This window comes from Brassica napus, chromosome A2 (assembly GCF_020379485.1).
Source record: "Brassica napus cultivar Da-Ae chromosome A2, Da-Ae, whole genome shotgun sequence".
Classification (NCBI taxonomy): Eukaryota; Viridiplantae; Streptophyta; class Magnoliopsida; order Brassicales; family Brassicaceae; genus Brassica; species Brassica napus.
Window position 1 is genome coordinate 21106764 of NC_063435.1, and position 72089 is coordinate 21178852.

The 72089-nt window shown below is 35.9% G+C and overlaps 2 protein-coding genes and 3 long non-coding RNA genes across 16 annotated transcripts; 3 read left to right on the forward strand and 2 right to left on the reverse strand.

The window, feature by feature from the left end:
• Positions 1-2506: 2506 nt before the first annotated feature.
• LOC106381692 (GDSL esterase/lipase At5g45960) lies at positions 2507-6967 on the reverse strand. Its single transcript, XM_013821617.3, has 5 exons — positions 6599-6967; positions 6390-6520; positions 4645-4878; positions 3852-4122; positions 2507-2876 (listed from the first exon to the last, which is right to left on the reverse strand). The coding sequence occupies exons 1-5, from the start codon at positions 6903-6905 to the stop codon at positions 2680-2682; spliced, it is 1140 nt and encodes a 379-aa protein (XP_013677071.2). The 5' UTR covers positions 6906-6967; the 3' UTR covers positions 2507-2679.
• An 18155-nt stretch (positions 6968-25122) lies between these two features.
• LOC106370889 lies at positions 25123-27906 on the reverse strand. 12 transcript variants are annotated; one of them, XR_007324726.1, is made up of 7 exons: positions 27301-27814; positions 27145-27216; positions 26890-27063; positions 25900-26631; positions 25559-25607; positions 25418-25476; positions 25123-25321 (listed from the first exon to the last, which is right to left on the reverse strand). It is a non-coding gene; the product is annotated as an uncharacterized LOC106370889 (long non-coding RNA). The 12 variants fall into 12 exon arrangements; XR_007324720.1 differs by having other exon boundaries at positions 25123-25476; positions 25559-26631; positions 26890-27017; positions 27301-27816; XR_007324729.1 differs by lacking the exons at positions 25123-25321; positions 25418-25476; positions 25559-25607 and having other exon boundaries at positions 25797-26631; positions 26890-27069; positions 27301-27343; positions 27467-27906.
• A 3097-nt stretch (positions 27907-31003) lies between these two features.
• Positions 31004-32869, forward strand: LOC106381693. Its single transcript, XR_001276670.3, has 3 exons — positions 31004-31407; positions 31479-32069; positions 32362-32869. It is a non-coding gene; the product is annotated as an uncharacterized LOC106381693 (long non-coding RNA).
• Positions 32870-43962: 11093 nt separating this feature from the next.
• Positions 43963-46822, forward strand: LOC106379618 (rac-like GTP-binding protein ARAC2). Its single transcript, XM_013819533.3, has 7 exons — positions 43963-44536; positions 44916-45003; positions 45121-45230; positions 45325-45388; positions 46207-46271; positions 46358-46423; positions 46531-46822. The coding sequence occupies exons 1-7, from the start codon at positions 44438-44440 to the stop codon at positions 46642-46644; spliced, it is 606 nt and encodes a 201-aa protein (XP_013674987.1). The 5' UTR covers positions 43963-44437; the 3' UTR covers positions 46645-46822.
• A 2155-nt stretch (positions 46823-48977) lies between these two features.
• On the forward strand, positions 48978-54735 carry LOC106379620. The gene is made up of 4 exons (XR_001276121.3): positions 48978-52294; positions 52395-52433; positions 52516-52670; positions 53075-54735. It is a non-coding gene; the product is annotated as an uncharacterized LOC106379620 (long non-coding RNA).
• Positions 54736-72089: the final 17354 nt, after the last annotated feature.

Below are 72089 nucleotides of genomic sequence, written 5' to 3' on the forward strand. Positions count from 1 at the left end.
AATAAGAGTATTTTTGAAAAAACTAAAATTTTCATTAAAAGTATAATTTGGGAATTATCATCTTTTAATGGTATTGATATCTATGTTTTTGGCTAGATAATAAATATGTGGCGAATATCATAACTGATAAAATATCTCACTTTAATTTTATTTAATTATAAATCTTAGTGTGTGCCATTGAATTTGCATACTCGGGCTGTATAACTACAAAACAAATTGATCAAGAGATATATATTTTTAATAATTCAACTATATTTTGTTTAACAATTTGTTTGTTGATGTAATATAGGTTTGTTTTCGTTATAAATTTGATTTGGTTCTTTTAATCTATCTTATTAAAACTCAAGTACAAAATTGGAGTGTTTGGAGACTTGAATAGGACTTTTAAAAATTTGGAGTGTTTGGAAACATGGATTGCAGTCTTTTAAAAAAAAATATTTTTGTTTGAAAACAAAGAAAATAGTATTAAGAAAAAAAAGTAATGGGCTTATGTTTTTTTAAAAAATTGAAAGTTATCTAGGCCACTTTTAAAATATACCAAAATGAGTCAATCTAATTCCCTAAAAAAATTTTTTCTAAACTAACCATAAAACAAAATTTAAACTTTATATACATATTTCAAATCAAAATAATAATTCAAATTTGATTTATATCAAAAATTGATTCAAAATATACATATATTCAAAAATGGATTTTTACTAAACTATTTTTCAATAACCATTATAAAAAAATATTGTCAATATATATAAGAAAAATATAATACAAAGCCCAATTTGAAATACCAACTCAAATTATGGTTTTCATATTTCATATTAAGTTTTAAAAATATAATATATGTAATTATTTATATGATGGTATGTATAAAATACTATTAATTATATGATTACTTATATGATGGTACATATAAAATACGATTAATTATATGATGATAAAATACGATATATAATAATGACTAGGGATGGACTTTTGGATACCCATACGGGTTTAGTTCTGATCGGTTTGTATTTTGAGTTTTCGGGGTCAAAGATTTCAGCCTTATTAGAATGTTTCTAAATTTTGGTTTGAGTTCGATTTGGATCTTTGCGGGTTTGGTTTGGGTTTGGATAACTAATCTATCTTATTAAAACTCAAGTACAAGATTGGAGTGTTTGGAGACTTGAATAGGACTTTTAAAAATTTGGAGTGTTTGGAAACATGGATTGCAGTCTTTTTAAAAAAAATATTTTTGTTTGAAAACAAGGATAGTAGTATTAAGAAAAAAAGTAATAGGCTTATGTTTTTTTTAAAAATTGAAAGTTATCTAGGCCACTTTTAAAATATACCAAAATGGGTCAATCTAATTCCCTAAAATTTTTTTTTCTAAACTAACCATAAAACAAAATTTAAACTTTATATACATATTTCAAATCAAAATAATAATTCAAATTTGATTTATATCAAAAATTGATTCAAAAATATACATATATTCAAAAATGGATTTTTACTAAACTATATTTCAATAACCATTATAAAAAAATATTGTCAATATATATAAGAAAAATATAATACAAAGCCCAATTTGAAATACCAACTCAAATTATGGTTTTCATATTTCATATTAAGTTTTAAAAATATAATATATGTAATTATTTATATGATGGTATGTATAAAATACTATTAATTATATGATTACTTATATGATGGTACATATAAAATACGATTAATTATATGATGATAAAATACGATATATAATAATGACTAGGGATGGGCTTTTGGATACCCATACGGGTTTAGTTCTGATCGGTTTGTATTTTGGGTTTTCGGGGTCAAAGATTTCAGCCTTATTAGAATGTTTCTAAATTTTGGTTTGAGTTCGATTTGGATCTTTGCGGGTTTGGTTTGGGTTTGGATAACTAATTTAAATTATTTTTAAAGTCTTAAATCATTATATATTTTAAATTTCTCAAAATGTATAAATAAAATAATATATTACGTATAAATTTGAATAACATATGTCATAATACTTAAGCTTAACATATCAATTGGCTTGATTTAAAATTTTGGATACGAAATCAATAATTATTTTAAGTATTTTTGGTGATTTGAGTATACTTTAACTATTTCAGATATTTACTTTTGACTATCTATATATATTTTCAAGTATTTAAACCAATTTAAAAGTATCATTTTTGATGTTTTATATACGTTAAATCTAAAAATAATTAATATATAAGTATATAAATCTATTTTTAGATAAATTCGGATACCCAAATACTTAGGTTCGGATCAGATTCGGTTCTCTAAATAACAAAATTTTGAATAATTAGAATATTTAATCAATTTATGTTTGAGTTTGGTACTATATCTTTGGATCGGTATCGGTTATGTTCCTCGGATTCATTTTTCCAAATCCTAATAATTACATGAAAAACAAATATCAACATATTTTTCAAAATATACACCCGCGCACCTGCGCGGGTCAAAATCTAGTTAGTTTTTATGACTAACGGAACAAAAGAAACACACATCTAGTAACACATAAATTTCATTTGATTTCAATTTGTATTATTATTACATAAACCAACACTACATTTCATCACCAAACATGATACAAGAATACTTATCAAAATATTTAAGCTCAACTGATCAGTTAGCTAATAGTGATAATCAGATGTATTAACTATTAACTAATTATAATTTTTAGAAAGAACCGAGAAAGGAATCAATAATTGGTCGGAGTGCCTTAAAGAGAATAAAGTAAGTCTTCTCGCTTGGATGGATGGAATCAAAAAAGACATAAGCAGATGTATTAGGACACACATATGACTTTGGATTGCACAAGACCGATGCCTCTAAGTAACCAATTCCACAACATCCCCTGCTCACTTCTTCAAACCCTATAACATACAAATATATATAAATATTGTATATATCTATACTATTAAAGCAGGATCCTATTGTCATAATTACCTTAGGGGCATGTTTCCTTCACTAACATTACATGTTTCATTAAGGGTAATTAAGTAATATTAATAACAAATCTATATTGGGTCATTATTTTTGGATCCAGCCCAAATCAAATTTCTCTTGGACCATTTGGACCTATTAAAAAATCAGATTCAATTCTCACTTTTTTTTTCCTTTGGGCCATTGAGTCCAAGTTCAAATAATTTTTTTCAACTATTCTTAATTATTATTTTTTTCTTTTCTTAATATAATTTAAGCATTCATAAAAATAATTGAATTTTTTTATTGAAAAGTATAAATCTTTATTAAAAGTATATAATTTTTAATTAAAATATTAACCCCATAATAAAATTAATTTATCAGAGTTATATCAACTTAATTCATTAAAAAAATAAAGTTTAATTTTTTTAACATAAATAGTCATTTAAAATGAAATACGATAAATAAAGATAAAATTTTTAAGTCTTTTATAAAATAAAACACAAATATATAAAAATGTGACATTTACTAAATATTTATCAATTGAAGAAAAAAACAAAAATAAACCCGCGCTTTGAAAGCGGGTCAAAATCTAGTATTTCTGTTAAAAGAAGAACTCAATTCTATTCCGGTTTGGTTACCCAGACCACCTCAAGTTTGAGTAATAGAATAGTCTTTTGACGTCAAAAAAAAAAAAAGAAGAACTCAATATCAACGGAAATTAACATCAATTCTTCAAATTCATAAATCCTAAAACTTGCATCAAAATAAAAACCCAAAACATAAACTCTTAAGCCTGAAAATTTGATAGAAAAATACTATTTTCAAATTTCTTAAATTGCAGTCTATTTTCTATCTTGGATTTATTATCTTGTTTATCCCAAAAACTGTATCCAGATTATTAATTGGTTGATGTGCTTGCTTACCGAATCTTCGATGATCAAGAATGATTTCATAGACTGGGTTGTAGACGTCGAGGTAAAAGATCTTGGACCCAAGATGGGCTAAACTTGTTTGCATGAGGTCCAATTCTTTTTGTAAGTAAAAATTGTAGTTTATGGCCACGGTGGAAAAACGGTCAATGCAACGACGGTTGGTCAAAGGTTCGCCGGAGAACACAGTTATAACAATTGGTAAACACCCAATTGGTGGCAAACCTGCCACCGTTATTATCCTTGCTCCTTCATGCCATAGATCCTAACCGTTATATAACCATCAATATAAAAGGTATATATCATAAGAAATGTAGTAGAATCAAACTAAACCGGTCGATGTCCAAAGTCCAAACAAAAACAAAGTCCAAACAAAATCGGAAAACAAAATATGGAAAAACACATAAAAATTTAGTAAGGTGCGAAATATTCCAAAAGTGTTACTAATTTTAGATTCAGGAAAGATTGCATAACTATTTGGGAAGGGATTTTGATTTTTAGAATCCTAACTAAACTTTTACTTACCTCTCATAAACCTAGTATTTGTAATATTTTGACATTTTATGAAAACAATGGTGAGATATTTCTTGTTTAATTACTGACATTTTATAATACCACAAGATGTCTTTTATTTAATTATAAATCAAACATATACCGATATACCACTCAAAATTAAGTTATATTTTTTTGTATAGCCATAATCTACAAATTATTATTACAACTAAAAAAATTTCGATATTAACATCCACAATTGAAAACATTTACAAAAAAATAAAAATATAATTACCTGGATAAATTGCTTGAGATTGTAAGTAACGAAATGCTGATAAGCTTCAATAGTGAAACTTTTCCTTCGAATTGGAATTGTAAAATAGTTTATAACGAAATCGTTGGTTCCTGCACTAACACAAAATATAGCTTCTTTTATGTGTTTTTCCATATTTTGTTTTCCGATTTTGCTCTCCAATTTTCTTTTGTATTCTCTGAAATGCTCCAGTTGAGTTGGTATGTCTATCACGTTCTACCGCCCCACCAATGAAAGCAACAATACACAATATATTAATTATTTAAAAATAGATTGATAAGCAAAAGAAAAATATCTGAAATATAAATATCACTTTCACCTTTTAGAACCCTTATTTTAATATGGTTCTATTCGTTTTTTGTGTTCAGACCATGCATCTTAATGCAAATTTTGTGTTTAGACAATGCATCTACATGCAAATACTCATGTTGTTCGTTTGAACATTATTACATCAATCATCAGTTATATGAAAGTATTACTAATAGTATAAATATTGGATATATCAAATCATCAATATTGCTTTTAACTACTGATAGATTGAAATTAAATATTTTCTTTATGGAATAATATATCACAGTGAAGGAGGCAATATATATGTATCATAACAATAAGCATTAAATAATAAACACCGACTTAATAACTGAAGTTCTTACTATATTTTGAATTTTTAAAATCTTAGTATTTTAATTTTCACATAAATGTTATAACTACAAACTATATAATTTTTTTTAGCTGTACACTTATATAATTCTTGAGGTTTTTTGGGCAAAAATTTGGCATATAATCCTTGAGTTGGAATAAATAATGGCAGAATCAGGGTCCAAATAACTATAATTATTAATTAGCAATTTTACTTGCAATGAAAATTTTAAATTGGTATATTTTATCGTATTTTAAATAATAATACTAATAAATTTTCAAATTGTTATATTATTTTAAAGAAAAAAAGATTCTACGTTAAACATAAAAAGGCTAAAACGGCTAGATGTATAACTGATTTCTTAATGGTTAGTTCTCAAAATAACAACTGGACCTGGCCATAGATAGAACTCCTATGTGAAGATGAAAAGACTTAAAGGTGATCAATAAATCACGAGAGCCGAGGGCCAAAATTAAAACTCGCTTTATTTGGCTTCAACGAGTCTACTCGCGATAATTTTGGATAATTGGTATCCTATGGTTATAAAATATACACACGCACTTAGCTAAAAATGCCAAAAGTCGCTATCTTTTTGTCGTTCAATAATGAGTGATTTAAGATGGTGTTTCTTAGTTTATTAGTTTCAGTTTTCTTTGTCGCATTCTCGAACCTACCGGCCCGTGAATAAACATTAGCTTTTCTTACATAAAAAAATTTATGAGGTTTTACAACTTTTTTTATATCTTAGAATTAAATGAAATTGGCCCAACAATTCAATGATTGGTTTTGTTCATATGATATATAGAAATATATATCCTCGAATGTAGAAGAATGTAATATTTCATATACAATAAAGAAAGTTGAATAATTATACATCATTGATTATCCTAAATTTATAGTCCTTCGAAAACGTAATTTATCTTAGATCTAGGTTTGAAACGTAATATATCTCCGTTTGGAAGTCTCATTAGCACCAAATGGTTATAGACTTATAGTACCATAAAGACGCATATATAATAAATATCGTTTCTTCTTTAATTGTGTTCTAAAATAAAATAAATAGAAAGAGAAGAGACTGGATACTAACACCAATGGTTGGAGTGAGGGGATCAAATCCAGAACCAGCTGAAGCAAAGCTAACTCCACTCATTAAGTCATTTATTCCAAGATTTGGGTCCAAATATGCTGGCACAAATTCCTTCACCCCGATGTATGAACCTGTACATATGATATTAGAGATTCACTATACAATCACGATATTTCAGTAAAACAAATAAATAGTATATGAATACTAACCGATGAAATCTGTCACCAGTCGACCATTACAAAATCTACCGGTGGGAATGCTGTTTTTGAAATCGAGCCCATAAGGTGGAAAGTTGCATTTGAATGCTGTTTCGATGTAGTTGTTATTGCCAGGATCCACGGTTGAATCTCCAAAAACCAGAATAGCTGAGACTGGTTGTTTACGTTGATGGTATGATCCGAGTGGACTAGGTTTTAAGGGTTCGAGTTTTGGTGTGGAGAGTGAGAAGATATTGAAGAATAGGAACAAGAAGATGAAAGATAAGGAAAAAGAAGAATGCGTGTGATGACTTCTCATTTGTGAACGTTTGGAATGGAGACAAATGAGAAGTTTGGTTGATACCTTCAAGTGTAAGCACATAATATAATAAAATACCCAATGTTATTTATAAGAGCATTTCCAAAAAAAATTCTATAACTTCAAATATAGAGTTTTTTGCTCTGCAAAAAAAAACTTCAAATCTTCACTACTCAAAACTTTAAATTTGAAGTTTCATCTTTTTATTTGCATTTAGGTCATTATAATTAATTAAACATCATATTTATTATTCTTAAGCATTTTTTATTTATCCTTTTCATTTTATTTATCATAAATATTTCACATGTATTTTTTAAAAATTCAAATTTAACACCTAAAATTAAATAAAATTTTTTTAAAAAGATTTATAATATTATAAAACTAGAATTATACAACAAGAATATTACACAAGAAACTAATTTAAAAAAACAAAAAATTGATACATAAAGACATCATTATTACACAAATCTAAACTATTAAAACTGAAGTACAAATAAATCTTAATCCTTAGTTTTCCACAAATATTACATACCTATGCCACCACCTTATAAATATCAACTTCCATAAAAATTGTTAAGAAATTGCCTAATATTTAACTACCTAATAAATTTAGAAGATATGCAATCATTCATTTATTTAAAAAATAAAAAATTTAATTTTGCAATCTATAAAAAACTATAAAATAGTCAGATTAATTTATTGGTTTATTAAAAATTAAATTGATCAACATGGTTTAAATTTTTCAGAATAATAAAACTAACTCGGTTATATTTAATTAATTAGCATCTTCTAATTTAATTAGTACAATAATGTATGTATTTAATTTTTAAACGTTTACAAAAATTAAAAATAAATACCCGTGCGGAGGCACGGGTTAAGATCTAGTTTAAATATTATAACAACACTAATAGTCTAGTAAATTTGCTCAGGAACCAGAAATCTCAAAGTGAAGAAGGCGATAAAGAACAACAAGAGGTGAGTCTTTTTCGGTGATTGTGAGAAAAACCGCATACCAGAAAGGTAAACAAAATACATAAATGTTGACGACTCAATGTCAAAATATGGGAAGAAGGCAAAAAATATCTTAAAAGTTATAATATGAAAAATATGAAAAATAAAGATAATTTTGATGCTGAAACCGTTAATCTTAGAATCAACAAATGCATAAATGCAAAGTTATTGAAATTCAATATATTTTTACATTAGAGACCCACTTCACTACTAGCAAGTACTGTACACACAAAACACATTATTGAAAAAACAAAAACAAAATATATTAACATATCACTACTACATATAACATAAACACCGAATAGTATTTTTAACGAATATAAGTGACCACATAATTACACCCCCCCCCCCCCCCCCCCCCTAGTTGTATATAATCACTTGTACATTGACATTTTACTTAATATAAACTATTCAATACATTCCAAATTCTCTCAACTTCGTCTTCCTCACAAGAGCTTTATTTCTGTTCAGTCTCAAATTACTAAAATGTATACTACATCTAACTTAATTTATATCCAAAACTGATTCTGAACCGAAGGTTCGATTCAAACCAAACGATCCACAGAATACATTGTAAGGATTCTATTTTCTATATTTCAAAAGGAAAATGTAATCAAGAACCGAACAGAAATGGAAGTAGTCCCATCAAATAATTATGATAGTAGTACTAATTTCTTGAAGATATATTTCCTTTTACTCAACCAAAAAATTCACAAAACAAAGTTTAGTTTAAGGAAAGAGTACTGATAACACGAAAATAGAAACTGCCCTGTTACCGTAAAAAAAAACTGCTAAATCAGAAACTATCTATTTCCATGAATTATCACATGGATCGATTAGTGAAATGCAACAACTTGTATCTGTATTATTTAGGTGAAAGCTTTAAATGTTGTAATGCTACATTAAATGTTGTAAATTGCGGGTGTTTATTAATTTCTTTTAAATTTATAGTACAGCTACTAATTTTGTATGAGGGGACCCAGAGCCGTACATTAATGCTTATACACCAAGAAGTCTGAGTTTCAATTTCCGGAGAAGACGAAATTATGCGAATTAAAGGAAAAAAGGCTTACAAGAGATCTGCAGCATGGCGCAAGGAGTACCGTCAAGCATAGATCCCATAGGACGGCTCAAGTGATGCAGCCAGGCGTGAATCCTCATACGACAGGTAGAATTATCGGCTGTAAAATCGTCGGTTGTAGAATTGTCTGTAAAATTTCTCATAGTTGTAATAACATAATTATCCAGCATAAAAAAATAATATCTACTTCTTACTAAATAACTTTTAAACAAATCTTTTGATTAAAAATTACTAAAAGGTTTAGGTACGTTGAGAACCTTGGTGATTATGAAACTATTTGAGGTGTAGAACTGCACAGACGCGTCAGAAGTTTAGCTATGGATGGAGACCTTCGAATGATGAGATTTAGCTGCTATTTTCCCATACGATAGAGATTTAAGTTATCTTTCCAATGCCATCGGTTTAAGGTCCATCTAACGGTTAGATCTAAAGTTATGCTCGATTTACTGAAGAGTGGTATGTCTGCCTCGTGAGAAGAAGTTGTCGAAGATATGAAGGAATGCCGATCGACGACACAGACTTTGTGTCGATCGACACTGATGTCAGAAGACGGGAATAACATATTTTTTTACCGACTTGGGCCCAGATGTCACCAGATATTACTAGAATACCCCTAAACGACCTAAAATCTTATTTATGTGTTTTCTAATCCATTGTTGACAGTTACACACTCTACACGCTTTCTAAGCTTTATTATATTATTTGTTCTTAGTCTTAGGTTAGGAGAGAAAAGATGAACTCCTTCAAAATCATCCTGAAACTCCTTTAGTTTTATTATTGATTTCTATTTATTCTATTTATCTATCCATTTTACGATTTTCCATGACAACTATCATGTTTAAGTAGATCACCTGCAAGGTTTAGGGATTAATTAGGGTATTGATGGATTATCCAAAATTGTAGAACTAGTAGGGTGAATTCATAATATATCCTTCATTAGAATTATTATTAATTCTTGTGTCTAGAGTAGCTAAGTAGAACCCTGAACTTAGGATTGTGGACAACTACAATAGTAGGTTCTGCATTAAAATAGATTCTCTTGAGCTAGAATTGCTAGAAACATGTGGCAGCTGATTTAGTAGGACTAGTGAATCCAATCGATCTGTTCGATAACGCTTGCCTAAGGAAGCATCGATCGACGCTAACTCAATAGCATCGATCAATCCTCGATTCGTGTTAACAAATGTCAGCTGAGACATTGGACTTAGTCAATAAATTAGACTCACGGCGACAGCCGGTCATCTTTTTCATTAGAAATCGAGTTATAGGATCAATCTTTAGCATCTATATATTGAGTTATGATAACCTGAATGAAACCCTAAGTCTAACAACCCCTATTCAATCAACAAAAAAACTCATCTATTTACTCTCCTGTTATTTATTGCTTTATATATTATTTGACCTAGCTTGATCTGAAACTCAAGTCTATTGTGTGAGATATCGAGTCTTTGTGGATACGATCCTTAAGTACTGCAATCGATCTCTTATTTGAGAGAGTTGCTCTTGGGGTAATTTGAGCACATCAATGAGCCAACCTTAGATGAACCTGATGATGAGCCTGAGTGGATGTAACTACCAAGTGACTATGAAGAAGATGATATGGAACAGACCCAAAATAAAGTTGTGTCTCTCTCAGTCCAAAAGAAGTCTAGTGACCAGAAAGAAGATCCATTTGCAATATCTGTTGGACCCATTACGAGATTAAAGTCCCATAAATTGATTGAGAAGATTGCTTGCCTTGTTCACAGCCAGGAAAGTGAAGAAGAGCAATTTATCCAAACCACCATCAATGCCAACCACTTTCATTTACCTAGTTGTCTCCTACAACAGCTAGTTTAAATATGTCTTTTTTCTGAGTTTGTGTTTTCTATGTTTATCATGCAACCTATCTACTTGTTTTTTTGTCTTTTCTTTCTATTAAGAGTATGTGTAAACTCATTCTAAATTTTAATCATCATTTTTATCTTAAACAAATTCCTTCTTTGGTGATTCAATTGTTCTCTGAACAACCTGATTGTGAGGTGTGTGAACCCAAAACAATCAACAAACTCTCTAGTTGACTGGTATGTCAAATCCAGAGAACCTGAAAGAGGTTAACCTGAGGCCATTATGAAACCTCAAAAAATCCAATGAATCCTTCCACCCATTCAACCATCAAATCGGAGGAAGCTAGTTAGCTGGCCGATCATCTATCAATCTTAATCAACCATTAAAACATCAATCAACATGTCTCTGTTAGGTCCAACAAAACCAGAGTATAAATTCTTGGGAAGAAGTCATTACGTGGTATCAGAGCAACCACTCTGTTGATCAACCAGTTATGAGTTCAATTTCAATCTCTAATCTATCAGTCTGCAGCTTTCTGGGATTTCAAGTTCTGTTCTTTGGGAATTTCGAAATTCATCTCTTATTTCTACATTTTTCTATTCTTATCAATATCTTTTATGTCTATTTGTTTGCAAGTGAGCCAAATCTGATTTGAAAAGAAAGAAAAATCATAATATCCCTAGGAGAAATCAAGTTTAGCCTAGGAGAAATCAGACTAAAGTTTGGTAAAATCACTTGCTCATCCAAAATCTTGCAATCTATCTATCTTTTTTTTTCTCTTTGGAGCTTTGAGTTTCTGTACTTTCACTTGATTGAGTTGGTTACAAAATTTTGAGTCACCTTCACCATAAAATTTTGAGAGAACAAAAGGAAATCGTGAGAGAGAGAAAGAGAGAGTTATGTGATTTACTAAAGTTTGTTGATTTTTGCAGGAACCATGCTAGCTGAAATTACCAAGCATGTTCAGGATAATCTAAAAAGAAGAGAAGATGAAGCTAATGATTTATTCTATGGTACTAGACGGCCTAGAAACATAGCTACTGATCGACCTACAAGAAGAACCAAAAGAGAAACCAGAGCGGATGATTCAGATGATGCTTATTCATCTTCGGGAAAGAGTGATGTTAGATCAAGAAGGAACTATAACCCACAAACAAAAAAGATAACAACCTGGGTAACATCAAGCTGAGAATCCCACATTTCCTTGGTCATAATGACCCTAATGCTTACATGGAATGGGAAAGGAAGATGGAGTTAGTTTTTGAGTGCCAAAACTACACTGAAGAGAAGAAAGTGAAGTTTGATGCAACTGAGTTTAGTGAATACACATTCAACTGGTGGGAACAAATTATGCATAAGCGAAGACATAGTGGAATTGCACTAGTTACTTCATAGTATGAGATGAAGACCCTCATGAAAACTAGGTTTGTTCCAAGTCACTATGGCAGAGATCTTCACAAGACCCTCAGAAGGGTGACACAGAGAACTAAGAGTGTTGAAGACTATTTTCAGGAGATGGAAACTCTCATGATTAAGGTTTTCAGCGAGGCTTGAACAGAGATGTTCAGGACCGTCTAGAGATACAAGAATTCAACAACATGGAGGAGATCACTTTAGTCCCACTATAACCTCATGAAATTCACCTTGACCATGTCCAACTGAAAAGAAAAGGAGAGGCCGACAAGGACCATAAGGTAGGGAACTCCAATTTCTTTATAAAAAATGTTGAGGTGAAGAGAAACATGAATGCTCAACAAACTATGATTTTGTTTGTTTACAAGAGAACACTAACCTCATCTTCTGACATTGCACATGCTATTCTGAGTGAGTTTGATTTCATTTTGCAAGAGTATAGTGATGTCTTTGCAGACGAAAATGTGCAAGGTCTGCCTCCAATCCGTGGCATAGCACATCAGATTGACTTTGTTCCAGAAGCTTCTTTGCCAAACAGACCACCCTATCGTTCCAACCCTATAGAAACCTTGGAGCTTCAAAGACAAGTTACTGAACTTATGGAGAAAGGACACATAAGATAGAGTATCGGTCCTTATGATGTTCATGTACTACTTGTTCTAAAGAAGGATGGAACATGGAGAATAGACTATCGAGCCATCAATAATATCACGGTAAAGAACATACATCTCGTGTCTCGTCTTGATGAAATGCTAGATGAACTTCATGAATCCTGCTATTTTTCTAAAACTGATTTGAAAAATGTGTATCATCAGATTAGAATGAAAGAGGGAGATGAATGAAAAACTGTTTTTAAAACAAAACATGACTTGTATGAATGGCTTGTGATGCCTTTTGGTCTAACAAACGCCCCTAGCACTTTCATGAGACTAATGAATCATGTTCTGAGGTCTTACATAGGGTTGTTTGTCATGGTTTAGTTTGATGACATCTTAATTTACAGTAAAAACTTGTCTGATCATGTTGAACATTTGAGAAAGGTTTTAGATGTCCCAAGGAAAGAAGTCTTGTTTGCTAACTCTAAAATTGCTCTTTTGGAACATATAACCTTGTTTTTTTAGGTTTTGTTGTGACTTCTCAGGGCATACATGTGGATGAAAAGAAAGTGAATCTCATAAAAGACTAGCTAACTCCTAAAACCATGGGAGTAGTAAGAAGCTTTCATGGTTTAGCTAGATTCTACAGGAGATTTGTGAAAGATTTTAGCACCATTGCTGCACTTCTCACATAAGTGATCAAGAAAAATATAGGATTCACTTGGGGTTCAGCTCAAGAAGAAGCCTTCAATCTGCTAAAAGGAAAGTTGACTAATGCACCACTTCTTATGCTTCCTGGTTTTGTGAAAACTTTAGAAATAGAGTATGATGCTTCAGGTGTAGGTATTGGAGCAGTTCTAATGCAGGAAAAGAAACCCATTGCTTATTTCAGTGAGAAGCTTGTAGGTGGAACTCTGAACTATCCAACATTTGACAAAGAGCTCCATGCTCTGATCTGTGCACCCCAAACTTAGCAACACTATCTCTGGGTCAAAGAATTTGTAATTCATACCGATCATGAATCCTTGAAATACCCGAAGGGTCAACAAAAGCTCAAAAATATACATGCCAAATGGGTGGAGTTTCTGGAAATATTCCCTTATGTCATTCAGTAAAAACAAGGTAAGGAGAATGTGGTTCTAATGCCCTTTCTCGTAGATACACTCTTCTCTATATTTTGGAAACTCAACTTCTTAGTTTTGAACAGATTAAGTCATACTAGGAAACTGATCCTGATTTTAAAGAAATATATTTTAATTATGATAAATTTGCTGTAGAGAAACATTTCAAGAATGATACATTTTTGTTATATGAATCAAGACTGTGTGTTCCTAACTGTTCTATGAGAGATTTATTTGTTAGAGAAGCACATGAAGGAGGATTGATGCATCACTTTAGCATTGACAAAACTTTGAAGAGTTTGCAAAAGCACTTCTACTGGTCGAGAATGAGAAAAGATGTGGAAAATTTGTGTAATGAGTGTGCTACTTGCAATTAAGCCAAGACCACAAACTAAACCAAAAGTATGTACATGCTTCTGCCTTTTCCATCATTCTAACTTTGTTTTGGTTGATAGGTTTTCTAAGATGACTCATTTCATAATCGGTCACAAAATTGATAGAGAGATACTAAGTTTTTAAATCATTTTTAGAAAACATTGTGGGCTAAACTTGGAACCAAATAGTAATTTTCTACTACTTGTCTCCACAAACTGATGGACGGACTGAAGTAGTAAATAGATCTTTGTCTACTCTTTTGCGTGAAATCATTAAAAAAATCTTAAAATTTGGAAAGATTGTTTACCTCATGTTGAATTTGCATACAACCATTGTATTCAAAGGGCTACTAAGTTTTTTCCATTTCATATTGTTTATGGGTTTAGTCCTTTGAGTCCTTTGGATATGATTTCTCTGCCTTTGAAAGAACAAGGTAACCTTGATGGCAGCAGAAAGCTGAGTTTGTTGTGTCTTTGCATAAAAAGGTTAAGGAAAATAATGAAGAAATGACAAGGCAGTATGAGGAGTATGTCAGCCAAGGAAGGCGTGAACTGATCTTTAACTCTGGAGATTTGGTGTGGATGTATCTCAGGAAGGACATTTCCAATTGAAAGACAGTCTAAACTGATGAAAAGAAGAGATGGCCCCTTCAACATCCTTGAGCGAATCAACAACAATGCATACAAGATTGATCTTCAAGGTAAGTATTCAGTGAATTCATCTTTCAATGTGTCTGACTTGGCTCCTCTTCATGAAGATCACTTGGATTTGAGGACAAATCCTTTCAAAGGAGAAGAGGACGATGCAATCAAGGAGGAGACAACCTTAGGAACCTCATGATGAGTCTAAGTGGATGCAACTACCAAGTGATTATGGAGAAGATGATATGGATCATACCCAAAATTAAGATGTTTCTCTCTCAGCCCAAAAGAATTCTAATGACCAGAAAAAAGACCATTTTCAATATTTGTTGGGTCCATTACGAGATCAAAGTCCAAGAAATTAACTGAGAAGATTGCTTTCCTTGTCCAGAACCAGTAAAGTGAAAAAGAGATATTTGGCCAAACCACCATTACGCCAACCACCTTTATTTACTCAGATGGGTCCTATAATAGCTAATTTAATTATGTCTTTTTTTGAGTTTGTGTTTTCTATGTTTGTCATGCAACATATCTACTTGTTTTCTTGTCTTTTATTCTATTAAGAATCTGCATAAATTCATTCTCAATTTTAATCATCATTTTTTTATCTTAATCTCATTTCATTTCTGGTAATTGAATTGTTTTCTAAATAAATTGATTGTGAGGTTTGTGAACCCAAAAAAATCAACAAACTCTCTAGTTGACTATTGTGTCAAATCCAGAACCTGAGAGAGGTTAACCTAAGGCCATTCCGCAACCTCAGAGAATCCAATCAACCCTTCAACCCACTCAACTGTCAAATCGAAGGAAGCCAGTTAGCTGGCCGATCATCTATAAACCCTAATCAACTATCATACCATCAATAAACCTAGCCTAGTTTGATCCGACAAAAATCAGAGTGAAAATTATTGGGAAGAAGTCGTTAATAATCTAGTTTTAAGAACACCTAACAAGCATAAACCAATGCTAATCAGGCAAAAAACATCCTAAATATCTACCAATCACCCTAATCCACTTAATCCATGAACCACAAGGTGACAACTCACTAATCTCCATGAGAAGTCTTAAACACATGTAGGGTTTAAGGCTAATCATGTTAATGAGTAAGATAAACATAATACAAGATGATATACTTCATTAAATGATAAAAAAGTTCAAGCTTTTCTAAGATTAAACAAAGTCTTGAGAGAAAATGAGATAGATCTAGGGTTTTTCCTAAAATAGTATATATAGGTTACTAAAATTAGCTGGGTCAACCCAATTAGCATGGATTGACACAAGATAATTTGGATAAAAATTGGTAAAAACATAGTTGCAACTTTTTTTAAGTGTCGCAGTTGGCTTTTGAAATGTACACAAGCCGCTGCAGACTGCCGCTGCAGAAGGCGGCTGTGAGCATCCGGCTGGCTTTTGATATGTATGGAGGCCGCTGCAAAGAGCCGCTGTGAGCATCCAGCTGGCTAGGGAACATGTACACATGCCGCTGGAAAAGACCGTTGTGGTTCTTGGCACGGCTTGCGGATGACTTTTGCTTGCATCGGTTACACGACACTGCTGCGTCTTCCCGATTCAGAATCCACATATTTTCATTTTCTTGAAGTTCATGCCACTCTGACATTTAGGCTCCAGTTCGTTTCATGACCAAAGTCACTCTTTTTGCCTTAAATCAGCTTTATATGCTCCAAATTCACCAAGTTGGAATTTTACGATCTAATAGGGACATATGCATGGAAATTCAATCTAATGTTGTCTAAATGCTAATCTAAATGATCAATATGCATACTAAATGGATGACTAAATCAATAAAAACAAAAGATATCAATAACCACCAAGTATTCGTTTGAAAAGTGTAAAGGACCCTCTGAGCATAGTCGGGGTGGAGCTACGGAAATTTGAAACAAACAGTGGTTTTAATTTGAAAAACTTTTTTTTGTCACAATGGATTGAAATTCATTCAAGGGTTGGTATACAAAGACTAATACATAAGCTGAATGAACAAGGAAATATCATCAGCAGTTAAATCCCAAAGAAAGGAAGCTAGAACCCACACACAGGCAACTAAAAAACCATTGAAATACTAAACTTGTTGGATCTGTGTGACTTAAATCTCTGTGTACTATTAAAAGCCCAGCACTCGTGGGTCGGACGAAGTCCTTTTAGGTTTAGGAAAAAAAATTTTTTTTATATAAGTATGTATTCCTAAAGGATAAAGGAAATCGGGTTTTGAAGATGCTATAAATATGGATCTAAGGGTTTGTAAGATTATTCATTCACACAATAATAGTAAACCCTAAACGGGTATTTGCCTCAATATGTTTTGTTCTCTATTGTCTTCTTGCTTAATTTGTGGTTGTTCATAACAAAACTTGATGACCTAAGAAACTGAATGTTCTAAGACAAAGAAGAAGACAAATACCAAGGACCTTAGACTACCGGAGGCTTCAAAGGCACATCCAAACAATACGAGGACAGGCGTCCGATTAGGATTGACCAACAACACAAGGACTGCAAGACAATCAACCCGAGAGATAGAAAATGTCCATCCGCTAGAATTCACAGCAGAGCAACGAAACATGCCTCATAACCAAACCTTTTCACCGAGGAGAAGTCAAAAGCATCACAAGGGACCTCGGGACGCTTCACCGTTGAAGAAAAAAACCATAGCCACAAACCTCTTCAAGCAAAGCCAGAACCATGTAGAGAAAGCCATAACCTTAAAAGCACTACCTGAGAATTCAACAATGGAGAAGAGAATCCAAAGTCGGAATAGAAGCACTTGAACATGCCCACGCATACACCCAGTTGTTTACCCAACCGAGAATTGAAATCTCCAAAGCAACGGTGAGCAACAAAAGAGCTAGAGTTGAAGAAGGCTAGAAACGACGTCAGCGAAAGCACCTGCAATGCCCCTTCAGCTATGCCGCACCGTCAACAGGTCCTCGACCTGACATATGGCGCCAGACTCATCTCTTAACCCAACTCTCCAAACCAAAACCTCACCTGAAACTAAGAAAAAGATTTGGAGACACTCCTCAACAAAGAGACCCAGACTAGCAGAGAACACAAAAAGAAGCACATAAAATCAATTCGACTAAGCTCCAGCTACCACCACAACTGTCTTCTCTACAAAGCCTCTTTCAACGGACAGAGACTTAAGAGACACAAGTTACCAGTCATCCTCGGAGTGGTCACAAACGGGGAAGACATAGGCTCGAGCTTGACCACTAACCTTCAATGGCTCTAGAACCGGCTTGAACATCACACCACTACCGCACAGAAGCCGACGATCCCACCACCTAGCGAATCTAGCACCGAGCCAAAGCACACCAGAACCGAAACCAGACCATCGATTCCCCTCTTAAGCCCAGATCTGAAACCACTAACAAAAAGTATGACCTTTTTCCGAAATTAAAACCGTAGAGTTAAAGCCTATGATGATACATGACCGCCAGTATTTAACAACTCCAGTATTTAACAAATAACATCAAAGTTTTTTTTGAAACTGTTGGTGCATAGATTGAAAATTTTGTGTTTTTTTGGTGTTGACATGGGCCTAGTCAAAATCCTTTATGGGCTACGCAAAGAAACCCTTAACCAAATGAATCAGAAGAAACCTTAAATGAACAACTCGGTTAAACCAGATAGACCTGGAACAAACCGGAGCCAGAAATCCTAGATAAACAGACGCACTAAAGCATCCAAAACATAGCCGCTAGAAACTCCATGACCACCGTCGCCTGAGAAAACCACCGACAAGGCCTTACGGCACAGAAAACCACCGCCTAGGGATGCCCTCGTCAACACCGGCACAGAAGACCTCCGAGAAGACCTTAGGGAACAGGAGCCTCCGCCTGGGCAAGAAACCGCCTGAAAAGGAAGTGGAACAGCAGACCTCCACAGAGCCGCAATAGAGAGACACCATCGCAACCTCAAACCCCACCCGCCAAATTCGCAAAACCAACATAGCTGTCGATGAAGAAAAGAAGCTTCACATAGTCCACAAAGCAGACAAGGAAGAGGAGGGAGAAAAGAACGCAGATCTGGTCCCCAAGACTAGAGGTGTCAACTGGGCAGACTGACCATGGGCTAGCCCAGTCAAATTCATTTTGGGCGGGCTATGGACGTGCCCAATTAATAACTGGTCCAACTGGACAAAAGACCAATTGGTACATGGTCCAGTTGGGCGAAGACCAAATGGACAATGGGTGTCCATGGGCTTCATAAAACATGATTTCATGAGTTTAATAAAAGAAAACATAACTTTACAATTTAACCCAAAAAAACAGTTTTATCGTTAAAATAAAAAATTAACGATTTTGACGGAAAACGTAATTTCACAATTTTGACGGAAAAATGAATTTCATAAATTTGGCGGGAAAATTTAATTTTTCGGTTTTGGCGGAAAAACACAATTTCTCGGTTTTGGCGGGAAAACGCAATTTCTCAGATTTTGTCGGGAAAACATAATTTTTCGGTTTTAGCGGGAAAATTCAATTTTTCGGTTTTAGCGGGAAAACACAATTTCTCGGTTTTGGCGGGAAAACACAATATCTCAGATTTTGACGGGAAAATACAATTTCTCGGTTTTGGCGGAAAAGCACAATTTTTTGGTTTTGGCGGGAAAACGCAATTTCTCGGTTTTGGCGGGAAAACGCAATTTTCCGGGTTTGGCGGAAAAACCCAATTTCTCGGTTTTGGCGAAAAACGCAATTTCTCGGTTTTGGCAGAAAAAAACATAATTTCTCGGTTTTGGCGGGAAAATATAATTTCTCGGTTTTGGCGGGAAAACGTAATTTCTCAATTTTGGCGGAAAACGCAATTTCTCGGTTTTTGCAAGAAAACGTAATTTCTCGGTTTTGGCGGAAAAATAAAAAAAAAATTCGGTTTTGGCGGAAAAACACGATTTTTCGGTTTTTACGGAAAAATGATTTTTTTCGATTTTGAGAGGAAAACATTGTTTTACAGTTTCGACAAGAAAAAAATTACTTTTATAATTTTAGAAAGTAAAAATAATTTCAAAATTTTAGAAATAAAATCTAAACTAATAATTAAAAAATAATTATAAATATTATTGGGTGTCCATAGGCATGCCATTTGGACATGGTCTTTAATTGGTCTTAGATATTTGTTGGACCATTGTCCAATATGGACCACCCATTACTGCCCAAAACTGAAATGGTCCAAATGGTCATGCCCAATTGGGCCATGGACGGACCATTTGACAGAGCTACCCAAGACCACCGCAGTCCGTCCCCAAGAAAACACGCAGAGCTGAAAAGACATCAGGCCATATCTTCGCCTCAGACGACAAAGCCAACGAGAGAGGCTAAGGGAGAACACCTCATATCCTTCCTAGAAGACCCAAAAGGAGCCTCAAAGAGCCACCTCGCATCCTCCATTGCTACACGAAACAACCGGATGGGTTACCTGAATCACCGATTAAAGGAATCTTCCTTGATGAAGCAGTGAGTTAGGCACCATCTCCGATCCTCTCACATCTGAAAAAGGGTACAGTGATGGAAAGGCGGCGTTAGAATTAGGGTTTGCTCAGAAGAATTTTGCAACGATTGGGCTTTTAACAACAAGAATTTTGCAAATCCCATATATATTTTGATACTTGAAATGTGTATATATTCTCGTTCAAAGTGCACGAAGCGAATAGTATATCATTTCCAAAGTTTCTAGCATTTTTTTACTTCCTTGAAATTCATAATCTTATCGTTAAATAGAATAGATGTGGTTAATGCAATATACACAGTTGTATCCGAAACTACTTTTTTAGTAATGTAATGACAAAGTGATTCATAATTAAAAAAAAATTGCTGGTGTACGAAGACAATTGCTAATAGTGAAAGAATTCGATTATAAATAATTTGGTGTTATTACTAAATTTTTTTACTAATCATGTCAATACCATATATTAATATGTGCCTATTGTTTAGTTATTAAAATTTAATGATTAAAATTAATTATTAATAAAACTTAAGACTAAACTGTAAAATATAAACTTTTCACAACAAGAAAATTGTCATATTGCAATAGTGATATTTTGTTGCATTATGCTAATATATTGTTGCAAATATTAAATTGCAAAAACAAAATGAATTTTTTAACTTTTTGTTGTTTGGATATTGCAAATTCATGTTTGTTGCATTTACGTAGCAACAAATTGAGTTGTTGCTATTAATGTCATATAATTGCAACAATTTTTTATAACAATTTTGTTGTAAATTTACAACGTATTTGTGCAACATTAATAATGACAAATCATTGATACGTTAAATATATAGCAAATAATATAACAAATTATTGCAATTTAATAGTATTAATGCAACAAGACATTTATAAAATATTTTGGTATAAGTAGACGTATGGATGCAACTTAAATTGTTATAAAATTTTCTATATAAATTGTAGCGAATGTTGTTTTAATTTTTTCGATGCAATTTATTTTGAACTATATATTTGGTGCAAATATTTAGTGAGGAAAGTTATCATGGTTAACAATTAATATTTCAATAAAATTAATATATTGTTAAATGTGTTGCAGTATTTTGTTATAAAAATATTAGATGGATTGTTTTTTACAGTAAATATATTTGATAACACAAAAGCCAAATAACTAACTTTATTAAATAAACTTAAATATGAGAAAGTTAAACAACGCATCAGCAATGATAATTTGAAAGCTAAAAAACATAACAAAAACTTAGAAAAATAACTAAACCACAACTGAGACTTAATTGTTGACACTTGTGGACAAAAGATAGCAGCCAGCTCGTGTTTATGAGGTTCCAGCCCGTTTCGATCAGACATTCGACTCTTAGAAGCTTTTTTTTATTTTCCTTAGCTTTGTCTGTTTCCCAGTAGGAAACCAAATCTTTGTAGAAATCATCAGGGATCCAATATGGCTGCTTACCTCTTTCTTTCACTCGGCTAATCATATCTATCCGCTTTGTTGCAGCACATTTGCAAAACATCTTTCGCACCTCAGATTCAATCAAATGATTCCAAGAGAACTTGCTCTGAGAATGTATTATAAAAGAAAAGTTAGAGTGCTATAGATTAGACTAAAACTATATTTGCCATCCGGAGATGAGTTGCTCCTTGGTTGGGCTGCTCCTTGATTATGACCCTCATGTTCCACAATGATCCATTCACTTTGGAAGGACTAAGAACACATAAGACATTCATTGGTTGGGGTGCTCCTGTATTATGACCCTCATTTGCCATCTAGAGATGAGTTGCTTTCAAAGAACTACGTGAAGTTTACAGAATTATTAACAGCACTGTGTATATATATAAATATGAAAACAATAAAATCTAAACCTCTTGCTATTGGATAATCCATATCTTTTTAGCATAATATTCTCTAAACAAACTAAAGTCAAGCGGTAAATGAAATATAAGGTGGAAACAACATTTTACTAAAAAGTAAAAAAAAAACAATTTTGAAACACCACTAAAAAGAAAAATATTCTAGTAGTTGCAAACTCATTCCGCGTGAAGCATTTAATAAATTTTCAAGGGAAAACTGTTTTTTTAGAGCAAAAAAATGGTAACTATGTCCCTTTAGACTAATCTATATTTTGTTTCATATTTTCCTATAACACCCTTTAATATTTTTGAAAATAAATTTAATAAATAGTTTTACAAACAAAAAAAATTTGAAAATAGTAACTTTTGATAAAATACCTATATGAACTTAGTGATATTTTTTCCAGTTTTAAAAAAGTTAAAATTATAAATTTCATATTATGTTCTAAATAAAGTAGAAATGACATTCTACGAAGTAGAAAACGAAATCCACTTTTTTCATTGAATCTACAATGTTTAGAATACGTGATCTACGTAAATAGGAGTATTCTAAAAATATTTAGAATACACATTCCGCGCTTAACCTATCGTTCTAAAATCTTTAGAAATCAAAATCTACACATTAATATAAATCTAAAACACGTAGAAACCGACTTCTACAGATTTACTATAAATCTAAAACATGTAGAAATCAAAATCTAAACATTACTATAATTCTAAAAAACTGTAGAAACCGATTTCTACATATTAGTTGTATTCTACGGATAAGAAATCAGTTCCTAAAAATATGGAAACAAAATATTTGGGAATATTCACTTTTATATATTGAAAAATAAAATCAATTTTTTTTTAAAAAAATAAAAAAACGAAAAAGGAATAAAAAATTACAATTTTCAGGGCATTACTGCCATTTTGAAAAAAATTAGTCTAATGGGACATAAACTAGTATAGATTAGTATAAAGGGACATAGTTACCATTTTTTTGCTCTAAAAAAACAATTTTCCCAATTTTCAAATGAAAAACAAAAATATCTATCTATACTATTAAAAGGAAAGAAGTTTTAAAAAATCTACCTATAAAATGTTACTGCACCCTTTTATTAACTAACAATATTTTTGGTCTCACATAATATTTTCCTAATTATCTCTAACTATATGGTAGTGTTAACTATACCATAATATTAAAGCTGTTATCGATTCATATTAATAGTATAACACATTAAATAATTACATTTTCTAAGTATATTGATCACCGCAGCAATTACTTATGTTTCCATGAAATTCATATACATTTAATAGTATAATATCATATCAAATAAAACCGATCATATACATTTAATAGTATTACACATCGTCAAATAAATACCATTTCTATATATGATAGCAATGACTTCTATCCCCAGCCAAAAAGCTCTATAATTTTTGGTTTTTCTTCTTTGACCTACATCATTAAGAAACAGCAATAAACAACCTAGAACATGTTCTTCAAATCGAGTTACAAAAAAAAAACATAGTCTTCAAATCTCAAAATTAAAAATTCAACCAACGAACACCATAGCTTCTTCTTAAAACTACTAGGGATTGGCCCGGGCTACGCCCGGGATTCCTATTTAATTTCTAATCTTGATTATATATTTTGTATGTATATTTTAGTATATAAACAAAGTTATTATTACAATCCATGTGTTTTACAAAATTGAATTTTTAATTTTTGTTATTGAAAATTATATGGGGGAATTCCAATTATTTCCACCAGTTTATTAAACAATTATAAATCCAACCCCTTAATACTAAACTCTAAACACTAATCACTAAAATCTAAATTCAAATTTTAGTATATTTTTGATTGAAGGTATTTTTGAAAAGTGGTACTTAACTTGTGGTATTTTTAGCAATTTCTCAAAATATATATAAGATGACGATCTGTAGAAATATTTATTTTCATTTATAATTTTTGTTCCGAATTAGTTTTAAGCAATTTAATGAACTCTTCTCTATCTCTCTTCCCCCCTGATTAAATCAACAATACTATTTTTTTGTTATGTTTTATTATTTTTATAACCAGCGGTTTATAAAATTTATAATATTTTTCTATAGCTAGAAAACTTACAACTACATCGATAAAAGCTACAAACTAAATTCTTACTACAAATTTTCTGCATTATAACCAAACTAACCAGACCCATGATCATAATATTATTTTATCTTGTAAAAGGTTCATATAAAATATTGTTAAATATACTAATTTTCTTAGAACAAAACAATGTTTTCAGTTTAGATTGTGGTTTTACTTCAGTTCGGTGTTTTCAACCAAGCCATATTAAACATGTCTAGATCGTGGTTTTACTTCAGTTCAGTGTTTTCAGTTTCGTTCCTACATCTTACCTTCGAACCAAATATAGTTGACTTTGTGGTTAACAATCCCTAGACTAAACCACCCTATGGAAGGCGCTCATGCGGCTTATGAGTTGCTCATGTTTATAAACCCTCCATAAAAATTATATGATGTGATTAAAGTTGTTTCAGAAGAAAGTGTAGATATAAGTTTTTGAGTATCGTTAGAAGTTTGTTTACAAAGGTATATGAACTAAGATGCATTTGGATTTATGCTTTTGTTGTTTGTTTGTGAATAATCTTTTACATACCAATAAACTATTACTACACCGAAGAAAAAGCTACAACAGAGAACCTTACTGCTTTTCAATTTGTACTTAAAAGAGTTTTGTGAGCTTGTTCATTCTTTGGCTCAACATTTATATCTCACATCGCCCGTTTGTGGTTTTAATGCCTGCAACTTTGCCGATGCCCATAAACTTAGTAAATTGTAAAACATGAGGTCAAAAATGTGAGAATGAAAGACTTTTTTAGGTTAATACATCAGGAAAGGTAGGTTTTGGTATGCAAGGACGTAGGCGTTCTCTGAAACGGTTACATGTTATATTTCCTGGATACATCATACATCCATAGTTGTATTTTCTGGACACTTGCATACTTTACTGAACTTGAGGACCAATTGACGTCACTCTCACGCAACCTGCAGTGGAAATAGTGTAAGATGTTTGACAAAGTGTGTGGAAGTAATAAGGACATCTTATCGCTGTAGGTTCTGACTCATGGAAGAAGCTCTGACCCCGCTTTGATTGTCAAAGTAGAAATGAGTCGCATAGGTTGCATTAAGGAATAGGTGACCTGCAAGCAGAGCCTACTTAGATCAATAAGATGTTCAGATGAACAGTTCATAGACAGAACATGTGCAGCAGAAAGGATATACCACTTGGATTTATGCATGTGGCAAGAACGATTTTAGGATCCACACCAGCCTGTTACATTGATGGTGCTCAAATGGAATGTCGGTTATTTTCATTAGTAGTTTTGCGGGATGAATGTTATATATATAAATTATTTTATATAATTTAATAGTTAAAGTAATTTATAATATTTTAAAAAATTAAATTGTCAATATTTTTTTAAATTTTTTATCAAAAAAATAGTTCAAAATACTTTCAAAATTAAGATATTTATGTATTTTCTTATACAAATGGTTCAAATGTATTTTTTTATACAAATAGACTAATTTACTTTATTTTATAGTATTTACTATTTAGTATTTACCCTTTGTTTAGTTGGGCTTCGATGGAGTTGAAAATCAATATTGTAGTCCAAGTAATTAATCCACAAAATAACAATCGGGTTAAGGATTCGGATTATCCAATTCGTCGATCAGAATCACACTTGACTGTTACCCGCCTCGAACGACGGCGACGAAAGAGGACAGAGACTCCTCGTCTCTTCGACGGAGATAATTTAACTCAGGATCGATCGCCTCGTTCGTTCGTTGATCGTATTCTCAAAGTCGACTCGCGTCTACTCTCTAATTTCACAATTCCATCTCGGCTGAATGTAAGCGGAAAAGCTTTGGATTCTCTGATTCCGTGTCCGTGTTATGGACGCTCCTCCCAATCCCAAGCGACCTTGCCATGACCCTTCTTCGGTCAAAGATCCCAGCTCCCTCCATCTCGCTCCAGGTTTCAACCAAAGCAACGTGGATATGACCATCTCCTCTTTCCTTTCCTTGTCGGACTTGCCTTTGTTCTCCTCCTCGCCACTCTCCATCGGCTGCTCTTTTGATCGAGTGCTTGATAAAGTTGTTGATGCCTCCGATTATGATCGTTCCACAACTCTATATCCTGGCCTCATTTACTTTTCATGAGTGATGACGATGTCTCATGTAAGCAATGCATAATTACCTTTAGACTCAAAGATGGGCTCTCTTTTTACGTTTATATTCCACTTGCATTGCCATAGCACCACCCTCACTCCATTAGGAGCTATGATATCCCCTGGCTACACAATAGTTATTGTGCTTAATAGGCAAGCAAGGAAATATAGCAACAGAGTCAAACAGAAAATGATTCAATTATCTCATAAAGAAGGCATTGAAGACTCCATATCTTTCTCAAAATCATCATACACTTTTGTAATATTCAATACATAAACTGCATTTGACAAACTTTTATCCAATAAAAGCTAAAACTCAAACTCAGACCCACCAATAACTAAAAGAACCAAAACTCTTAACCATGTGCCACAGAAGGGATATACCTCTTGGATTTATGCATGTGGCAAGAACGATCTTAAATCCACACCAGCCTATTCCAATGTCTAGTGGTGCAGTGGGCTAGCTTTTCCGTCAAACACACTGAGAGACTGTTATTTCCTTGCATAATTTTCTGCAATTGAAAGTTGTTCTTATGAGGTTAACTTCAGCTATGATGTCTGCAACTAAAAGAGCACAATGTTATTATGAGATGAAAATTAGATTAGAAAAATGGGAAACATGCTTAAACCAACACAGACCTGAAACTCTTTGGGCTATGTATCTATACATTCTTAATTATTATTCTGATTGTCTCCACCTATATCTCCAACCTAATTTTCCATGGAAATTTAACCGCAATACAACTTTACAGAAGGGTAAGGTACAAAAAAAAATTTAAGATATGGATCACTCACAACAACAACGAATTTGTTCTTCGGGTGCTCTTTTCTTGAAAGTCTGACGGGAACAATAAGAAAAAACAGAACAATAAAATCAAAAGGAAAGGAAAAACAGTCACAACAAATAAAAGGTTTTAAACTATTATCAAAATAGAAATCAAGGTCTGGTAGTTGAATTGACCCGAAGCTGAAGAGTTGAGCAGAGTAAGAAGCGAGACCATTTGATCTGAACCAGTCGGATCTCAAACAGAGACTGGCTTTCAAATCCGCAAGCAGGGTGAAGAAATTAGCAGGGATGATATTTGTAGTTTTCGTAGATAGGGTGGTCTTCATCGCTGCAACCATGCCAATTTATAGGAGAGCTTTAGCCGGTTACATATGAAGAGTCTCAGCTGGATTTAATGGTACGTAGTGGGGCTAGTGGAATGAAACATGTTAATGGTGGGATTAATGGATCAAATAAATGGAAACTTAAGGCGTTTCAGGATGTTCATCGGGTGCGGCTTCGTCAAATGATTACGACGGACATATGACCTAAACTGATTTTTGTTTTCTCTGACAACACATTGGGCCTAGAAGAAATCATGATAAAGCCCAAATAAAATAACACAAAACAATTTTTTTTGGTTTTGTTCGTGTTTATGGAACCCAATTTTGATAACATATAAACTTTGGACGAAGCCCACACGTTGAAGCCTATCTGATGTGTAAAAAAAAAGAAACATCCTGATTGGCTGATTTAATTGCTGACGTGGACAGCTTCTCTGATGCTCATATAACCCTTTTAGTATAGGTTAGATTTGAATAATTTATACCAAACTAGGACTTCGGCTATAAATAAATAAATGAATAAACAAATATTATTATAAAATTAACTTCAAATCTAAATTAAAAGAAAATAGATAAATTTTATAATAGATTAACACTAATAAAAATAAAATAGTATTTAAATATAACAAAAAATTAGCTTTTGTAAAATATTTCATGTGATACACTTCTTCTCTAAAATATTTTATCACTTAACATTATGGTTGTTATGCAATAATGTAGGTCTATATTGGGTTTGTATATGTTCTTTTGGATCCGGTTTGTTTCGAGTCTATAATTCAAATATCTATAAAATATATGTAATTTTGGTACAAAATAGGTTCGGATCAGTTCGGTAATTAGGGCCCGAAAAGACTTAATGTACTTGAAATCCTGAAAAAGTCAAAACACAAAAATCTAAACAAATATCTGAAAATATTCAAATACCCAAAAACCAAAATTTTATCTGAAGAACCAAAAATATCCAAAGTTTTATTCGAATCCCCGAAATATAATTTGAAATTTTACCCAAACCCGAAACTATAACCGAAAAATCCGAATCTAAAACTTAAAATTTCTATAATACTCAAAAGAATCTGAAATACCCAAGTATACATAATATATAAAAAATATTCAAGTACTTTGGGTACCCGACTCGAACAAAGGTCTGCGAGTCCAAAAAAAAACCAATGTGTAGTTTACTCGATGTTGGACCCGATCATATATTTCCGTGTTGGTTTCGGTTCAGCTTTTTGGATCCGAGAAAAATGCCTATGCCTAAGAGAAAGTTCATAAGAGGATACATACAAAATCTCAGATAAACTAATTCATAAATTTTATAACTTTTAACAAATTTTCTTATTGGATATAATACGACTTTATAACATAATAATTTAAAAATCATAGAATATTAATTCATATCAAACTTTGTTTATAACCAAACGGAACCCGCGCTTTCGAAGCGCGAGTCAAAATCTAGTTGAAATTTAAATATAAAACTAGAATAATTTAAGTGAAAAGATTCGAGGATCACCATTGGAAAACTACCCTTTCATCCCCTTATTTTAAGGGTGGACCCCCTTCAAAATGAAAGAAATTTTTGGAGATGCCTTTATCAACAAATGAAAAACAATCAATCATTTAATCCAAAACTTGTGTTTTAAGCAGTACTAGATTTTGACCCGCGCTTAGAGAGCGCGGAGTTGTTGGATTATATTATAATACAAAATTTTATTATATCGAAAAACATAATTTTTAACAGCTATATAATCTACAAATTAGTTTATTTGAGATTTTATATGTACAATTTTACGTAAGTTTCTTTTCGACATGAGAATTATATCCGGATAAAAAAAACAAACTAAACCGACCCAAAATTATAGGTTAGTTCAGGTCCAGAGAAGATAACCTATTGTGTTTTTTGACCCGCAGGTCTTTGTTTGAGTCCGGGTCTTACCCTAGACCTGATCATAAATATGTGTTTATTAGGTATATTTGGATATTTCGAATATGTTTCCGGTATTATGGATATTGTTTTTAAGTTTTTAGTTTACGATTAGAGTTTTGATTTCAGGTAAATTTTTCAAATTAAAAAAAAAATTGGATATTTGGATAAAATTTTGGGTATTTTCCAGTTCATCGTGTCAGATTTTGAATAAGATTTTAAATTTTTAGGTATTTAAATTTTTTTGGTATTTGTTTGGAGTTTCAAATATTTTTCGTATTTCAAATATTTTTCAGATTTTTCATATATTTCAAATTCTTTTAGGACCTTAAATACCCGAACAGATGTGGACCCATTACGTCCATATCAGGTCCAACAACCTTTTGATATAGATTTTTAACGTTATTGTACAAAAACATGGTTGATGAAATATTTTTCTGAGTAAAGGTATCATAAGAAATAATATTAAGATCTGTCAAAAATATTTAAAATATTATATGTTTAGAATGATTAATGTATTATCAGAAAAATAATAAATAGTTATACATAACTCCAACAACTTTTTTATATTAGATTTTTTAAAAATCCTTTCCTTTTTAATAGTATTGATTCGTTTTAAGTGAAAAGTATATAAAAGTATAATATCTAAACAAATAATTTTCAAAATCTTGAATAATCAATACTGATATCGTGAAGTCATGTTAGCTTTAATAGAACCAATGAATTTCTTCATTTTTGTGAAGGTAACATGAATATTCAGAAAAATCATTTTTAAATATGAAAATATTATCAAACTATAGACGGTTGAAAGTTTAGTACATGATATAAGATTTTAGTGGGAAAATTTATATATGATATGATTACTTTATTATAAACGAAAGAGGAAGTTAGAATGTACACATATATGTCTTGTAATTTATCTTGCTTTAAATCATATATTATATGATAAAAGTGATAATATAAAATATTAGTTTCAATGCTTTTATGATTAAAAATCAAAATGATAAATATAGTAATAGTAATGATTAGGATTTAAGAGTGAGATTTAAATAAATAAAAAAATTGACTAAATTATTGTTAGAAAAATATATGGTAACATATTGTTAGTATAAATTTAAGGTAAGACCAAAAAATAATGAATTAAATGAAAGGGTTCAAACAACTTTTATAGGTATATTTTTTTAGACTCCTTCCCTTTTAATAGTAGTGATACCTCCAATGCTAACTTATATTTGAAGTTATTTACGTAAGATACTATCTTAGTGGCTGACTCATGTTTTTTTATCTGAGCCAAAATTTATTAATATTAATTCTAAATAAATAAATAATTATTTAAACTATAGTAAATCAATTATTTATAAAATAAACTGCCATAAAATCTATATATATATATATAAAATTGTGAACCTCTTTCCTAGGCCCTCCAGCTGGAAATTCGCTCATTGAGAGGTCGACACGTGTCCTCTATACCTAAAACTCATCGTTTCATTAATCTTTAATATGGGCTGCTGCGTTTCAGATATGCATTACTTATGGTTTAAAAGGCCATTTGTTCACAATATAGCCCAAATACAGAGAGACCACCCACTAAATTTTTAGGTTTACGTGTTCTTTTCCCCCAGTTACGTGAAGAGTCTTCTTCTTTGATCTTCTATACATCTATGGAGTTTCAGTGTCTTCAATACACATGAAGAATGGCTTTGTGAATCTTCGATCTGGCGTTCTGTCTTCTATTCAAATAAAGGGTAACGTTTCTCCTAATTGATTTATCCTCTTTATCATGCTCCTTAAATCCATCACCCTTCTTCGAGCACGATCTGTTATTGAAGCCACATTATTCATCCAAGGCGGTGTCTCCACTCCTATAAAAGGTAAGCCTTTCTTTCCTTGAACAAAATCATCCGAACTAGCTAACTCATGGATTCTCTTTTTCGATTTGAAGTCCGGTCAATGCTCCTCCACCTTTCAAGTGCGGTTGCTAGGTTCTGGGAGGCCAAGAACAACAAGCTTGGGCTGATGGGCGTGGATATGCTCTTTTTGGATTTAAAGGATTTCTTTAAAAACCCATGTTCACAGTTCTTGAATTCATGTTCGTAGTTAAGTTAAACTATTCTGGTATGTAATCTCAATATTATTAGGTTCTGAATTTAGATATTTGTTAGGTGAGTTTGTTCGTAAACTCCTGTTAATAATGTTATTAAATATTGTTTAGGATTCCTCGCCCTCTTTCTTTGAATATTGTTCTTAGATTTATGGATTGTATGTTATTTATGAATTCTTAGGTGTAGTCTTACTCTGAAAAGTTTGTTTGTTTTATTTTCTTCAATGGAAGCATGCACCTTTTGTTAAGAACGGATTACTTAAACATTCTAGCAATTAAAAGATCAATCTATTACCAAGACGAGTCAAATTTTAAATAGTGATTCCACCTTTGCAGGCCTTGAAAGACAGCCAAGAAGATTTCAAGAAAATCATCAGAGCGATCAGTGTTTGAAGCAAAATAAAGAAACAGCTAAGTAATCTATCCACACAGGTATCTAACATTATCAAACTTGCTACTCACTTTATAGTCACAATCCAGAAACATCAGTATCTGATCAAGCTATTGAATCTGTTTGTTAGTTAAACATCTGAAAGCTTAAGGTGTGTGATGAAATTCTAAAACCTTGCAAAGTTAAAAAATACATATAATGGAACTGACGTTTGAATTTGAACTGTTTTTTTTTTTTTGTGCTACTGTTAATATCATTAAATTGAAGCAAGATTTACGTCAAGATAATCTAATTTTAGTGTCTACCTAAAGAGCTTTCTATGCTTTCTTGCAGAGATAGTGTTCTTAATCTCCCAATCAATAGTGTGGAAAATAGTTGTAGTGGTAAATGAGGTGTTGTTGTGAAGAACACTGTTACTCTGTTTCCAAATATGAAACACGACAGGCCTGAGTTACCATTTTCCGAGGAAGGAGCCGGTGCTTCCATCCCATAGTAGCTGCAAAAGCAGAAATAGTATTAACATTGTAGTTGTTGGCTTGATTACTTCTGATCCATGCTAGCAGTTCTGACCAATTCATAAACATTTCCAATGTTCCGCTTATACGTAAGAAAACCAGACTCCATATATCTGAGCTATAGTCACAGCTGAGAAGAAGATGATCCCGAGAACAGAGGCAGCTTGATGTTTGGTTGAGTATGCTTGATGTGAAAATGGTTCATTCGTTAAGTGAGAGGTGCTCTTTTTTTTTTGTCACAGAAGTGAGAGGTGCTCTAAGTTGTTTTGTTTTGTATTGATACATTTTTTTTAAATTAATACAACCCTTCATTTTTGTTGACCAAACATGTGAAATGCAAAGATATTCAAATCAATTGAATACAATAAGTCAATAAGACTAACAATTTATTAACGTTTTCATAAATAAAAAATAAGAATATTATGTGCGTATCGGAAAGCAATATAACACAATTAATCAATGAGATACAATCTTATAAACAACAAAAGCATATACACCGTTACAACACACAAATAAATACGACACGTAACAAATGATTCGATGGTATTAAACTCCAACCCCATCACTACCATCGAATAGTCATATAATCATTAAAAAAATAATACGTTTAACATCATATATATATATATATATAAGTTATTAGTTCTAAGTATAATCAGAATATTAATAAATAAAAACAAATTATTTAGACGTGAATATAAAATAAATAAATTATATTTTATGAGGTCAGTGTCAAAAGTAGTTTAAAAAAAATAAATCAGTATTGTTGTAGAAAAATTAATTGGTATCGTATATAACTTATAAAAACAATAATAAAATAAATAGTGAAAATTATTAGGAAAATTGCCACAAATAGCACATTCATATTACCACTTTTCATGTTTACACTAGCCACTTTTATCTTCACTTTTAATGAAGGTTAAAAGATAATTATATTCTTAAGGTTAACTAATCTAGACTTAAAGTTTAGAGTTGAGGGATGAGGTGGGTTTTTTGAAATGTGAAATTTAGGATTCTAATAAATATAAAAATAAATACTTAAAAATATATAAAAAATTTTAAAAATAGTTTCAAAGATGATTTTCGTTTTTCAAAAACAAATTTGAAAAAAATAAAAAAAAATTCAAAAAAAAAAATTTAAAAGAAAAATTATAAAAAGTTCGAATTTGAAAAAGTATAATTCGAAAGCATAACTTTTTTTATTATTTTTTTATTATTTCCTTTTTTTTTAATTATTATTATTATTATTATTTTATTTAAATAATGATTTTTTATATATATAAATAACAAAGGCATAAAAAAAATTTTGCCACTTAATGAATAAGATATTTTTGAAAATGTGTCTTTGGTGGTGGTAAAAATGAAAAATGATGCCATAAAAGTGGTAAACATGTAATTTCCCCCAATTATTATACAAAATAATGAAAAATTAATGTTACATATAATAGATAATAAATTGTGAACACAAAATGTAAGGTTATTGTATTTAACTAAACGTGAATTTTTTATAAAAAAAATCCTAAAATAAAATCTCAACCATAATTTTAAAAATTATATGAAAGTAAACGTATAATAACCCGATAACAAACAAAAATAACAAAAATGAAACTATTTAATTTATGAAAAAATGTCATAAATAACACATTCATAGTACCACTTTTCATGTTTACACTACCCATTTTTACCTTTACTTTTAATGAAGGATAAAAGACAATTATACCTTTAGGGTTAACTAATCTAGACTTAAGATTTAGAGTTAAGGGGTGAGATAGGGTTTTTGGAATGTGAAATTTAGGATTCTAATAAATATATAAAAAAAACTTAAAAATATAAAAAAAAATTAAAAAAATAGTTTCAAACATAATTTTTGATTTTCAAAAAGACATTTGAAAAAAAAATATTCAAAAAAAAAATTTATAAAAAAGTTTGAATTTGAAAAATTATAATTCGAAAACATAATTTTTTTTAAATAATGATTTATTATATATATAGATAACAAAGATATAAGAGTCTTTTGTCACTTAATGAAGAAGATACTTTTGAAAATGTCTCTTTAGTGATGGTAAAGATGAAAAATTGTAGTTTGAAAATAGTAAACATAAAATTTTCCCTTAATTTATATTCAAATAAACTGATTAAAATATATATACCAACATAAGAAAAATAGAACATAATTTCATTAATAATCACAACAATCATCTTGCTAAATTTAGTTAACCCCAATGACACTAACTTTGAATCTTTTTTATAACAAACGAGTTCAACGGAAAATATAAAAACTTTAAAACATATAACATTACATATAATTCTATACATAATTAAAATAAAATCATTTAAACTAAAATAAATGTTAAAAGTAAATTATAATGGTAAGAATTCCCGCGCGAAGCGCGGGCTTGCCCTAGTATTAGTATATGAAATATTAAAATTTTCTGTCTTGAGTCATAGAAATTAATATTCAACTAGAATTTATATATATTCAGAACTACAATAAATAAAACGTTTAACTCTTAATCAGTTACTGACATTATTTACTGTCATTAAAAAAAAAAGAGAAAAGAGAACAGGTTTTAAGGAATATACAAATATGGGGAAAACAACATATTTTGGTATTTAGATAAAAATTATGGGTTGGACAATGTCTTATATGTTGAAAACTGGGCTTCGGACTCAAACTGGAATTTTGACCCAAAATCATTGAAATAAAAGGAAAGTGGTGCAGAGAATGGGTTCGAACATATGTAAGATGGTACAACAGAAAAAAAGGCTTGAACCAAGTTATTGTTCTTTAAGTACCTAAGAACATCTTAAACCCCACTCTATACTTACCGAAAAATAGAGAGGAAGATAAAGTAGTTAACAAGCAAAAAGGGATTACTTCATAAATATGTTCTAAGACTATTTAGATTATGTGCAATGGACTAGTTGAATTTTTTTTTCCAAATGTTAAATGGTTACAATGGTAATGTTGAAAGAAAAAAACGTGGATTAATTCTTGTTGAATCTATTCAACTAACTGAAAACATGAAAGTGAGATCCATGTAAAAGATATGGACCAATTAAACTCAATATGTGTCTTTCACGCTTTCAAAAGGAAAGTGAAGAGTTGGAAATTCTATTTCTTTGAAACATAAATATAATTTTTAATTTCTAGTTGGTTGTTGAGTTTAGTAATATTTTTTCATCCTATTTGTTTCAAATAAAATATGTTGTAGTTAATATTTCTTCTTTTTTAAAGTTATTTACATCATAATTCATGATTTTTATGCTCTATAAATAGAGACTTGGTTCAATTAATTTGGACACATAAATTTTTTAAAAATTAAATATTAGATAATTACGTGGAAAAGAAAATGTGATGTGGATTTTAAAATGTTAAAAAGATGCTGTTGAATAAAGAGAACCATTGTGCATAATCTTATAATGGCTTATTGAATCTTTTAATTGAATAGTAAAAAAGTGCAATGGTATATTGAAAAGGAGATTGAATCCAACTATATTCATTATGGTTGAAAAATTCAACATTGTTGAATCGCAGAAGATGAGGTAAAATGGTCCCCCTAAAAGTCATGTGTCACTAAACCATTAGCCAGTGAAATCTTTGATTTGTTTTTTCTTCTCAATTATTTGAGATCAATTATCGCTTAAAATTTTATTTTAGAAAAATTGTTTTTATATCAAAATTAATTATTTTTCATATTCTATAAATAGAGACTTGTTTCATTTGATTTGGACACAGAAAAAAACTCATTTTTTTCTACTATAATCAATATAATTAAAACAGGATCATTGCTAACAATTGTCTCTACTCTTACCTAGAATATTACTTATTTTACCATCGTGTTTTCAAAGGATTTTTTGCCCTTCATTAAAGGCATTATAGTCTTTTGGTTTTAGACAATCATATCTTAATTTTTGTATACAATTATAAACCACTTACATAACTTCTTTCTCTTCTCTCACATCAATTCTTTGAGAAAGAACTTCCATTTTTAACATTAGATTTCAATATTTGTTGTGTTGCTTCTCATCCGAATCATGTCATGTTAAGCGATTTCATCTTTTTTAAATGACTTTTAGCGATTTCATCTTTTTAATTGACTTTTAGGGATTTCATTCTATTTACTGATTTTAGATGTGCTTAGTCTGTCGAATTAATCCAATCTGACTTCTGTTTTCTGAATGAGATCATATATATCTCTGGTTTTTTATTTGTTCTTGGTTCTCTTCCTTCATGGTTGTTCCAAAGTACTAAACTACACTTTCTGGTTTGCCTTTAAATTAGGATCTAATACAATCGGATTTACGATATCTCTCCCTTATTTGGAGATTAAGTTAGTTTTGATCGTTTCGAAAACCTTGAAATCATCGTCGGATTGAGTTTGAATAGAAACGGCGGCAGTGAAAAGTCGATGAATAGCGATGGTGCCCTCATCTTTAATATTTAAAAATAACAAATGACATCAAAAAAATTAATACCAAATATCTAAATTTAACAAAAACTACTTTGGTTTGAATAATTGGGTGAAACACAATAAATATTCCAAATGTCTCTAATATTTTTATAATTTTGGATTATATCTCAAATAGTTTTATGGGTTATATCCAATAATAATTAAAATAAATTATATAACTAAATAAAAAAATAAATTATATATAAATACAAAAGTACATAAAATTCTAATTTTTATTAAGTATATTTTTGCAATCACAATTAATCCCGCCCTTTCCAAGGGCGGGACAGAATCTTGTTTCATTTTTTTTTGTCAGCAAATACAGACTCATATTGACTCTGTGAACCACTCCGGGAGATCCTGATCCATGTGAACGACGAAAGACAGTTGTTTTCTAACACTGCGTGCTAGACTATCCGCCTTTGAATTTTGCTTCCTTGGTACATAGATAATCTCTTATCTAATGAAACTTTCTCTCAGGGTCTTGATATCTTCCAAATAATTTGCAAAAGCTAGTCATTCTTCTGGTTCCGAAACCATCTTCACCAATTGAGAACAATTCATTGAAACGTATAAATTTTTCATACATTCCATTGCCAATATAAAAAATCTTCTATCTCCGCATGCAGAGGAGTTAGACAAGCCCGAACATTCGTCGCCCCCAACAGCCCAACAAAAAAATCTTCTAAGGTGCTTAGCCAACCTTGTCCTGAGAAGATATCATTCTCCTTCCAAGAGCCATCTGTGAAACACCATCTTCTTGGGATCGAAGGAAGGGTTGTAAGCTCGACTGGTAATACTCTCTTGTTTTCCTTTGGTATTTGTGCCTCAGCCCAGAGTGTTGATTTTGTTTCTGCCAATTTGAGCGTATCTCGAGGATCCATATCCAAATTACTAAAAACTTAATCATTCCTTCCTTTCCGAATATACCATAGTATCCACGCAAATTGAAGATCCTCCATCTGTGGGATTACTCGCCAAAAGAGATGATCTACATTAAAACCGATTTATTTCTAGCAATTTTCTTAAAACCGACACATTCCAAGTCGTCAGCCTGAAAACAACCAAATCACAGTCCCAAAATCATCTTTAAATCGACCCGTATTGTCGATCATTCCAATCCTCAGAATAAGAAACGTACATAACCCTTCAAAGTATCAATAAGAAACGTACATAACCCTTCAAAGTATCGGTTCAACCAGTTTTTTCGTAAAAAAAGGGAAGTAGATACGTATACTATACTCGTATACTCCCAAACTTCAAAAACTTTTTCCTCGTCATCAAGAAATCGCTTTTGTCAAAGCAAACTGTCGCAGCAATAGGCAGAAAAATATTTAGGCAATACGATGCCACACTAAAATCGTCCCAAAAAGGCAAACGACAATCTAGAAGTCTAACGATAATCTAAACGTTAGCAAGATATCCAGATGATCATGAACATAATCTCAAAGACTATACAACATTTCTTGTCGCAATCATGCGTATAGAAAACATGTACAAATATCAAACTGAAACTCGGCGATTAGCCAAAGTCTTGAAACCATTTCCGGATTTATAAAGCTTGTTTCATATAAAAATCAAAATTATACGAGAAATCTTGCCGCACAGGCGAGTTGGACCGAGCAAGCAGTCTAACTCGCCCGTTCGGCGATTTGGATCAACTAATCTATCTTCATCCCGTCCTCGTAGCTCTCTCCTTCGAGATCGAATCAAACTTGCTCTTGTTTCATCTCAGTCGTAATCACCATTGGAACTTTACGATTTAAAAACCGCAAGAACTCGTTGTCTCGTATGTAATCTGAATTGATCGTATAAAATGGAAATGGTTAACTAAACACCTTGAACTGCCTCCACTATACGAGAAATTCGAACTTTCTTCGGAATCGACGTCGTTTCGGAAGCGCTCTTTCGATAAATCGTAAAAATGCTTAAGTCGGAAAATGGCCCGAAAGGGTCCATAACGCGGCTAAAGGCCCACTCAAGCCCAATGGTTATGACGGTTTATCTTTTATTCTGCAGGAGAAGATAAATGTCCAGTTCGGAGGATAAATGTGAAGTTCCCAAAGATAAACATGAAAATCGAAGGAAAATGGAATATTTCTGCGAAGCGATAAACTCGACCAATGGCAGAAAGGGAAAGAGCAAAGCGCCTCTAGGAGGAGTATATAAGGACGTCGAGGTTGAAGAGGCAAATACACAATTCTTTTTACTCTTTGAACTCTCTGCACTTAGAAACGTTAGGTATTATTCTCGACATGTTTTGTTTCTATGACTAGCACTCGATTACTAGACGAACTAGCTAAGGCGAGTCGATCTCTTGTTCTACTCTTTCAATCAAACTATCTTCGGCTTGATCCTCGAAAGGGGTACGTAGGCAGCCTTTCATAAGGTTCAGTCCGAAATCAATCAAAACCTTTTTCGTATATTTTTCGTCTTCTGTTATCGAGCTGTGACTCAACTAGGTTTAAAGTTTCAGGTTGCTAGAACTAGGTAATTCGCTGACAGCTATTGCGGCCGAAGCTTTTATAATCTATTGTAATGATCCCAACGCTTTTACGCAGATTTGAAATTAGATCTACCTTTTCTATAAATTCGTTTTGCTATCTTTTCATATTTTATGCATTCATTTGGTCACTTGTCGTTGGCTCCTGCAGAGAATCCGGGACCTCAGAGAAAGTTAGGGTTTCTTGACTTTCCTCCGATTACGGAAATCGACGGTGCGAATTTCGGTTCCCACAAAAACCATTTTATATAGTCTAAGAGAACCATTAGTGGGAGTCTCTCCCATGATTTCAAACAATTAAACTAAAGAAAATTAGTTTACAAGTAAGAGAGAGATGATAGAGAGTCTTTTTATTGAGATACTTTTATGCATGTTTGAGAAACAAACTCTACACATGTCATTTTTCTATTAGTTTAATTATTTAAAGGAAAAATGAAAAATAGTTGCATAACTAAATATTAATATTTTCATTACTGTGAGAGACTCGGCCAATGTTGATGCTCTAAAATAGTTAAGGCTATGAATGGTGACTAATGAATGAAAATGAACAATTTTTCCTGATATATGGTGTTTTTGACATCTTGTATATATGTTTTCTGATTGGTTCTCAAGTCTTTATCGAGTTTTCCTAGTCTTTTTCGAGTCACTTCAGGTCTGGAGTTGCTTTGGATGGAAGATGGACCAGTTAGAATAAAAGATTGCAATTTGGTGATTTTCACGCATAACAGTCAGATGGCTGTTCCCGATCGAGCGGAGCACCCGAATGACTGTTCCAGCGACATAGATTTTTAAGAAAACTACAAGTTATTTTGGGATTTGCCCTAATCATCCCATATTTTTCTCCTAGCCGCATGTGGTTTCCATATATCTTTTTTTTTCTCTTTCAATTTATTTTGACGCTAGTTTTTGAAGAAGAAACCAGACCCTAGAGTTCCATTTGCGAGTTCATACTTTGTGATAGGAGAAAGATATTTCTCTCGCCTTAGCGAAGAACCCCCTGAACCCTACTCTATTTCTTTTATAATTGCAGTGATGTATTATTCAGTTTCAATCTATGTGTTTTCTTGCTTCATGGCTGAGTAGTCAACTTGCTTAGTCTAGGGTGTTTGATCCGTGGGCTAAACATGAATAAGTTATAAATTGATTGTTTTCATTTATTGCAACACTTACTGCTTGTGTTAAACTGGTCATTTAGCATCTTTTCACAGTTTTAATCTATTCATCAAAATTGTTATAGGTTGATAGACATTGAACGAATGAGCATTGCATCCCTAACTAGTGAAAGTAGATGTTAGGGTGTTTTGTGAACATATCGGACTTGATCTTACTGTTTGTCATCGCGTCTCAGTCCAAAAAACAGTTTACGTACTGATATCGATTGACAAAAGGTGAAGCACCACGACAGTGGGCTGATCTATCTTAAGTGATCCGAGTTCTAGGCTAGTGCTAAATTGAACTTAAATAATTGTTTGGTTCACGCTTGTTTAACACCCGATCAACCCACCCTAGGCTAAAATTCTTAATCATTTGAAAACTTTAAACCAATCTGTTGCTTGCTTGTTTTGATACCTTAGTCTTGAAACCTCCTTATTGTTTTAGCTTTATATTGATCCCATAAAGATAAAGTGTAACCATTGGTCTCTGTCGATTTGATCCTAAAGTGCTAGATTGACATACCATTCGATTGTGGTAGTGTGCGTATACACGTAATATCAATTCCTTAATATTCCTAACAAATTTTACCATTCATAAAGAATATTTTTTTCTTTTCTATTTCTTCTCATTCCTTTTATTACAGAGATATATAGTATAAATTTGTTCCGCATTAAATCAAATAAAGAACTAGATGATAACCCGCGCATGCGCAGAGTAATTTTTTATATTAATGTTTGTTCATTAAATAGTTTTAACATTTTGCAACACTACAACCTTTATTGATTGTAAAATGACGAATATAATTTTTGGTATCTTAAATGTATCATCATTGTTGAAGAGTTAAACGAATTGCAGCTCAGTTTAATTATTTTTAAGACTTCATATGCACAAAAGAAAATTAATTTTTGCGCCTGACACAAATCACTAAAAGCAGATAAACAACATCGATTGTAAGATGACGAAAGAAGATTAGGTTTTATGCTCTCGATTTCTTTATTATTGACTCTCTATAAGAGATTTCATTTTTTACCACTTTAAAATTGTGCTTTCGTTCTCGTTTCTGTTTTACTGATATGAATTTTTTATTTTTTTTACTTCTTTTGTGAATTCGGTGAATTACATAAGTGTCAATTTAAAATGATAGACATTTGTAAAAATTACTTCCACTCCAGATACATATCTAAGAATCAAATTTTTGAAAAAAATCACCGGTAAACTCTATTCACAGGTTAGTGTTCAAATCAATTATATCAAGCTGTTATATAATATAAGTGCAGATTCGGAATATAAATGTCCGCCTAGTATATATTCACCATTTCGGTATAAAAAATCATTTAATTCTGGAACAACAAAAAAAATTACTTATTTTATTAATCTACGCTTTTGATTTTTAGTTACTTAAGAGTATACCGATAAAAATATATAATACTTTACTATTCTATTATATGTAAAATATGTGTATACCTAAGAATTGTTTAATTTATTAAATGATAAACCATTAATTTATAATAAATTTTTCAAATCTATCATTCTTAAAATTATAATAGCTAGATAGGATATTAGGAAGAAATATATATTAGACAAATGATCAAATATCTCATTCTTCAAACAAACTCAAAAGGAGGTGATTGAAATCTTGTCATGATAATTTATTAAAAGCTTTTTAGGAACAAAAATCAAGACAAAATAATTTTGTCTGAATGAAATATATATATATAGTTCCAAAAAAATACTTCGAAAAATCACTTCGATTTGAAGAAGTGTATTTCTTGGATTGTCAGGATCAAAAACATATTAGAAACCACCTATTTAAAAAATAATTTGTATACATAACAGTATATACATTATAGTAAGCACATAAATCAAAACCAATACCTTTTGTTTTTTTACAATCATGTTTTTGGTAAATAAGTCAAAACAATCATTTTATTTAAATTATATGGTATATAATTAAACTTTAGTTATATTGACATATATATAGTATATTTTTATATAAATATTTATTATTGACACTTCCTACTCATATAATTTTACTAACATTTTTGTATTTGTTGTAACAAAAAATTAATATGTTAATCACGAAAGTTTTAATGTGAAAACTTTTAATACGAATTTCAAAATTAAAATAGTAATATCTCAATAACTTTTCAATGAAAATTTAATTTAACATATTTTATAGTATATAATTTAATTTTAATGATATTAATATATATATATATATATAATATGAATATTTATTAATGAGACGTCATATTCATATGATTTATGATCATTTTTATCTTGATTGAACAAAAAAAATTAAATCATTGATCACAAAAATTTTAGTGTGAGATTTTTGCTATTTTTAGTAATTTATAATCGTTTTTAAAAATTCAAAATATAACATATAAGAAAAAATCTAATTTTTTTTATTATATGCTTAATGTGATTGATTAATTTCTTTTAATAATATAAAATTAAACAAAAAAGTGAAAAGATTTTATTTAAAGAAATAATTGAGAATATTTTATTGTATATTACTAATCAATTTGATAGTTAGTTTAATAAAAAATATAATATATATTTATATGAAACAACTTATTTTTTTAAAAATTCTAATAATCGTTTTAATGATGACATGTAACTACGAATACATGTTGTAATGTTCTACTATTAATATATAGGAGATAATCATATTTCACATGTGTCAGTTAGACACCCCCTAGCACCAACGTGTGGATCCGCCTCTTTGTTTAGGAATAGATGATTTACATAAAATCACAAGCATACGTCTAATCTGTAGGCGTAAAAATAAATAAATTTTTAGATATACCATATACATATATATTTGATGTATGCCCGTAATTAAAATTTCAACAAAGTACTTCCGTCTGGGTACGAAGAAAAAGAAGTAAAATTATTAGAACACAAGATCTTAATATATATATATATATATAACTGAATGTAAAGTTTTTTGTACACGGTTTAAATATAATCCAAATCGTAATATTTAAGTCAATCCTATCAATATCCAAAGTTGTTAATATCTGATCAAGTAAGACAAACATAAAAGTAGATACAAAATATTTTTATTAAAATTAAGACTTATAGAAAGTAAGGTGAGAGTTCCTTCTCCAACACATAAAAATCCACTCACAACCAACACAAATGGCTACATATCACTTTCGCTGACGACAAGATCTTGCACTTGAAGTAAAAGAAATACTCAATTCCTCATCATTCTAGTTCATTAGTTTTTATATATATATATATATATATATATATATATATACATAAATTTAGAAAATTATATATTCTTTAGTTCTTTTCGTTTTTTCCTGGTTTGATTCCATTGAAAGTCATTCTGATTAAGTTTGTTCATTTGGTTCCAAAAATCAGATAAAAAAATGAATAAATTATATAATAATATCATTTAACTATTTAAAACTGTAATCTTGATACATTTGAAACTTATGAAGATTATGTGGCTACTGTTAGAGTTTGTTTGGTTTACTTTGTTTACTTTATTTGAGGATATATAAAACCATTTTATCTACAAAGCTCCTTGATTCGGTATTAGTTCGGTTATTTTGGTACGTTTTGCTTAAAATTTCTTCCTTTACCAATAAGCAAATAATAATTAACAATAATCAGAGTCGTCCTCTTCACCAATAAACAACTATAATCATCACAAAAGGCTTCTTAAGAACCACCACTTCTCTTCTCTTCTGAACATAAAAACCAAAAACACACCTAATTCATAAACAGAGAAATAAAAGAAATTGAAGCTAGAAGAAAAGAAAATGAGCACAGCGAGATTCATCAAGTGTGTGACGGTCGGAGATGGAGCTGTGGGGAAGACTTGTATGCTGATTTCATATACCAGCAATACTTTTCCTACGGTAAATAATTTATTTTTTATTTTTAACAATTTGTTGTTCCCATATATACTTTCAATCTGATGTTATAATTTTTATGTTAGTCTCTTGAAGATTTTTACTGGCTTTTACGAATTCCACATTTTTATGCTAATTACTGCTGGTACATATTCATGAAGAGTATTCTCATACCATGTCTTTGTTTTTATGTTGACGTACCAAAGAAAACAATCTTGATGTATAATTATATTTTTTTTACAGAATTAAGTAGAAGGGAATGTAAATATATCCGAAACCAAAGCTAAACTATTGTATTTTTTCTATCCATTTCCTTAAAATTAGCATCGTTCCTATGTACTTATATGTTTGGGATATAAATTATTTTATATATAATTTATCACAGGATTACGTTCCGACAGTTTTTGACAATTTCAGTGCGAATGTGGTGGTTGATGGAAGTACTGTCAACCTCGGCCTGTGGGATACCGCTGGTAAATAGTTATTTTGTATTAAAATTGATAAATATGATTATTATTTTTGCTCAAAAAAAATTTGCTAAAAAAAATGAATATTAGTTTTGGTAATTAGTATCAATGTGGAATTATTAGGGCAGGAAGATTATAACAGGCTTCGGCCTTTGAGTTACAGAGGAGCAGATGTGTTTTTATTGTCATTTTCCCTAATTAGCAAGGCCAGTTACGAGAACATTTACAAAAAGGTAGCTTTTAAAATTTGCATATGATTTTTGAAAATGATAATAGAACAGTTTTATTTGTTGTCGAGATTAATTATATTAACTTATTGATTAATAGTGGCTTCCGGAGCTGAAACATTATGCGTCTAGCATCCCGATTGTACTTGTCGGAACCAAGTTAGGTAATAAAACGTTTTCCCTTTAGGACATCTCGAAACCCATTTTATTTTTCAATATAAAGTAGAGTTTAGAGTAAAAATATTTCAATTGTAATATATTCTTCATTCTATAATAGAGTAAAAAATAAGTTTATTCTATATATAGAGTAAGTTATTTATTTTTTGTTCATTATTCTATTTTTCATTTTAAAATATAGTATCATTGGAATATAACTCAATTTTATTATAAAAATTAATCTATTTTAAAGTAAAAAGTAGAGTCATCAGAGATGGTCTTATACTCTTATTGGTTTCTAAGAGTATTTATTAACATGTGCTTAAATAAGTCTGTCAATCATAAAACGAAACATTTCATAACCATGCAATAGTTTTAATGTTTGCTTTTATTGTGAAATTAATTTCTTACAAAATAAAAATGATTTCTATTTATATCCTTTTTGTCAACTTCTATTTATATCCTTTTTCAATTCTAATAAAAAATAAATTATAATGAAAAAAGTATGTTAAATATTGATCATCTGATCTGTTCTATAGGCTTGTACGGTTGTACCTATGTATCCTTGGTTTTTAATTTACTTATTCCAATATATTCTGCATATTCTTTTTCATTTCTACAGTTTCTTGTTTATGTAGCTTATAAACATATACTGCACCAAGATAGCAGGAAAATACTAAGGCCGTAACTGATAGCCCACTAGGGTTATTAATGTGGCTTATAAGCAATAGCCCAGTTAGGTTTTATACATTATAAATTTCCTTTAGTTTATCTAATCTTTAATCAGTAAAGTATATTTTGTTGGTGGGATAAATGTAAAATACAGATTTGAGGGATGACAAACAGTTCTTGAAAGATCATCCAGGAGCAGCTTCAATAACAACTGCCCAGGTATCCTTATAAAGAAAAATATATATGTCTATATGTTACGAAGTCATAACTGAGAGTGTAATATTATTAATGAATTCGAGTAACAGGGAGAGGAATTAAGAAAGATGATTGGAGCCATCAAGTACTTAGAATGCAGCTCCAAAACCCAGCAGGTATATAATTTTATATGAGTATATTCAGATATTTAACATTAGGTTGAAATAAATAGAGTAAATTACGTAAGCTCAAAAGTTTTTTTTCCTTTGTCAAAATGTAATAGAATGTGAAGGCAGTGTTTGATACAGCGATCCGGGTAGCGTTGAGGCCTCCAAAGGCAAAGAAGAAGATAAAGCCATTGAGGACCAAAAGATCAAGAACATGCTTTTTCTTCTAATATTCACCATTTAAATAAAACTTATATATATACACATGTATTTCACTTGTTTTTTTGTTATATTTGTAGTGACAAAAAGAGATTCATTACCCATACACAGTTGTATGTCATATGTTATCTCTCTCTTCTCTCTTGCGTATCATTCTATGAATTTCTATTATAGGATTTGCTTTTCCAATTTGTATCGGATTTAATCTCTTTTCGTCCATTTGTGATATCTGTCGTCTTTGTGGCACGGAATTAATTTTCTTTTTTTGTCAAGCTGGCCTAAGAATCTCTGTTATGTGGACTATCTATGGTCATGGAGTTATGATGATAATCAAGATGATTGGTGGTGAATTCAAGGTGAAGGATTAGAGAAACCAGCCTCTGTTATGGAAGCTTCAGATGCTTCTAAGCTGATGAACCGCAAGATACGTATTAGCTTCAACAAAGAGAAGCCACCATGAAAAGGCCATGGAACCTAGCTTAACCAAGGCTGAGGAGGATACGATCAATACTTCAACCATAAACTCCAATGATCAAAGTAGAAACTAGGAGCTCATATGTAAGCTGCGTATGATCTTTTGATTTGATTCTTCATCTCATGTTACTGTGAGATTTTTAGAGTCTCTTATTGTCTGAGTGAAGAACAAACCCTTTACAGTGAAATGAATCTTGAATTGATGAAAAAGAGAATCTGATGAAAGAGAGTATAAGTGCTTTAGAAACAAGAAATTAAAGAGATTAGAGAGATTGAGAGTACAAGAGATTGAGAGATTAAGTAACCAAGATTAGAGTTTCATAACCAAGAATACTTTAAATTATGAAGGAGAAGGGAAACTCTCCCTAACTCACTTAAGTTAAAATATATGTACAATGAGAGCTTTTATGGCCAAATACATAAGACAATAAACATTAAAGAAATATGAAGAGGACAAATAGATAAGGCTCCAACAGCTCTAAAGAGATAATGTTTCAAAAGGTCTATTTTGAATTTTGAACTTTGAACTTTTTGAATGTAGTGAACAGTACTCGTGAATCTCTACAACACCAAAGTGCTCAATGCAGGTTTCTCAAATCGCCCACTTTGATACCGTAGGTGATATGTCTTTTTCCTCAAACGTTGTTCTTTTCCCTACAACATCAAAGTGTTCAATATAGCTTTCTTGAAGTGCTCACTTTGATGTTGTAGCTAAATCTGCTTTCCATTTCTCTTTTGTTGTCTTTGTCTTTGATTTTTCCTTCTTCATTTTCTTCAAGTTAACACTCTCCCTCAAATTTGACCATATGAGATCTTTGGGAAAGCTTGGAACCTTGAAAAACTCCCTCATTAAAAACCTCATCAAAGAAAACAATTTGGAACAAAACTTTGATGAGGAAAAAAGAGTAGAGCTTCAAAGACCTATGGATTGGCCAGTGGATCTTTGTGTCTTAGTATCAATGTGATGGATACAAAGACCCTGGATCATGGCCTATTAACGTGATGCAATGTTGATTTTCACTATATTGCACATCACCAACTCTTCTTGGATCTCATCTTGAAACCGGCTTGTGTCTTCCCTTCTCTCATGGCTTCTTGCCATCTCTATCAGGTAAGACCACATCCTAGCTCTTTCTCATTGAGTCTCTAAGTAAGGTACCCTGATACATCATTTTGCTGAGCTTTGGTTGATTTTTTCTTTGAGTTGCCAACTTGATAGAAGGTTGTGCGGATAGTTTCTTCTTTCTTCATCAACGCTACCCAAACCGGTTGGCTCTTCTTCTTGAATCACCACTAAAGGCTCTTTCTTTTATCACACAAGCCCATTCACACTCCCCCTCAAGCTTGAGACCGCGTATATGGAAGTTCCACGATTGATGATGAACGCTTGTTTGCTTCATGCTTGGATCATAGCTGCTCGGTCATCAACACTCCCCTTCAAGCTTGAGACTGAGTATAGAGAAAGACCAAACTTGATGGTGAGCACTTGGAAGCTTCTTGATCCGGCTAGTGAGGAGTGTCAATCTTCTTCAGTCTTGACACTTGAATCTCCCACTTAATACACCAATGCACCAGCCTTCAATCGACACCAACCCTAGTTGAATAGACTTCTCAGCCACTTCTTCAATCACCCAATATAAGAGGCAGTCTTGATGAGTGGCCTTCTTCTTCAAACAACCGGCTGTGAAACGTCATGAATGGCTTGCAATGGCACTGAGGAACTGGTCATTGCGCATCCAAGAGGTCTTGATGGTAGCTCACTGAATCCCCTCCTCAAGCTTGGATGATTATGAGTCCGAGCTTTATGTGAGCTTCAATGAATTTTGAAACCAGGAGCACAACAGCTTAAGATTTGCGCTTAAGCCCCCGATTCACCACCTTGCATGTAGCTTCAATGCCTTTACTTCTTTAGAAGCTTTCCATTCTTCTTTCAGTGTGCTAACTTCCTTCCTACACTCAGGAATATACACATCTTGTGTAGGCTCTGAAATTTAGGCAATGTGGATACCAAAATCCACGGGTAGCTGCCACCAACTTTTTTTCTCCTCAATGTGTGTACTTTCCTCTCTATGCTCATGAATATACATTTTTGTATAGGTTCTGATGCATAGGCTGTGGGCAACTCATCCACGAAGATACACCATTAACGAGAGCAACTCTCCAAGATTCACGAATATACATCTTGTGTAGACTCTGAACAACCTGGGAAAAAATTTCCTCTTTGTCTTGGTTTAATGATGAAAAATGAACATCTCTTATGAACCTGAAACATCACTCAAACTCCAGCAAGGATAAGACATGAGCATTGGGATCAATCATTGACTAATCATCAAGTTTGATCACCAATGTCATAAGCATTGCAATAGATAGAATCAAGTCATGATCAAGTTCTAATCTCTGCAAGCAACTTTCACTGAACACTAAGCATGATCTTATCAGGATTCAATACAAAGCATTTAAGCAACCACACTGCCTTAACCACATCTTAGACTTGAGTCTAAATATATCAACCCCAAGGCAGCAACAAGATGAAAATATGCAATAACTTTAATCAGTTTCTAATTCATGAATACAACATGATTAGACAAAACAATCTATCATCCTAACAACCATTCATTTAGAACTGAGGCTAAGCAATATAATCATCAATCAACACCAGACAATGTCATACCTTAATCAGATTCGATCAATGAAAGCAAACATGATTTAAATACATCTAACATCCTAACACAATCATTATAGAACCGGGGAAAGCATTTTATTTTTCAGACATCAAACAAGACTCTTTAAGCATCCAGAAATAGAACTAGACAATATAATATAGCATTTTATATCACAGTACCCACAAATTGAATCACAGCACAACAACAAGATACAATCACAAGCTCATATCAAGAAGGCTTGGATTAGCTTACAACCAAGGATCCTAAGCTGGTTTCTTGAGCCTCCTTGGTAACAGGCCACGAATCTAGTGGATAAGAGAGCTGGATCGTCACCCAACACTTTCTCCTTGTGTTCATATAACCTCCTCCCTGACACCACAACACAAAAGGTTCCACCTTTCTTCACAGCTCCAAGTCTCCAACTTCAGGAATAAGATGGAAGCTTTCTTCTTGAAGGGTTTCATCTTGGAACAGAGTTGAGACACACCTTTAATAGACTGGATAGAAGAGGAGTGGCCATGAGAAACCACCATGGCTTCAGACATCTTTTTCTTGAAGAGATAGAACCAGCTGGACATATCTTCTATGGCTTGGACTCGAGATGAGCCTTGGCTTGTGATGGATTTGCGGAAGCTTCAACCAGGTTCAGAAGAACCTGGCTCTGATACCATGTGAGATTTTTAGAGTCTCTTGTTGTGTGAATGAAGAACAAACCCTTTAGGGTGAAATGAGTATTGAACTAATGAAAGGGAGAATCTGATGAAAGAGAGTGTAAGTGATTTAGAAACAAGAGATTGAGAGTATAAGAGATTGAGAGATTAAGTAACCAAGATTAGAGTTTCATAACCAAGAATACTTTAGATTATGAAGGAGAAGGAAAACTTCCCCTAACTTACTTAAGTTAGAATATGTGTACAAAGAGGGCTTTTATAGCCAAATACATAAGACAATAAACATTAAAGAAATAGGAAGAGGACAAAGAAGTAAGGCTCCAACAGCTCTAAAGAGATAAGGTTCCAACAGCTCTATTTTGAATTCTGAACTTTGAACTTTTGGACTGTAGTGAACAGTGCTCGAATGCAGGTTTCTCAAATCGTCCACTTTAATGTCGTAGATGATATTTCTTTTTCCTCAAACACAATTCTTTTCCCTACAACATCAAAGTGTTCAATATAGCTTTCTTGAAGTGCTCACTTAGATGTTGTAGGTAAATCTGCTTTCCATTTCTCTTTTGCTGTCTTTGTCTTTGATTCTTCCTTCTTCATTTTCTTCAAGTTAACAACTTTGACCATTTTTCATCTACTAAACTGACAAAAATATTTGACAACCATTTTTATTTCTCATTTCCCATCTTTATATAATCGGCTGGTCCATATCTTAAATCACACCAAGAGAACGATGACGAATTTTTAGAGCGGAGCCGCCGGGAATTTGAGTTGGAAACGAGTTAAGTTCGTCCAAAAAATGTGCCTGAAGTCAGTATATATATATTATATCTATATGTTTGTAATACAATAAACTATTCTGGAAAAATGGAAGTGCACTTATAGGTTAGCCCTAGGATTTAGACACAAACCAAACAGAACCAAAATTTTAAGTTTTCTGTTCAGAAACAAGTTGATTTCAGTTCAGTTCCGTAAGGTTTCGAAAAAATTGGCTCGGTTCGCAAGTAGGTTAAATTCAGTTTTCCAAAAAAATATAAAAGTTTTAAACCAAAAATAACCAAACTGATCAAGCTAACCAAAAAAACTAACCAAAACTAACCGAAAACCTGAAACCACATGCCTATTAAGTTTGCCTCTTTATTTCACATTTTTAGTTTTTTAAATGTTTAGACGGTGTAGTTTTTATATTTATAGATGACTAACTATATACGAGTTCAAATCTATATATGGACGAATGTTACATTGCAGGTTGATAAGGGGAGAATTAATTTCACTTTTTCTGGTGGAGATTTTTTGTTATACCTGGTTTATTTGTAGCAAAAGTTGCTAATGCTCAATGTTTAGCTATGCCACATCAACAAATTAATTCACACCAATCACATTATTATGTTATGCCCTGATATCTATTCTTCAACACGTGAAAATTACTTCAGTTACATCTTAGCTACTTTAAAATAGTTTCCGTCTAAGCCCACATCTTTAGCCCAAATTTTTGGTGATCCCTATCAGTTTTGTCGCCAATTGATAAACTTCGTATTCTTCCTTTTCCTTGGAGAAACCTAGCCGCTTTCACCTATTTAGCTTATCCTCTGTAATGTTAATTAACCATAATTGTGACCCATAAAGCTCCATTATTTAGTGCAATAACGAAGGGATTCAACAGAAAAATACAGCTGCAGGTCTCCAGTTTCTCTGTTTATTGGCGACACCATATCGACATCTCTAACGGTGGCTTCAAGACAGATAGAATTTTCACAGCCCACCATAACTTCCAAAAGCCCCATTATTGTGCAGTTTAGGAGTGATAACATATTGAACCCTCTTCATCTTCTCCCTTAACCTAACTACATAAACCGAGGGTGAGATTCAGGACCAAGAATTCATCACCAACGTTAGATTTTATTTATTTAGTTCTTGAGAATGCTTTTAAAGTTAACCAGATCGTTTTTTCTTCCACAGGCTGACGAACTCCATTCTGAGCACAGCTATGAAATAAAGGTGTGCACCTTTATAATTCTTCTTCAGTTTTTGTTTTTTGCTTTGTAATTCAGTTCATGATCGTCCAATGTTTAATATGCAGATCAACCATTAAAAATTCGTTTCGCATGATGTGTCATGGTTAACTAACAAAGCTGTTCAACAGATAACGGACGATGATGATGATTATGAGGACAACGTTACTTATGGGTTGATGACGAAGAGGAAGAACATCAAAGAAGGAAGAGCATAAAGAAGGTACTATGTGGTTAAACGGTTTACTCTCTGTTTATATTATAAAACTAAAATATGACATCTGATTTTGTTAGTTTCTCTGTATTTTGTTGCCATCATCAGCTAGGATGGTGGGTTTACTTGGATTTTTTTGTCTTTCATGGTCTGAGTATTTATTTTTAAATTGATTTGACTAAGATGATTCAGAGCAATGGATTTTCCTTAAAGGATTGTTTGTGCATCTTACTTTCAATTGTTTTCCCTTTTGAAAATTTTGTAACCTTTTAGCAATTTTTCTTTCCGCTGGATTCGAGAAATGATTTGTGTAAGATGATTTACATCAACGTGCTTTCGTTTCTACATCTTGATTTAATTGTTAGTTTGTTTGTGCTATGCTAATTGGTTGATTTCTCAATAACAAGTTGCAGATTTTGGCTGGACAACAACACTCAGAGTCTCAGATGTCCTTGAGAAATTGAGTCTGACAAAAACATGAATTGTGTTAAGGTTCTAAGGGAGATCCAGGCGAGTCAATCGTCCAGCTAGATGAATATGGATACAATATTTTAATTTGTCATATTTGGTGGAGTAAATATTATCTTATTCCTTTCTTGTTTTGCATTGCAGAACCAACAAGATAAAGTTGAAGCAAATGTTTTCGGGGAGATGACAGCTCTCGGAGCTAAAGAGCGAAAATTGTATCAGATTTTGTATTCCAAGGTATGAAAATCACCTTTGATTCTGAGATTTCATGATGTACATGTGCAAAAAGAAAAGAAAAAAACCTTAAAAGCTTCTAAATATTTTGTTAACCGTGGATGACTGCAAGAAGACTGATCATGTTCTGAAATGCCAAAACAAGTTACCAAAGGTGTACAACTTTGTAATATATCTTTCGTCCAACAAGAAAATGTGAAAAAACCAATGCAAAACAGAGATTGTTTTAAGTTTATAATCCAGAAAGTTTACTCTTTGGTTTTAAATCTAACATGATAGAGCCATACTACCAAGAACTGCCGAATTCAAAGATACAAAAAATAGAAGAAAACAGTCTCCAAGTTAAAAAAGAAAAAAGTTCTAGCAGGAGAATCATTGGGAAGTCAGTTCCCAGTTTACACAATACCACCAACAATGTTCTTCGGATTCACTATTGGTCCAGGAGCTCAGTTCGATCAGAATCAGGACCTTCAAAAAATTTGGATCACGTTTGCTCAAGTTCTAGAAAGCGGTAAAGGCGGAGCTATTTTGGCTCTTCTGAAAGTTTCTCCTGTTTCAGCACACATTGTTGTGTTTGGACCAGGGAATACGGTGGTGTTAGCATGTGGAACAAGTCCTTTTCCAAGTAATTGAGGTTTGTTATAATTGCTGGAGAACTTATTGGTGAACAAGTACTTCAGTAGAGTCCATTCTTGATGAATACTCAAGCCGAGATTGATATGACCATTGAAGATTATCACTATAGAAATTATGGCTTCGAAATGGCCAAGTAAATGATCGAAGACTAACAACAATCACTATTTTATAAAAGAAACTGTATTTTTGCACTCTGACATATGTCACATAAAATAAACTGATCAGTTCGTCAATATAATTTGCATACATATTAATATCTCATGTAAACATATCACATGTCACTTAAACAATCATCTTGAAAGAAACTGAAAGGCTTGATATGACTCTCTTAAACGTCTTTAACACTTTTAAGTTTCCCTAATTGGTGAATCCAGAAAATTAGTTCGTCGTGCATCCTTTCCTGATTCTCAAAGTGTATCAGTTTTCAAAATAGTCAACTGCAAATATTTTTGCTATTGTATAAATGCATAGACGTGTATGTTCAAAATTTTAAGGTAATTAGAAAAATAGAAGTACAAGAATGGGAGATACAATTTCTTTTAACGAAAACCGATGATATAATTTAATTTTACGGATCAATTTATTAAAGAAAAGTCTGTTTTGGGACACTCAAACACATTATGTATATGCTGAGAAAAGTTAATAATAAGTGATTGTGGGAACCGAAATTCGCACTGTCGATTTCCGTTTAAATAAGGAAACTAGGAAAACCCTAATTTCCCAGAGGTCCCGGATCTCTGCGAGAGCCAACGACAAGTGATCGAATATATGCGGAAATCATGAAAAGATAACAAACGAGTTTAGAGAAAACAGTAGATCTTATTTCGAGTCCGCGTAAGAGCGTTGCGATCATTACAAGAGAATACAAAGGCTTTGGCCGCAGGGGCCGTCAGCGAGTTACCTAGTTCTAGCAACATAAAACCCTAATCCTAGTTGAGTCGCAGCTCGATAACAAAGGACGAAAAAGATATCTAAAAGGCTTAGATTGATTTCGGACTGAACCTTGTTAAAGGCTGCCTACGTACCCCTTTCGAGGATCAAGCCGAACGTAGTTCAATTGATAGAGCTGGACAAGAGATCGAACTGCCTGGGCGAATTCGTCTAGTAATTGAGTGCCAGTCATAGAAACCGAACTTGTCGAGAATAAGCCTAAAGTTTCTAAGTGCAGAGAATTCTGAATCTAAAAAGTTCTCCCTCTTGCTCCTCGCCTAGGACTCCTTATATACTAGCTCCAAGGTCGGTTTACGCTTTTACTCTTCTGCCCTTAAGCCGTCATAGCATAAAAATGGAGATATTCCATTTTTCCCGATCTTCACAATTATCTTCAAAACTTCCGTATTTATCCGCGGAAACTTGACATTTATCCTTCCTTGTGGACCAAGCGTAAACCAGGCTGTGGTTTACGGGCTTTTGATTAGGAAAATCGTAGGATGGACCTCGAGTCGTGTTTTAGGTCCCTTTGGGCCGTCTTCCGACTCGACACGTTTACTACGAGTTTTCCGCGGTTTCTAATCCGCGAAGTTTGATCGATGAATTAGAATGGCGGGAAACATGGACTGAGCTTGCTACGGTCTTCGGGAGATAGCATTCGAAGGTTTTGACGAGAATGCAAGAACTGGTGTCGTATTGACGTTCGGAAAGGTTCAATCGCTACACAGCGAGCGAACTTTGGCTCGAGCCCGGTCGCTTCGTAGCGACCGAGCGGGACGAGCGCTCGGTCTCTACGTAGCGACCGAGCTTGGCTGAGCTCGGTCGCTACGTAGAGACCGAGCGGGACGATCGCTCGGTCGCTACGTAGCGACCGAGCTTTGGCTTGAGCTCGGTCGCTACGTAGCGACCGAGCGGGACGATCGCTCGGTCGCTACGTAGCGACCGAGCTTTGGCTCGAGCTCGGTCGCTACGTAGCGACCGAGCGGGACGTTCGCTCGGTCGCTACGTAGCGACCGAGCTTTGGCTCGAGCTCGGTCGCTACGTAGCGACCGAGCGGGACGATGGCTCGGTCGCTACGTAGCGACCGAGCTTTGGCTCGAGCTCGGTCGCTACGTAGCGACCGAGCGGGACGATCGCTCGGTCGCTACGTAGCGACCGAGCTTTGGCTCGAGCTCGGTCGCTACGTAGCGACCGAGCGGGACGATCGCTCGGTCGCTACGTAGCGACCGAGCTTTGGCTCGAGCTCGGTCGCTACGTAGCGACCGAGCAGGACGATCGCTCGGTCGCTACGTAGCGACCGAGCTTGGCTGAGCTCGGTCGCTACGTAGCGACCGAGCGGGATGATCGCTCGGTCGCTACGTAGCGACCGAGCTTTGGCTCGAACTCGGTCGCTACGTAGCGACCGAGCGGGATGATCGCTCGGTCACTACGTAGCGACCGAGCTTGGCTGAGCTCGGTCGCTACGTAGCGACCGAGCGGGACGATCGCTCGGTCGCTACGTAGCGAGTGGAAGCAAGCCGAGAAGAGTCCCACTTGTGTTCGTCGTAAAATCTCAACGGAAACTCCGATTGAGACGAAACGAAAAGCGTTTCGACGAGGATTCAAAAGAGAACCCAAAGGAGGACCTTTCTGAGGCCTTACAGGTCGCTATGTAGCGAGTGGAGAGTTGGCTTGAGCTCGGTCACTACGTAGCGACCGAGCAGTGTGTGTGCTCGGTCGCTACGTAGCGACCGAGCAGCGTGTGCGTGCTCGGTCGCTACGTAGCGACCGAGCAGCGTGTGCATGCTCGGTCGCTACGTAGCGACCGAGCAGTGTGCGTGCTCGGTCGCTACGTAGCAACCGAGCAGCGTGTTCGTGCTCGGTCGCTACGTAGCGACCGAGCAGCGCGTGTGCTCGGTCGCTACGTAGCGACCGAGCAGCGTGTGTGCTCGGTCGCTACGTAGCGACCGAGCCGTGTGCGTGCTAGGTCGCTACGTAGCGACCGAGCAGCGTGTGTGCTCGGTCGCTACGTAGCGACCGAGCAGTGTGCGTGCTCGGTCGCTATGTAGCGACCGAGCTGTGTAATCGTTTCGTTGTGTTTCCTTTTTCCGCGATTAACGTAGGGGTTTTTCAGCGGTTTTTTTGGGAGAACAAGTTTTATCCTTCCGAAATGTTTTCGGAAAACGTGTTTTGGTAAAACCCTTACGCATCGAGATTTGTTTACGGGGTTTTGATAAGATTTATCGTTTCCCTTCTTGTTTACAGGGAGAAATCGCGAGCTTGTTTTAGTGCTCTTCCTGTGGCGGAAGGTCGCGACTAAGTTTTCGATTTTGTTGAAAACTACGGCGTTTGCGTAAGCGTTGGCCATAGGAGCAGTCAATGCTGCGAGTTTGTCTTTCATATATCCAAACATCGTTTCGATCAAGCGTTTTGTGGCCATGAGTAAGAGTAATCCGTAACCCCCCCTCCTTCTAGCGCCAAACTGTGGGAACCGAAATTCGCACTGTCGATTTCCGTTTAAATAAGGAAACTAGGAAAACCCTAATTTCCCAGAGGTCCCGGATCTCTGCGAGAGCCAACGACAAGTGATCGAATATATGCGGAAATCATGAAAAGATAACAAACGAGTTTAGAGAAAATAGTAGATCTTATTTCGAGTCCGCGTAAGAGCGTTGCGATCATTACAAGAGAATACAAAGGCTTTGGCCGCAGGGGCCGTCAGCGAGTTACCTAGTTCTAGCAACATAAAACCCTAATCCTAGTTGAGTCGCAGCTCGATAACAAAGGACGAAAAAGATATCTAAAAGGCTTAGATTGATTTCGGACTGAACCTTGTTAAAGGCTGCCTACGTACCCCTTTCGAGGATCAAGCCGAACGTAGTTCAATTGATAGAGCTGGACAAGAGATCGAACTGCCTGGGCGAATTCGTCTAGTAATTGAGTGCCAGTCATAGAAACCGAACTTGTCGAGAATAAGCCTAAAGTTTCTAAGTGCAGAGAATTCCGAATCTAAAAAGTTCTCCCTCTTGCTCCTCGCCTAGGACTCCTTATATACTAGCTCCAAGGTCGGTTTACGCTTTTACTCTTCTGCCCTTAAGCCGTCATAGCATAAAAATGGAGATATTCCATTTTCCCGATCTTCACAATTATCTTCAAAACTTCCGTATTTATCCGCGGAAACTTGACATTTATCCTTCCTTGTGGACCAAGCGTAAACCAGGCTGTGGTTTACGGGCTTTTGATTAGGAAAATCGTAGGATGGGCCTCGAGTCGTGTTTTAGGTCCCTTTGGGCCGTCTTCCGACTCGACACGTTTACTACGAGTTTTCCGCGGTTTCTAATCCGCGAAGTTTGATCGATGAATTAGAATGGCGGGAAACATGGACTGAGCTTGCTACGGTCTTCGGGAGATAGCATTCGAAGGTTTTGACGAGAATGCAAGAACTGGTGTCGTATTGACGTTCGGAAAGGTTCAATCGCTACACAGCGACCGAACTTTGGCTCGAGCCCGGTCGCTTCGTAGCGACCGAGCGGGACGAGCGCTCGGTCTCTACGTAGCGACCGAGCTTGGCTGAGCTCGGTCGCTACGTAGCGACCGAGCGGGACGATCGCTCGGTCGCTACGTAGCGACCGAGCTTTGGCTTGAGCTCGGTCGTACGTAGCGACCGAGCGGGACGATCGCTCGGTCGCTACGTAGCGACCGAGCTTTGGCTCGAGCTCGGTCGCTACGTAGCGACCGTGCGGGACGTTCGCTCGGTCGCTACGTAGCGACCGAGCGGGACGATGGCTCGGTCGCTACGTAGCGACCGAGCTTTGGCTCGAGCTCGGTCGCTACGTAGCGACCGAGCGGGACGATCGCTCGGTCGCTACGTAGCGACCGAGCTTTGGCTCGAGCTCGGTCGCTACGTAGCGACCGAGCGGGACTATCGCTCGGTCGCTACGTAGCGACCGAGCTTTGGCTCGAGCTCGGTCGCTACGTAGCGACCGAGCGGGACGATCGCTCGGTCGCTACGTAGCGACCGAGCTTTGGCTCGAGCTCGGTCGCTATGTAGCGACCGAGCGGGACGATCGCTCGGTCGCTACGTAGCGACCGAGCTTGGCTGAGCTCGGTCGCTATGTAGCGACCGAGCGGGACGATCGCTCGGTCGCTACGTAGCGACCGAGCTTTGGCTCGAGCTCGGTCGCTACGTAGCGACCGAGCGGGACGATCGCTCGGTCGCTACGTAGCGACCGAGCGGGACGATCGCTCGGTCGCTACGTAGCGACCGAGTTTTGGCTCGAGCTCGGTCGCTACGTAGCGACCGAGCGGGACGATCGCTCGGTCGCTACGTAGCGACCGAGCTTGGCTGAGCTCGGTCGCTACGTAGCGACCGAGCTTTGGCTCGAGCTCGGTCGCTACGTAGCGACCGAGCGGGACGATTGCTCGGTCGCTACGTAGCGACCGAGCTTGGCTGAGCTCGGTCGCTACGTAGCGACCGAGCGGGACGATCACTCGGTCGCTACGTAGCGACCGAGCTTTGGCCCGAGCTTGGTTGCTACGTAGTGACCGAGCGGGACGATCGTTTGGTTTGAATCCCAAAGAATACTTCTTCGTAGAAATAACCTCGTATAGTTTATTTTTACGAAAATTACATCCCTTCTTTTACTAACTCTTTCGGAAATACGATCTCTGAGGATTTTCGGGTGGTAATTCCGTCGTAACCGTTTTTGACCCCAACAGTTAGCCCCCCAGCCCGTTAGGATCATGCATGGGGGGATCCTAGCGTGCGGTTAGGCATGTTGGGCAAGTTAGGCGTGATGGATGGAATTAATATGCGAAAGTCCGAGCTTGAATAGTAAATCCTCATGTCTTATAAGAAGAGAGGTAACTTGTTCCATAATTTTTTCACTTTCTTGTTTTTCTCTAAGATCTTTCAAAGACAAAAACTTTCTATCTTTCTCTCCACCCTTTTCCTCTATTCTCTTAAGAGAAGTGTAAAGATGTCGAGCAAGAAAAAGATTGCGAAAAAAGGGTCTTCGTCCGCGAGTCCTTACGAAGAGCTCGTCGTTCCGAAGACGGAGTTCGTGCCTCACTCGGTGCATCCTGCCGAGAACGAGGCATGGTGGGTTGCTCATTACGGCTCGTTGATCCCTCCCAAGGAGAAGCCATTCCCGGTCCTGGTCCATCGTGGAGTCGAGGGAAAGGACGCAAGTAGGACCACTGACGAGTTTCTCGCGACGATGCGGTCGTTCTACCGCATCCCGGATGTTGTGGAGTTCCGGGTTCCCTGCCGCGGGGAATGTGCTAACAACCCCCCGGAGGGTTACTTTACTTGTTATGAGGTGTTCATAGTGCGTTGTCGCCTCTGGTTCCCCATACCCGAAATTCTCGTCCGAGTGTTGGACCGTTTCGAAGTCGCGATAAGTCAGTTGACACCCCTTGCCATTCAGCACCTTATTGGGATCTTGATCCTAAGCTATGAGCATGGCCTTTCCCTTTCCGTCGATCATTATGAAGCGCTTTTGAGGCTTCAACTTGTCAAGGATACGGATAAGCATAGGTTTGTCCCTCGGAAATTTATGTCGGTGGTTAAGAAGTTCATTTCGAACTTCAACTCGTGGAAGAAGTTCTTTTTCTTTGTTCGTTTGGACGCTGCGTCCGTCGAAGAGAGTTGCATTCCACTGTTCCGGAGGTTGCCGAACAATCGTCCCTTCATCAATCCTCTTGCTCCGTTCCCTGAGGACATTATCGCGGTGAGGGATCTTCTCAGGAATGGTCCCTTCTTCTGGACTTCTTTCACGCCGAGAAGGGTTCGGAAGGCACTGAAATTTGTGCAACCTGGTCCAGCTTTGGACGCGGATACGGGAAGCGACTCCGAACCCGACGGCCAGAGTCCCGTTGAAGCTCCGACAGCCGCGCCGGAGTCGAGCTCTTGGAAGGGAAAAGATGTCGATCTCGGCGACATAGAGTTTTCGATGGATGACTCTATGCTTCCAGGATGGGATCCGAACCTTGCTTACGGCGACGGAAGCGGTTCGAGCGAGGCCCCCATTCCGGACTTCGATGATTTCTTTGCTGGGCTGCCATCGGGTTTCGATGCTCCTCCTCCTACGAAAGAATCGGCGAGGCCGAGAGTCGTTGCGGAAGGATCTCGCATCATCAATGGGGTTAGTTTTTTCTTGGGAATTTTTTAGTGATTATCCTATGTATGGATTTGTAACACGCCTATTGATTTTGCAGGGCCTGAGCTTGCTGGGCTCGGCCATCGAGGCGGGTCATAGAGAAGCCATGGTCTACCGCTTCAAGGCGGAGAAAGCGGAGCGGGATCTCGCCCGCGTGCAAGGCGAGATGCTGGAGCGAGAGGCACAGCTTACTCGTGATCATGCGCGGGCTGTTCGCAGATCGGAGAGGAAAGGCAAAAGAGAGATCGTCGAGGTGATGAAGACTCGCGCATCTCAGTTCCAGGTTGAGTACGGGAATCTTAAGAATGCCTTTACCTCGGTGGGCGACTTTCGCGAGTGCCGTGGTTCGGTCGGAAGTCTTTGGAGGACGCAAGCCGACGACTATGTGTTTGAAGAGGAAATGAGCTTGATGAAGAGTGGGATGAGTGACCGTGCCCACGCTGAGGCGCTTATCCCTCCGATCGACGAGAGGATTCAAGGGTTCTGGGATTCCATCCCGGTTTCTCCTGATACCGAGGAGGTCCCGATCGATTTTCACGGCGGTGGCGAGGAAGTGGATCGTCCTGCGGATGCGTTTGGTGCTTCGTTGTCCGGGGACTTCGACTTTGGATTATGAGGGATGGATCAGTTATCCTTGTTTTCGGCCGAATATGGCCCTTTGAATTTGGATTTCGTTTAGGCCAAGATGGCCGTATTTGTATTTCGGGGACTGGCCGTTGGTGGCTTTGAATCCCTTGCCGCTTTACGCGGTTTATTTATATGATAAATGTTTCGTTTCGAGTTTTTCCTGAGTAGGGTTGAAGTAAATACGAGTTGTCGTCTCGTATGTAGTTCTAATTAGACGTTCAATCTGTTGGTTCGTTCGTGATTTTCGTAAAATTTATCTGTCTTTACGATTTTGAGAACATTGAGATACGAACGGAGAGGCATGGTTTATGATCTCGTATCTTTTAGATATCATGCCTTGAGATGTTTGAGACCAGAGCGTTGGGTTTAGGGCAAGACCTAGGTTTACTTTCGGTTAAGGTTTGTGCGGTGACTAGCCGGCTATCGTTTTTCCTGTTGCGATTTCTTCCTGACTCGCACCGATTTAAAGTCCGCGATATGTTCTCGGCTTATATGACTTGTATGGTACGAATCGAGCATCTTCTCAGAATCAACTGGAAGTGCTAAACCAAAATTTCGGATTTTTGTTGTAGCGCGCTTTTGTCCTTGTGCTGGACGTTTTTAAAGATCAAAAGAGTGATCGGATTGCGTTTGTTTAAGACGGCTGGCGTGTTCGTCGGGGCCAATCGACGAACGGGGTGTAAGGTTTTTGGTGGTCGCGTTCGGACAATTTGTTTAGCATTGTCCTCGAATTTTAACTTTTTGCGACGTCTCGCAGTTATTTTCGAGGATTATGCGTGTTTGAAAGGTGATAATCTTTACGATTTTTGGGCCGGATGAGGCCGCAGACGAGCGTAAACTGAAGCGTAAGCGTTTTCGATAAAAAGACAGTGTATATTGTAAAAAAATTTTATGTTTCTAAAAACTCGATTACAATAATGGCGATTGTGGGAGTATACGAGTATACGCACCCACTCCCCCCCCCCCTTTTTAGAGAGGGGGATAGCTGAACTCGTCTTTTGACAAGCTGCCTACGTACCCCTTTCGAGGATCAAGCCATCTCGTAGTTCTGTTTCATGCCGCGAGTGTTCTTACTCGGCGGTTGGTGTCGCGATGTCCGCCTTGACCGTGTCGATCGTGGCTGGGTCGACGCTATTTTCCGGATGTTCCGGTTGAGTTGTCGCGTGGGCTTCGGATTTATGTCGAGCTTCGACGTCCGATGCGTTTGCGTTGACAGACGATTTTACTTCGTCCTTGTGCGGGGCGCTTTTGGCCGAAGATCGATCTATCTTCGCGCGTTTGCCGTTTGCAGAAGCCGTGATTTGCCTTAACTTATGCTCCGCGAGGAAGCATAGTCGCGACTGTTTTTGGCATCCCCAGATGGCCGCGACTCCGCTCGGCGTTGGGAACTTGAGACCCAGGTGGTAAGTTGACGGAACTGCCTGCATGGCGTTGAGCCATGGGGTTCCCATGATCACGTTGTAGATAGCGGGATGGTCGACTACCGCGAATTCGACGATTTTCGTGATCTCCTTGGCCATGACTGGCAATTGGATTGATCCGAGAGTCATCGACACTTCGCCTGAAAAACCCGTGAGTGGTTTTGGCGTCGGAATTACCTCTCCGAGTTCGATACTCATCCGATTGAGAGTGTCGCGGAAGATTACGTTGACCGTGCTTCCCGTATCGACGAGTACCCTTCCGACTTCTAAATCTCGTATGACGAGATCTATGACGAGCGGGTCGCAGTGAGGTTGGTCGATACCGCCGGCTTCTTCTTCCGTGAAGGTGATCGAGCAATTTTGGCCGTCTCGAGGAGGAGACCATGTAGGCCATTTTGCGCTTGATTCTGCCTTCCGTTGGTAAGCCTTGATGGCTGACACGGTATCGCCGCAGTATTGAGATCCTCCGATGATCATATTGACTCTGCGACGATTGTTATCGTTCCCTTTGTCATCCGGCCTCCTACCGCGTTTATCCCCAGGTTGGTTTCGTTGAGGAGATTTTTCGGCGGGCGGATTTCTGTCCGTCTTTGGAGGCCGATCAGAATCGAGGATGAGATCCTTGACGCTAGTTACTTCCGAAAGTTCTCCAGCGAGCAGCTTCGCGGCCAGTCTTGCTCCCAAGACTTTGCAATTGGTCGTGGAGTGTCCTCGGGATTGGTGGAACTCGCAGAAGGTGTTTTCGTCATACCCTTGATTGCGAGTCCATGTGTTGCCCGTGGTCCGGCCTTGATCCGAACTGATCGCATAGTTATGCGCCCCTTGGAGATCTTCCCCCTCGTGATGGACGTACTTGTCGTTACGAGAGTTCTTCTTTTTCCCCTTCGGATCTGCGTCTTTCGAGGATGGTCTTGCCGGCTTATGTTTTTGCGATAAGACTTTAGTTTCTTCCTCCACTATGATATAGTCCGTTGCTTTGTGGAGGGCGTCCTGGATCGTTCGCGGTTTGTCGAGAGTTATCCATTTTCTGAATTTCGACTTGTACCAGAGCGTCTTTCTCAGCGCGTCGATGGCCACTTTGTCGCTTATCCCGCTGACCCTGGACATTATCAGTTTGAACCGACTGATAAACTCGCGGAGGGGTTCGTCTTCCCTCTGGGAGAGACTCCAGAGATCAACATCGGAGGTTTCCCTGTCTATGAATACAGAGTACTGTTTGAGGAATTCCGATGCGAGCTGTCGAAAACTCCCGATGGTGTTGCGACGAAGGCGTGCGAACCATTCGAGCGCTGCTCCTTCAAGATTTTCGACGAACAGGCGGCAATAGCCGGCATCCTTTTCGCCGTCCTTCAGTCTTGCTCTTCCCATCGCGATGTGGAAAGCCTGAAGGTGCGCTTTTGGATCGGCCGTACCATCGTACTTCGGTACTTTGATCTTTCCCGGATCGGACACCCTCATGTCCGAAATGCGACTGGTAAAGGGGGTCTTTCGAGCTCCTTCCAGCAGTCGATCGATCTCGGGGGCAGCACTAGTAGCATGATGGATTTGAGACTTTACGGCTCTCACTTCTGCCGCAGTCTTGGTGATGTAGTCGCGAAGATCGCGGATATCCGATGTCTCGTCAGTGGATTTCCGAGCCTGTCGGCGCTTACTGCGAGTGAGCTCGGTTTGCCTTTCGGCCAGCTCCTCTTGTTCGTTCCAATAGGCGACTTCTTCTTCTTCCGTCATTGGTTTTTCGAACGGGGAGCCTTCCCGAGCGGATCGGCTTCTGGTCCTTCTTGGATGTCTGTCGACATCCTCGTCGGTGTCGTTGGAGACATCGCTAGGATCCAGGTCAATGTGTTCGGCTTCGTTATCCTCCGAGTCCTTTGCAGGGAGCGGAAGACTTTCAGAGTTCCCCTTCTCGATGGGAGACTTCTCGCTGGGGTTTTGACCGGAAGGTCGTTCCCGCGCGGCTCCTGCTCTATCGAGTGGGGTGGCGAAATCGAGCCTCTTCCCGCGGATTTTGGTGGTTCCGCGGGGACGGATAGCTTGGGTCCTTGCCGTTAAGGTTTCAACCTGTTTGGTCAAGGTATTCACGAGCTTATCCTGTTCTTCCGACCTTTTTTCATAGGTGGCGAACATCTTTTTAAACTCCTCGAGAGTCGCGGCGTTGGCTTGCGCGTTGGCCGCAGATACGTCCGCTACCGGAGTGTGGAGATCGGTGCCGCTGCCTCCGTTAAGGGGAGTTTGCACGTTATCCGCGTCGTTGGTTGACATGTCTGATTCTGTGTGGCTTTTGCGGGTTAGATTGATCCGTATCCCCCTCCTTCTAGCGCCAAACTGTGGGAACCGAAATTCGCACTGTCGATTTCCGTTTAAATAAGGAAACTAAGAAAACCCTAGTTTCCCAGAGGACCCGGATATCTGTTAATTACCACACGTCAAGCAATCAGAACACGAGAATAACAACGATAAAAATAAGAAATCGAAAAGAGAGCAAAGTAGATCTTATTCCGAATCTGCGTATGAGCGTTACAACAAGGTATAAGCCTGGGCTCGAGAGCTGTCGGCGAGATTCCTAGTTCTAGCAACCCTAAGACGGCTAAACCTAATTGAGTCGCAGCTCGAAATAACAAAAACGGAAAGTTGCCTAAATCGCTCTAAGTGCTAAGTTTGCTCTGAAAAAAGTTCTCCCTTGTGCTCCTCGCCTAGGACTCCTTATATACTAGCTCCAAGGTCGGTTTACGCTTTTACTCTTCTGCCCTTAAGCCGTCATAGCATAAAAATGGAGATATTCCATTTTTCCCGATCTTCACAATTATCTTCAAAACTTCCGTATTTATCCGCGAAAACTTGACATTTATCCTTCCTCGCGGGCCAAGCGCGAACCATGCTGTGGTTCACGGGCTTTTGGTTAGGAAAAATCGTAGGATGGGCCTCGAGTCGTGTTTTAGGTCCCTTTGGGCCGTCTTCCGACTCGACACGTTTACTACGAGTTTTCCGCGGTTTCTAATCCGCGAAGTTTGATCGATGAATTAGAATAGCGGGAAACATAGACTGAGCTTGCTACGGTCTTCGGGAGATAGCATTCGAAGGTTTGACGAGAATGCAAGGACTGGTGTCGTATCGATGTTCGGAAAGGTTCAATCGCTACACAGCGACCGAACTTTGGCTCGAGCCCGGTCGCTATGTAGCGACCGAGCGAAACGAGTGCTCGGTCGCTACGTAGCGACCGAGCTTCGGCTTGAGCTCGGTCGCTACGTAGCGACCGAGCGGGACGATCGCTCGGTCGCTACGTAGCGACCGAGCTTTGGCTCGAGCTCGGTCGCTACGTAGCGACCGAGCGGGACGATCGCTCGGTCGCTACGTAGCGACCGAGCTTTGGCTCGAGCTCGGTCGCTACGTAGCGACCGAGCGGGACGATCGCTCGGTCGCTACGTAGCGACCGAGCTTTGGCTCGAGCTCGGTCGCTACGTAGCGACCGAGCGGGACGATCGCTCGGTCGCTACGTAGCGACCGAGCGGGACGATCGCTCGGTCGCTACGTAGCGACCGAGTTTTGGCTCGAGCTCGGTCGCTACGTAGCGACCGAGCGGGACGATCGCTCGGTCGCTACGTAGCGACCGAGCTTGGCTGAGCTCGATCGCTACGTAGCGACCGAGCTTTGGCTCGAGCTCGGTCGCTACGTAGCGACCGAGCGGGACGATTGCTCGGTCGCTACGTAGCGACCGAGCTTGGCTGAGCTCGGTCGCTACGTAGCGACCGAGCGGGACGATCACTCGGTCGCTACGTAGCGACCGAGCTTTGGCCCGAGCTTGGTTGCTACGTAGTGACCGAGCGGGACGATCGTTTGGTTTGAATCCCAAAGAATACTTCTTCGTAGAAATAACCTCGTATAGTTTATTTTTACGAAAATTACATCCCTTCTTTTACTAACTCTTTCGGAAATACGATCTCTGAGGATTTTCGGGTGGTAATTCCGTCGTAACCGTTTTTGACCCCAACAAGTTAGAGAAGGTGTCGAGAGTGGGCAGAAGTTCATTTGGTATGAACTACGAAGTGTTGCAGGGAGATGATGATGTTTATGATGAAATCGGACCGAAGGCCATAACTCTGTATGTAGAAAATGGTGAAGCAAATCAACAGAAGGATCCGATAGATGCAGAGAATGATTTTATGGATACGGACACTGCAGCAGAGACAGACACTGCAGCAGAGACAGACACCACATCAGAGACAGACACAGCAGCTGAAACGGACACCGCAGCTGAAACGGACACCGCAGCTGAAACGGACACAGCAGCAGCAGCTGAGACGGACACCGCAGCAGAGACGAACACCGCAGGTGAGACGGGTATGGCTGCAGATAAGTATATTGAGCAGCCACCTATAAAAAAAGGTAGTCAGGTTATAGAGGCTTGGGAAGACGGTTTGGGTCTGTATAAGCTTCAGGAGTTTCCAAGTAAGAAAGCACTTCAAGAGGTGGTCGATAGAGCTGCATTTGGTGAATGCTTTCGTTATGTTATCAAAAAGTCGGACCAGAGACGATTGGTGTTAAAATGTTGTGAAGCAACTTGTAAGTGGAGTTTACGAGCTGCAAAGATTTCAGAGACTGAAATTTTTTCAGTTAGGAGGTACACAAGTGTGCATACATGCTCTCGGTCTAATCAAAGTAAAAGCAGCAACATCAAGAGGAAAGGCTCAGCAGAATTAGTGGCGACTTTTCTGAATGAGGAATATCCTGGAAAACTAAGTACTCCTGTTCCGAAAGATATCATGGATCTTATAAAGTTAAAACTTGGTGTAACAATATCCTACTCCACAGCCTTGAGAGGGAAAATTTAGCTATTTCTGAGTTGCGTGGTGGTTCTGAAGAGAGCTACAAGATGCTATATAGCTACTTGTATATGTTAGAGCAGGTCAATCCGGGAACAAAAACAGGGGTGAAGTTGGATGAAGCAAATAAGTTCAAGTACCTCTTCGTAGCTCTGGGAGCTTGTATTGAAGGTTTTGCAGCCATGAGGAAGGTGATAGTTGTCGATGCCACATTTCTGAAGAATGGATATGGTGGTGTACTAGTATTTGCTAAAGCTCAAGATCCTAATCGTCACCATTATCCGCTTGCGTTTGGTGTACTCGACGGTGAGAATAATGCTAGTTGGACATGGTTTTTCGAGATGCTCAAAACTGCTATACCAGTCTCTTCTGAATTAGTATTTATGAGTGATAGAAACCAGAGCCTAATCGCAGCTGTAGCTAATGTGTTTCCACAATCTCACCATGGCCATTGTATATGGCATTTGTCTCAGAATGTGAGAGGGCATGCTTGTAACACAACCAAAGCCGTAGTCGCATGGAGATTTATGGAGTTGGCTAGGTGTTACACGGTGGCTGAGTTCGAGTATGCTTACGCATCTTTTAAGGTGAGATTTCCTCCAGCATACAAGTATTTGGAGGAGCATACGGATAAATGCACATGGGCTCGGGTTTATTTCCCAAGTGTGAGATACAACTTGGACACTAGCAACAGTGTGGAGTCAATGAACAGCGTCTTTAAGGACGCCAGGAGGTATGCTTTAATACCATTGTTGGATACAATCATCAAAAAGTTTTCAGACTGGTTCAATGAACATCGGAAAGACTCTGCGGCTGGGTCGATTGATACCAAACTGGTTCCTCTTGTCGAGATTCACTTGCATAACCTATGGAGCACAGCTGAGAAAACACCAGTGCGTGAGCTTAATAGTTATGAGCTTGAGTACGAGGTAACCGACACTGAAAACGGGAAGAATTATGTTGTCAACTTGATAGAGAAAAGCTGTAGCTGCAAGGTGTATGATTATAAAAAGTATCCTTGTCTGCACGGACTTGCTGCTTACTTATATTTCCTTGAGGTTGAAGCTGCTCCTGGTCGTCGACGTGATGTGAAGATAGAGTATCATGAGTTGTGCTCGAAATATTACTGGACGGAACTTTGGGCATTGGCTTATTACAAGACCATTTATTCTGTGCCGGACAAGTGTGATTGGAATGTACCAGATCACATCAGAGAGCTTCAGATCATACCTCCGGATCGCCTCAAGAGGAAGGGAAGAAAAAAGAATAAGAGGAATCCATCTGTTGGTGAACGACGTAAAAGGACACAAAACATAAGGCGACGAAGGCAAAATTTCGGTTTCAGTTGGCTGTTGTTTGGAATGTGTAGTAGTAATCTCAGTGAATCAAACTAGATCTTCTGGTTTGGATTTTATTGCTCTTGTGTTGCTTTTGAAAATATTGGTAAAACTAAGTATATCTTTTGTGGCATAGACTCGAAAGTTTGAAAGTTTGAAGAATTCTATGTTTAAGCGATCTAACCATGTATTATCTAAGTTTAAGTGTTTGTTTTCTCGTTTGTTTTGCAACCTCTGTTTAAGCGTTTTGGCAGTTATGTATAAGTGATATATTGGAAAACCGCGGAAAACTAGTATAACTAGGTGTAACTATGATAGAAATCGGCATAAACCGAAAATTTCCAACTACATAAGTCTTAATAGAAACACAGTCACCAAAAATTATATAGCAGATAATGCTTCTCAAAATACATTAGTGAAGATAACAAATATTTGCGAACCTCCAAATAAGAAAACTCATTGTTTTATGAAAAATATATCATCGTATATAGTCTTTCAAAGAGCACTTTGTTAATAAGATCAGCTTATAAAGAAGTATTCTATAGTTTTCATGATTTAAAATATATTATTGCACTAATCATTTATGCTTACATGATAATGCAGAAAAATGACAAGTAGAACTTTCTTTACAAATTAAAATTATACGTAAAACTAAAAAATGTTGAAATCACGAAAAGTAGAACTATGATGAAAATTGGTAACACCAGAAACTTCAGTATAACTAAGAGCAAATATATTGGAGGGAGAATAAAAAAAAATTCGCGCCTAAACGAGAAAAGCCAAAATTTCCAATTATTTTGGTCAAAAAGTAGATTCCCCCTCTGCTCTTTTACCTGTGTCTCGTCTTGTCCTATCCTTTTCCCAAACACTTTTTCACTTCCCCACCACTCTCTATTTCAACTCTCTCTCACCATTCATACACCTTCTCTTTATCCATTTTCTTTCTATATTCTCTGAAGAATCACGGTTTTACTCTTTCCCTTTTACTGAACATGACTCATCCGTATGAAGAGATGAAGGAGATGAAGAAGCTGAAGAAACACTACGACATGTTAGGGTTCGTTGCCGATGCCCAATATGGAATTCCCACCCGTTGCCCATGCGGTGGTGAAATAATGACGAATGTTTCTCCAACTCCGAAGTACAAATCAGATTTCGATACCTTGCCTGGGAGTAGGTACTTCACCTGCAAGAATTATGAGGTAATTTTTCTCCAACTAAGGGAAACTGAGATAAACTGAGTTTATACTATGGGTGAAACTGTGTTATACTCTAAGTGAAACTGTGTTATATTCTGGATATCTATGGGTGAAACTGTGTTATACTCTAAGTGAAACTGTGTTATGGTGAAACTGACTTCCACTCTGGTTGAAACTGTGCAGGACGATGGGTTGCACTTTCGTCAGCCATGGGCTTTTGGTGTTCAGCAAGAAGTGGAGCGCCTAAGGGGAGAGGTGAAAGAGTTGGCTGAAGAGATTGCTAAGCTTAAGAGGCTCATTACCTCGACCTCCCGTCCATGAGTTTCTCAACCTCGCAAGTTCTGAGTTCATGTGCTAAAAACTTTGTCTTTCCTAACTATCTATTTATCTTATTTCGGTTAACACAAGTCTTTGTTTGTTAAGAGAGACGACTCTTGTTAAGACTTGTGTAAGTTTATGTGTTCAAACTTATGTTATGCTAAGCACTCTTATGTTTATCAATTGGTACTCTATGTTTAAACTTTCATCATCAACCATTATTCTAAAAAACTAATTTCCTACACATTTCCAATGATGTGTACTCTCTCTTAAACTAATTTCCTAGACTTTATCAATTGGTAATCTCCTAGACTCTCACTCGACCAACACAATAAAAGTAAAAGCATCCACAACAAAGATTTGATAACATAGTTAAAAGTTATAAATCCACATCACAAACAAGAAACACATCAAAAAACATCGTTTGTCTACTTCATAAAAAACATAAAAACAAAGTTCTAACACACCAAGCAAGTGAGGCATCTCTGCTTCACTTCTTCCTGCGTTTTTGTTTCTTCGCTTTCTCTTGTGCTGGTGCTTCTTCTTCTACTGCTTTAGCTTGTGCCTCCTTGACAAACTCCTCAAGCGGGGCCAATCTCCCATCCAATTGGTCAACCTTCTTGTCAACTGTCCTCATCAGTTTCAACGTTCTTTTCACCAACTTCATAACATCTCCCAGTTGAATGGACTGCTCACCTGCTTCTATTCCATCCCCTCCTGCAGGTTCACTCGCTTCTGCCTGATTTTGGCGCGCAGCTACATCCTCGTCGTGCATGTCTTGAAAAAAGACCTTATAGCCTTCCAGACACTTCTCCCAACTGTCCACAGCTATATCAGATTCATCAACATCGTCTTCATCTTCCAAAATGTCATCCAAGAGCATTTCTTCTTGTGGAGTTCTGGTGGGGATGATACTGTCGATATCCTATCACAAACATAATTATTTTTGAATCTTAGCAACTAAGTGAGACCATTGTTCCGTTACTAGTCCTACCTTAGTTCAACCATATAGTTCCATTATCTAGTCCTACCTTAGTTCAACCATATAGTTCCATTATCTAGTCCTACCTTAGTTCACCCTAGTTTTACTTTAATCCTACCACCATATTACTCTAGTTCTACCACAGTATTACTCTTGTTCTACTTTAGTTTACAGGTTAACTTACGGTTGTGTTAGACAATTCCTTGTTTATCGCCGAAAGTGACACCCCTGTCATTCCATTTCGTTTGACTGAGGACTTGCACATCCTCGGGCAGTTGACATCAGCTTCTTCAACAGGTTCTCTGAACGCCAATCCTAG

What these genes read in the sequence shown, in the direction of transcription:
- LOC106381692 (XM_013821617.3), bottom strand. Translation starts at nt 6,905, where the DNA reads ATGAGAAGTCATCACACGCATTCTTCTTTTTCCTTATCTTTCATCTTC. An exon ending in ACTGGTGACAGATTTCATCG is followed by an intron (nt 6,521 to 6,598) that starts GTTAGTATTCAT and finishes TCATATGTACAG; the next exon opens with GTTCATACATCGGGGTGAAG. An exon ending in CCCTCACTCCAACCATTGGT is followed by an intron (nt 4,879 to 6,389) that starts GTTAGTATCCAG and finishes GTGGGGCGGTAG; the next exon opens with AACGTGATAGACATACCAAC.
- LOC106379618 (XM_013819533.3), top strand. Translation starts at nt 44,438, where the DNA reads ATGAGCACAGCGAGATTCATCAAGTGTGTGACGGTCGGAGATGGAGCT. An exon ending in CGGCCTGTGGGATACCGCTG is followed by an intron (nt 45,004 to 45,120) that starts GTAAATAGTTAT and finishes TGGAATTATTAG; the next exon opens with GGCAGGAAGATTATAACAGG. An exon ending in ACGAGAACATTTACAAAAAG is followed by an intron (nt 45,231 to 45,324) that starts GTAGCTTTTAAA and finishes ATTGATTAATAG; the next exon opens with TGGCTTCCGGAGCTGAAACA.